The following is a 72089-nucleotide window of genomic DNA, read 5'->3' on the forward strand; positions in this document are numbered from 1 at the left end:
TTGAGGTAGTGTTTGCTTGGATGTCTGCTTTGGAGATCTCTGTTGCTTAGGTAGATTTTTATTTAGAGCCTCCGAGTATGTTTTTGTGAATTTATGTGTTTGGTTCGCTGATGTGGTGGGACTATGTGATACTGGAATTGTGTTGTGTGAGGTCACCTTCTCCTGACTGGTTACACCAGATTTGAGATGAGAGAGCTCAGCCTCCAGTTTGGCTAAATAGTTGCATCTCTCACATATATTTGAACCTGTTTGGAGGAGGAGAGGGTTGTCCGTGTACATGAGGCAGTTGTAACATTGCCTCAAAATTCCCAGATTCACCAGCTGGACTGGAGATGATAAATATATATATGGATATGGTTCCACTTTATAATCCTGAAATATGGAAATCTTGAATTTCAGTATCTCAATACCATAAAGTCAAACTCTTGAAATCCCGAAACCCCAAAATTGTGAAACACAAAATCAACAACATAAACACACCATACACCACACAACACATGCACCATCCTACCCACACTACAACAAATAAACAAACAAAACACACACAAACACAAAAACACAAATCAACAAACCTACACTACATATAAGCAGGAGGGCAAGCCCCCCTGCACCCCTCCTTGTTGGGGGCTGTGCCCCACACCCCCATTTATATATATATATATATATATATATATATATATATATATATATATATATATATATATATATATATATATATATATATATATATATATATATACTAACTCCAGGATTGCACCAAACAGAAAAAGACAGCAAACTCACCACTAGACACTCTACAGTACCCTCACACACACACACACATCACAACATCACAAATATACAAACACCACCACTTTCAACACTTAAACACATACTTTTACCTGCCTACCCTAACCCACACATAAAACTTCCAAGCACAATCACATACACTCAAACAAATACCTAAAACCCTAACAAAATACACACTTACCTTACATACCAGCCAAATCCACACACTAAACCATACATGCTGAACACACTCCATCCCATGACAAATATCGGAATACCATACCATAACCATGAATTTGACATTTCCGGATTCACAGTTATGAAGTTTCGCGATTTTAAAAATTCAACTTTATGGTCTTGTGATACTGAAATTTCAGATTTCAGTATTTCGAGATTATAAAGTGGAACCATGGAGATACATATATATGAAATCATATATACATAACATTTTTATATATATATATATATATATATATATATATATATATATATATATATATATATATATATATATATATATGGGTCTACCTGATAACGCCAAAACTGCAAAATGCCAATGATGAGAACACCGACACCAGAAGATCGACAACAGAGATGATCGACAGTTGAAAATGCCGACGCTGAGAACACTGACGCGTTAAGGTAAGTGTGGGGTTAGGGTTAGGGGCGGATTAAGTGAGTTAGGGTTAGGGCGCAGGTCAGGTGAGTGTGTGATAGTGACAGACTGCAGAGTTAGGGGTGGGTTAAGTGAATTAGGGTTAGGCGCGGGTTAGGTGAGTGTGCAATAGTGGTGGACCTTAGGGTTAGGGTTCGGGTTAAGGTTAGTGCATAGATAGTTGTGTATGTAAGGTTTCATGGAGGTTTGTAAGGTTTTTGCTGTGCTTGTGTTGTTTGTATGGTTTTTGGACAGGGGATTTGTTTTGTTTGTTGATTGTCGAGATTGTGGTTTGTCAGGCTTGTAAAGTTTTGTGCTTTTGAACTTTTGGTTTTGTGGTGTTAGTGATTTCGTTGTTGGTGTTTTAGCATGTTGGCGTTATCAGGTATACCTATATATATATATATATATATATATATATATATATATATATATGTTTATATAGATAGATATAGATATAGCTATATATAGATATACATCTATAAATGTGTGTATATGACATTTAGTGCAGTCATACTTCAGCATCATACCTCTCAACCTCTTATTGCAAGAAATCTGTACAAAGGCTGTCAAAATGGGTGGACAATGGGCCAAAAATAGGGACATATTCTAAATATCTTTCCTATAAGCTTAGAAAGTTGCAAGAGCAACAGGGTTTGTTACAGCATACATTTTCTGAAGGATATGAGGTCTGACACTGAAATGTACATCATTATTTACTGACATAAATCCTCAGATTATCACATTTATTTACCAGAAAAACACAAATAATTTATGGAAAAAAACAAAAATATGAGACAAAAACTTGGACATTCTGTGACAATTCGAGCATGTGAGAGGTATACTCAGAACCCCTTAGTGCAACAAATCTGGACCAAGCTTAACAAAGTGGGGGGACAAAGCCATGAAAATAGGGACTTATCTAAAATATTTGAGTAGATAAGCTGAGAAAGTTGGTGCAGTAACACCGTCTGTTCTAACATATATTGTCTGAAATATCACAGGTCGGAGACTCAATTGCTTCTCATTAGTTACTGACTCCAATCTGCACATCATCCCACTGATTTGACAGAAATACACAACAGTTATGCGGACCAGACCAAAGATATCAGCCAGACAACTGGACATCCTATGAATATCTGGACATAACATAAAATTAGGGAAACTACACTGAGCTGCCAAGAATGTCACCAAGCACCATCCAAACTACAGTCAGACTGACACAACACTACCCCATATCAGCTATGGGGAATTGCACATGCATTTGCAAATATATCAGGCACTACAGGGATGTAACAGGAGTGAAAAACAGACACCAGTGTGAAAGTGAATACCCACAACCAATTGCACCACAGTCACAGTGACATACCAGTAAGTCAACTGAACACTAGAGAATAACGACTGTGTGAACAAATATTTCCTGTTTGCCACTCACACACCACCCCTAAATATACTGCCCCAAGTCACATTGTAGTAGGAATCCTGAGGTGGTATGGGACATGCCTCAGTCTGCCACTACAAATATATGCAGCTGATAGACTGCCAGAAACTGGAGCAGCATGCACAGTCAGATAGAAAAGGACTCATGACACTCACATCTAACCCTCTCCCTACACAGCCCAACTAACATTACACACTACATTGTTACACAATCCTGACAATCTGTTAACAATGTACAGACATGCACAGACCTTTGAACTTTACAGATACCCAAAGAATGTCTATGATTTGGCCTCATATATATGACCTCTTCCTCATAACATGTCTGGGATTCTGCTACATCACTGGGACGATGTCATGAATGAAGGCACTAAATAATGATATACCATACCTATCAACCTCTTAGTGCATGACATCTGGACAAAGCATGACATAATTGGGGGACAGAGGCCCAAAAACAGGGGCATATTTGAAATATTGCTGTTATCAACAGATAAAGTTGTTGGTGTAACAGGGTTTGTTGTAACATATCTTATCTGCGGGATATGAATTCAGAAACACAAATTGATGTTAGCATTTACTGAATGCAATCCCCACAGTATCCTCCTGATTTGCCTAGGACAAAAACTGTCTGAGGAACAGACCAAACATAAGAGTCAAACCTCTGGCCATTCTTCGGATAGCCTTACAGTTGACAGTTATGTCATCCACATAACACTGTCAGACTTGAAATCACACAGAAAAGGCATGTGCACACAAACCCTGTTAATCTAGCATTATTCCAACTGTATAATAGCAATACTTACAGTCTGTCCCTAAGTCTGGAAACTTCTCCCCGATTTTGTTGGGTTGTCTCCACATGTCTTGTTTTAAGATGCATTTCTACCTGCCCTCTGTGATGCTGTAGTTCACACACCTCCATGATGTCCTTCTCACAGGCAAGGAAAAGGGACAATGTCCACATGAAGTACTCAATTATAGGAGTGTGTTGCCATGCCATTGGCTACTGGAATAACAACACAGCTGTTCTGCATGCAGTTAGCAAGTGGGGGACACCAACTGGTGCACAGGCCATCACCTGCTCATGAGCATTACCTACAAAAGACAAGCTGATGCCTATGCAAAACAGGTCTATCCCTCTACATCTGTAGACAGAGAGAGAGAGAGAGAAACAAAATACTGGAATACTTAGAAAAAAGGTATGTCAAACAAGTAAGCTTGTTATGGAATGCAGTAGGGTGTATGCAATAATTTGAAATATGAAGTTAAACAAATATGTCTCAACAAGACGTGCTGTACTGATATATTGCTGAATAGCACCTGTGGCCATAGCATCTGGCTCTGTCTGCACTGACATTCATCACAGCTCAGGCCCCTGAGTCACCCCAGGAAAGGACGGCTCACATATGACTACTACTGATGTGTCTGTTGAACTGTACTGACTGTGACACTGCTAGGCTAGCTACTGGGATGTCGTAAATATCTATGTTACTTGTGAATACAACTATGATACACATGTTTGTCTTACAAATCTAAGAGGCCTATTCTGGGTATGTGCATAGTAAGCTACTGTTGCAGAAGTTTGTGTTGAACTGCATGTGATATACTGAGCTCATACCATTCAACTGTCCAGTGTTCTGCATGATGACCACATGTGTGCCTCATATTTGTAGTCATTTCCTCATAGAGTTGTGTTATGTCTGGAAAATCATTGGCAAATCTGTGAAGACTGACATCAGAACATAATAGCATACACATGAATGTCAGACATTCTCCAGAGTATTTCTGTGAATGCAAAGCCTACTGTTCTATCAACTGACTTAAGTGTGTTACAGCAATATTAATAAGGTGTCACTAATTGTGGGCCATTGCCCCCATTTATGTGTGCCATCATCCACATGTCCTGCTCTAATAGGTTGGGAGGTATGACTGAGCATCAAGTGTGCAAATACACTGTGTCATACTGACATAGAACAGAAGTGTATATCAGGTATTACCTGAGCACATGTATGCATGAGGAGGTGTAGCTGAAAGCCTCAAAACAACAGACATGAGATGCAAAATGTAATGTAAATAAGCTGTACATGTTGTGCACATGTGTAATCATAGTTTCAGTGCATCCAACAGACTGTCTACAGCTACTGGCTGTTGCATTGCCCTGAAATAGAAATGGGTACTAGAATAAGCATGATTATCAGCTTGAAATTGGAGAAGTGTCCAACTTTGTTATGACCTTGTGTCCATGCCCAATACAATTGGTTATATGAGGACCTACATAGCTGTATGGGCACAGTAATACCTGACTTGTAAATCCCACCTCCACCAAGGGAGAGTAATCCCCTTCGGTGGACAGCAGGAATACACAAACCACAGGATAGGTCACTATATTGGCTGCATAGGGCCAAGTAAGAGCAGGCACCAACTTGGAAGCAAGTACACCTTAGTCTGAACAAGCATATAAGGTCACAGGTGAATCAGTGTAAGGCTAATTATGAGTACAAATTGGACACATCCACCAAGGCAAATCACAAAGCCATCGTCACATATGTCTTCAGTCTCAGAGGCAACAACCCAATCCACCCTGTACTGGTGGGCAATCACACCACATACACACATGCCATAGCTATAGCCAACCCGCTGCAGATAGGTTAAGTGAAAACATCACCCCTCTGTCCCCACATCAGTATAAGTGGATATGCACAGTACCCGAACCCCTCCCCTCATCTTCAGGGAGCAGGTCCATAATGCCTACTCAAAGGCAAGAAAATTAAGTCTCCATTGGACCTGATAATATCTCTGTCTGCATTCTACAAGAACTCAGGCATGTACTCCCAGCTCCATTACACACTGTAGTCAAACAAAGCCTGAGCACCATCGACAGCCCATCTGCATGGAAGACGGCCACTGTCATCCCTCCACATAAAGGTGAATGATGAATGGAGGATTATGCAATTTACTGGCCCTCATTGGGGTGAGCATGACATATCAGGACCAGGAGTGCGATGCAAGCTCATACTGTGGTGATAGATGACAGGGGTATGATGTGGTCATAAGTGGTGGCTAGTGCTAGTCAATATTGATGTGCAGGTTCTGTAAATAACATAGACCAATGTATGAGGTCCTGTGATGTGTTTCCCTGTTTATGTCTTCCAGGTGACATGAGCATGCCAGACAGCTGCCACACTCAGACACAGAAACATCAGCAATCATCGATACCATAGTCCAGCACCATGAGGCGATGTTTGGCCATAGCCAAATGCATCTGTGGGAGTGGACTGTCCTGTGGGATGACCTCATCCACAGGGTAAAAGATGTGGATCATGATCTGACAAACAGGTCAGACATGTGACTGTCCTCATCCATCATGCCCACCGAAGGGCTGCTGCCATGGCCAGGGACCTCACAGCCACAGGTGGGGGTCCTGCTATGCAGACCCCACTTACACCTATGGAAGAGCTCCTTGCCAACCTTGGGGAGCCCACCACACAACAACAGCAGAGTCAAGACACCCATATTGTGGAGGTGGGTGGCACTCATACAACAGGCAAGGACAGTGCAAGTAAGGTCCCAGTGGACATCAATCTACTACTGTAGCAGCCATACTATCATCTGTAGAGTATCTAGATGCATATGTCAGGTAAAACGCAGTTGTGGGTGGGTTTTTTTAATGCACAGAAGTGCACATCTATGGTGAAGGACAGCAAATTGTGCAGTATTGGTGCTTGCACTGTACATGTGCAGAAAAGCAGCATTCATCTTGTACTAATGCCACATGTGAGTCTGCTGAAAATACCTCTCTCCCACAACTACATAGGTCCCTCTGGTCTGGATGTGGGACAGCAGCCTGAAGCCGGTGTGTATGGAAGTGTCCTGTTGTGGCTCACCAATACCCCAGGCATGTTAAAGCCATGCATTTTACCATGCACACAACTGTCACTCTTAGCCATATTGCGATATGTGCATGCTCACTTGTGGTGGGGTTAACTGCATTGTATCACAGTGGTCATCACAGGGACCTATTTGCAGGAGATGTAACATATATATAGCATACCTCACAACCTGTCAGTGCAAGAAATCTGGACAAAGACTGACAAAATGGGGGGGGGGGACAAAGGCCCAAAACTAGGGACATATTTTAAATATTACTCTTATACAGTGGATAGAAAAGGTGTACCCACCCCTGTTAAAATCACAGCTTTTTTGTGATATACAAAAGTGAGACCACAATAAAGCATTTCAAACTCTTCCCACCTTTAATGTGACCTATAACCTGTACAATTCAATTGAAAAACAAACAAATCTGTTAGGGGAACAAATAGAAAAATAAGAAACGTACAATAAGCTGGAGGCATAAGTGTGCACAGCTTTAAACTAATACTTTGTTTAAGCACCTTTTGATCTAATTACAGCATTCAGTCTTCTTGGATGCATCCCTGCCATCAATTAAAGAAACTCAGATTAACACCAAATAATGGTCAGCTGTCCTAGTAGGATTTCCCTGACATTTACTCAATTGCCTGCTACAGCAAAAGCCATGGTTCACAGAGAACTTACAGAGCATCAAAGGGATCTCATTGTTGAATGACATCAGCCAGGGGAAGGATACAAAAGCAGTTCCACAGCTTTGCATATACCATGGAACACAGTGAAGACAGTCATCAAAAAGGAGAGGAAATATGGGACAACAGTGACATTGCAAAGAACTGGACATCCCTTCAAATCTAATGAAATGACAAGACAAAAACTGGTCAGGAAGGCTGCCAGGAGACCTACAGCAACACTGCAGTAGCTGCAGGAATTTCTGGAAAGTACTGGTTGTGTACTACATGTGACAAAAATCTCCGTATTCTCCATATGTCAGGCCTATGTGGTAGGGTTGGAAGATGGAAGCCTTTTCTCTCACAGAACAATATCCAGGCCTGGCTAAAATGTGAAAACAATATGTCAAGTCCCCCAAAAACTTGCGGGAAAATGTGTTATGGTCTAATGAGACCAAGGTTGAACTGTCTGGCCACAATCCCAAAAGGTAAGTTTGGTGCAAAAACATTTCACATCACCAAAATAATATCATTCCTCATGATGAAGCATGGTGGTGGCAGTGTCCTGCTTTGGGGTTGCTGTGTAAGGTGCTGTCTGCTTGCATTTTTAAGGGTACACATCAAAGTGTATGTACCTTATTAGCTATGATACATTATTGGTGTTAGTACTGCTGACTGAATGTAGTCTGACATGCTGTATTCTGTTTGTGTTCCAGGTGTCTGTGTGTCTGCAGGCTGTGGCCCTGCAGACATTACCAACATGGAGTATGGCAGAGTGAAAAAACATCAACTGTTTCATAGACAAGGTACAGCTGTATATGTACATGTTTACCAGATGTGTATGCATGCAACGGTGTGTGAGGGACACTGTTGGCAGACAGTGTGACCTTCCATACATACCCCTTGTCACAGACAGCTAGACTTCATACATGTCACCTCAGTGTTCTGTACTTATACATACAGAGGAGATTACCAGAGTACTGGCACTAGGTCCATCACAAGCCTAGCAATGACCGTAACCCCAATATATTCACCTGTGTTGTGGGCACAGAGTAGCCACAGGATCTTTTCTTGTCCACATATTGCACACATATAGGCAACACGCAATGTGTGTGTGTGACATTATCAATTGTAGAGTGTGGGACACAAGTTGTAGTAATGTGACAGTTGACAGCTCATAGCATGCCCACGGTAAGTGCAACACACCAGATGTCTTCTGGTATAGTAGTAGGAAACCTTCTTTATGTGACATTACTTTCACGTATAGTTTTTCTCATGACATTAAGATGCTTCTGATGTGCAATCACGTCTCTATGCAATCAGTATAGACCTGTATAACATGTTTCTTGCCCCACAGTTCTAGGACCTCTTTTAACTGTTTCAGTTGTCAGCACAGGTTACACCTTGCCAAACATGGACTGCACTTTACAGGGTGGTTCAGACATACCTATCAACCATACAGTTTACACAGACTGTCCTGACACATGCCACATATCAGTAGTGCATTTTCTCATACACCTTTGTCTGTCTGACACATTGTTGCCAAACCATTGCAGGATGCAGTCACAACATAATAGCAGATATTATGAATTACACACTTCATACCATTCAGACCATCTATGCTAATGCAAACCCTGTTTTGCTATCACTGTTATATGTTTGTAAGAGCAATACTTGACAGGGGTTCCTATTATGTGTCCTTTGTCACCCCATTATATATGGCTTTGTGAACAGTCATTGATCCAACAGCTTGGGAGGTATGGGTACACATGGTGGCTGTACCTCTGTCCTCTGCATATTTGTGCAGATTGTCCTGATCTCTGACACATGATTTCTTCACATTGGTTATGTACATGTGTTTTTCTCACCAACATCTGGTAAAACTATGACAGACTGACATTGTTGTTTAATGACAGCTATTGTCATGTAACAACACAAACCCTTGAAGGAGCATCCACTTGCATGACCTATTCCACTATCCATTTCCCATGTGTGTCACAGCAATATGTGACAGGTGTGCCCAATATTTGCTGCTTGCCTCAGCTTCACAAATGCCGTTCACCTGATGTCTGTCTGTAGACTGCTGCAAGGTGATGTGATACAGTGATAGGGTAACAGTCTATCAGCTATCAACATTATGTTTCAGACAGGTATGAGGTCTGCTGCTGTCACTAAAGTGACTGTGACAGTTTGGCAATGTGTCTCATAAATGCCCATTGTTACCACAGACAACATATTGGTTGCAAACATTAGGGTATTCCATATACATATGTACAGATGGCTGGTATGGGCTGTACAGTTTAACATGTTGCATGTACAGCAGATGCCATTAACTGACTCTGCAAAGTAATGCCATGGTGAGGAGTCAGCAGGCCTTAAAAAGGTATATCAACACACACAACAGTCACTGGGAATATGCTTCTTAGACACACACACACAGTTGCAATATTGAGTTTAGAACCCCTACTCATCTAGTTGTTGAAACCATAGTGTTATGCAGTTATTGCATGCACCATAGACCTTATAGGGTTGAAGAGTATCCCAAAGTACTTTTAAGGTGTCTAACATCACCAGACCTTGTAAAGTATGGCAATGGGTGGGAGGGAAAGGCTTTAAAATACTGTATCCTACAAATATACACACAAACATTTATACGCACACACACATTTGCCAGAACTGAGGCTAGACTCACTGCCTATCAAATTAATTGTACTATAGTATTACATAGTTATTGCATGTGGCACAGGGCTTATAGGGCTGAAAAGTGTATACAAGTACTTCTATGGTGGATGACATCAGCAGCCCTTGTAAAGAGGGTAGTGGGAAATGTAATGGATGGAACACACCTCAAAATGGTAAAACCCACACCCCCAGAAAATATGGCCTCAGCCAAACACACACACACAGATAATACTGTTCTCACACACACACACACACACACACACACACACACACACACACACACACACACATGCACGCACAGTTGCCAGCATTGAGTTTTGAACCCCTACATATCTAGTTGCTGGTACTACAGTATTATGCAGTTATCGCATGTGCCACAAAGCTTAAAGGGTTGAAGAGTGTCCCAAGGCACTTCTAAGATGCATACCCTCATCAGCTGTTGTAAAGTATGGCAATGGGGAAGTGTACTGGGAGAGAAAGGCCTCAAAATACTGTATTCTACAAATATACACACTTGCAAACACACTTACATTTGCCAGGACTGAGATTAGAACTCCTATCTATCTAGTTATCTGGGCTATACTACTAGATGATTACTGCATACACCATAGAGCTTATAGGGCTGAGGGTTGTCCAACAGTACTTTTAAGGTGAATAACATCAGCAGCCCTTGTAAAAGGGGGCACTGGGACATGCTGTGGATGGGAAGGTCCACAAAATACTTTATCCTATGAACCTACACACTTATACACACACTTTTGTCAGTACTGAGAGTAGAACCCCTGCCTGTCTAGTTATTTGTACTATAGTGTTACATAGTTATCACACATGCTACAGATCTTATATGAAGCCTAGCATTCTTCAATTGATGAACAGTAAAATTTTAGATGGGCATTGAAATGTATTAGAAACGAGTTTATGCAAAATTCAAACATGGAACCACTTGCCAACCTAGTGTTGGCATATTGGGGATGCATGTGCAAAAACAGTTTTATACATAAACACTATGTGTTGTAGATGCTTTTGGAAGGACAAGCAGCATTTGGTTGAATTCATAAGTTATCTGAATGGGACAACTAATTTTTAGAATTTCAGACAATTCTGAATGATACAATTTCTTGATGTTCAGTTAACTGGGACCCAATGGCATTGACATGTAGAAGACATGCTGAGGAAATGCCACCAGCATGCACCCGCACATCCATTCAAAAAGTTATGAATCAGACATTCATCCAGTTGACCACTGTAGCTAGTCTTGAAAATCAGTTTTTAATTTTATCAAGAGGGATAATAAGCAAGTTGTGCATGACTATAACCATGGCAGGTGAGTTGAGATCAGATGGCACCATTTTATCATAAAACCCGACATCAATAATAAAAAGTCAGTCCAAAAGACTTGTTATACCTTTTACAAATGGAACAGTCAGATAAAAGATCATAGAGAACAATTGGAAAATTCTAACCATGGATGAGAGAATTAAGACATTAGTTGCACCTAACATAGCATATAAAAACATGAGGTCCCCAGAGACTATTATGCTATGAAAGGACACATAGAACATCTTAAATCACAGAGGAAGGTACTTTCGACTTCAACCAATGCAGGTTTATAACACGAAAATGCATTCATCCATCCACAGTAGAATATATACTTTTAACGTTATGCTGACTGTAGATCTAAGAACTTAGTGTATCTAGCCCAATGCCAACTTTCAAATATTATGGTAAAGACTTTGTCATAAAGAAAGTCTTAATTAAGAAGATGACTAATGCCTTAACACATGTTATGGACAAATCTCACTTGAAAGTCTTAGAACTGGTCAGGATTGACAGTAAATGTCAAGAATGGGAGGTGAGAATAGGTGGATTCTTAGACTCCAGGCACACAAACCTGAATGATAAAATTACCTTGAAACCTTTCTTAGCAAAGCTTTTAAGCATTAAGTTTTAATATGTTATAAGTGTCTTGATGGTTTTGATGGCACTAGATTTTTCATATATTAGTTATGTTCTTATCTGATTTGTTGTTCTCTGTTTGTATGTAAGATGTTTTAGCACTGGCACTTTAAATGTCAATTAATTATTTGATTGATTTCTTCTATTAACCACAGTATTTAAATGCTTGAAATCCATCATGATATTGAAGTCTGAAGGCGTTATTTATAAAACCACTGTTTGGTGCAGTTCTGCTACAAAAAGGTTTTTCCTACATCAGTTTTGCCATTTTATGCCCTTGGTGTGCCTTTAGATTTGGTTTGCCAGTATCCCAAAGTACTTTTAAGGTGTCTAACATCACCAGACCTTGTAAAGTATGGCAATGGGTGGGAGGGAAAGGCTTTAAAATACTGTATCCTACAAATATACACAAACATTTATACGCACACACACATTTGCCAGAACTGAGGCTAGACTCACTGCCTATCAAATTAATTGTACTATAGTATTACATAGTTATTGCATGTGCACAGGGCTTATAGGGCTGAAAGTGTATACAAGGGACTTCTATGGTGGATGACATCAGCAGCCCTTGTAAAGAGGGTAGTGGGGAAAAGTAATGGATGGAACACACCTCAAAATGGTAAAACCCACACCCAGAAAATATGGCCTCAGCCAAACACACAAACAGAGAATACTGTTCTCCCCACACACACACACACACACACACACACACACACACACACACACACACACACACACACACACACATGAGAACACACACATACACTGGACACAGTATTACATTACATGCACACAAACAAGGGGAGACCCAAGCACTTAGACAACACACACAAAGACAAAATCAGGAACCTCAAAATACACACAAATATACACACACACACACACACATTTGCCAGACTTTAGATTTTTTAACCCCTACTATCTAGTTATTGTACTACAGTATTATGCATACACCACAAAGCTTATAGGGCTTTAAAAGGTTTTCCCAAAGGCACTTCTAAGATGAATAACATCAGCCTTGTAAAGGGCACTGGGAATGTGGGAAGCCACAAAATACTTTATCCTAGAACTCACACTTATACACACACTTTTTTTCAGACTGGGGTAGAACCCTGCCTTCTAGTTATTTGTACTATAGTGTTACATAGTTTCCCCATGCTACAGATCTTATAGACTGAGGTTTCCAAAAGGGACTTCTAAGTTTAATGCCCGTAGATCTTGTAAATAGGGCAATGGGAAGTGTCTGGGTGGAAAGGACAAAACTCTTATTTCCCACACACACACCCTTACACACACCCCCACTTGCAAAGCCAGGTCTGAATTAGAACCCTACCTATCCAGTTATTTGTACTATAGTGTTACACAATTATCGCACCAAGAGCTTATAGGCTGAGGCCAGTCCAAAGGTACTTCTAAGGTGAATTACATCATCAGATCTTGTAAAGTAGGGCTGGGAAGTGCACTGTGGGGAAAAGGGCCCCCTAATACAAATTAAAAACACACACACACATACACACACACACACACACACACACACACACACACACACACACACACACACACACACACACACACACACACACACACACACACACACACACACACACACACACACACACACACACACACACACACACACAGGTGATGTGATATTACAATCCTCAGTTGTCCCCAATGGATCTCACCTTCATGCTGGGAAAGTGAAACTGGTTACAACTGGTATGCCCGCCTGCAGCAGGACATCACTGTGTATGACTCACTCTGTGTGTGTCTCTCTCTGTGTCTCTCTCTCTCATTGGCTGTCTCTCTCTTCCCATGCCTTGTGTGTGTGTGTTTTTGAATATTTAATATGTTGCCCATAAATATGTGTGTGTTCACACAACAGATGCAGATATAGCCCTATGGGCCACCTACAGCTGGCTCTGGGTATCCTGTCTGATGGGTTGTGTGGAGACAGTTAATTTTAGCTGTGTATGCAAAATATCTGCACAATACAGATATATAGTCCATGTGGTTTCACATGGGCTTTACTTTCTAAATGTAGAGCGCCCAATATGACCTTCTTTTAAATGTGGGACTCCATTCCAGAGACTGTTGTCCAGTCAGGGGTTTTTGTGTGCCCCCCCACAAAAACAAAACCCCCTCCCCTTCAAACCTTTTTTTAGTTTTTTTTTTTTTTTTTTTTTTTTTTTTTTTGTCGTCACCCCCCCCCCCCCCCCCCAAGGAAAAAAATTTCCCCGGAAAGGGGGTTAAAGGGGCCCTTTCCAAAAAATTGGGAAAGGGGGGGGGGAACCAATTTTTGGCCCCCAAAACATTTTTGGGAGGAAAAAAACCCCCTTGGTAACTTTAAAATTTTTTTTTTTTTCCTTTAATTAAAATGTTAAAAAGAAAAAAATTTGGGGTTTTAAAAAAAAGGGGTTTTTTTCCTGGATTCTCAGACTTCAGGCACATAAGTATGGCCTGAATGATAAAATTACCTTGAAACCTTTCTTAGCAGCTAAAGCTTACAAGCATTAAGTTTTTAATATGTTATAAGTGTTTTTGATGCTAATTTTAGAAGGCTTTTTTTAACATTTAGATTTTTTACATATATTAATATAATCCATGTTCTTATTTGATGTTGTTGTTATCTGTTTTGTATGTAAGTATATGCTCTGAGCACTGACACTTTAAATATTGTCAATTAATTATTTGATTGATCAATTAAGCTTCTATTAACCATAGTATTTAAATGCTTGAAATCCATCATATGATATTGAAGTCTGAAGAAGCGTTATTTTAACGTGAAAGCGCTTACTGTTTGGTGCAGTTCTGCTACAATAAAGGTCTTTTCCTACATCAGAATTTTGGATTTTTCTGCCATTGGTGTGCCTTTGAGATTGTTCTGCCAGTATCCCAAAGTACTTTTAAGGTGTCTAACATCACCAGACCTTGTAAAGTATGGCAATGGGCAACTGGGAGGGAAAGGCTTTAAAATACTGTATCCTACAAATATACACGCAAATATTTATACGCACACACACATTTGCCAGAACTGAGGCTAGACTCACTGCCTATCAAATTAATTGTACTATAGTATTACACAGTCATTGCATGTGGCACAGGGCTTATAGGGCTGAGAAGTGTATACAGGTACTTCTATGGTGGATGACATCAGCAGCCCTTGTAAAGAGGGTAGTGGGAAGTGTAATGGGTGGAACACACCTCAAAATGGTAAAACCCACACCCCTAGAAGATATGGCCTCAGCCAAACACACAAACCCAGAGAATACTGTTCTCAAACACTCACACACACACACATACACACACACACACACACACACACACACACACACACACACACACACACACACACACACACACACACACACACACACACACACACACACACACACACACACACACACACACACACACACACACACACACACAGTTGCCAGTATTGAGTTTTGAACCCCTACATATCTAGTTGTTGGTACTACAGTATTATGCAGTTATCGCATGTGCCACAAAGCTTAAAGGGTTGAAGAGTGTCCCAAGGCACTTCTAAGATGCATACCCTCATCAGTTGTTGTAAAGTATGGCAATGCGGAAGTGTACTGGGAGAGAAAGGCCTCAAAATACTGTATCCTACAAATATACACACTTGCAAACACACTTACATTTGCCAGGACTGAGATTAGAACTCCTACCTATCTAGTTATCTGGGCTATACTATTACATGATTACTGCATACACCATAGAGCTTATAGGGCTGAGGGTTATCCAACAGTACTTTTAAGGTGAATAACATCAGCATCCCTTGTAAAATGGGGCACTGGGACATGTTGTGGATGGGAAGGTCCACAAAATACTTTATCCTATGAACCTACAAACTTATACACACACTTTTGTCAGTACTGAGAGTAGAACCCCTGCCTGTCTAGTTATTTGTACTATAGTGTTACATAGTTATCACACATGCTACAGATCTTATATGACTGAGGCCTTTCCAAAGGTACTTCTAAGTTGAATGACATCAGTAGATCTTGTAAAATAGGGCAATGTGAAGTGTGCTGGGTGGGAAAGGACTAAAACTCTTATTCCTACACAAAACACACACACACACACACACACACACACACACACACACACACACACACACACGCACACACACACACACGTACATTTGCCAGGACTGAGGTTAGAACCCCTACCTATCTAGTTATTTGTACTACAGTGTTACACAACTATCGCACACACCACAGTGCTGTATAGAGGTGATTCTAATCCAAATGTACTTCTAGGGTAAATGACATCAGCAGATCTTGTAAAGTAGGGCAATGGGAAGTGCACTGACGTGTACTGGGTGGGAAAGGAATAAAACTCTCATTCCTACACACACACACACACACACACACACACACACACACACACACCTTCCCACACACACCCACACTTGCATATGCCAGGTCTGAAGTTAGAACTCCTACCTATCCAGTTATTTGTACTATAGTGTTACACAATTATCGTGCATGCCACAGAGCTTATAGGACTGAGGCCAGTCCAAAGGTACTTCTAAGGTGAATTACATCATCAGATCTTGTAAAGTAGGGCAATGGGAAGTGCACTGGATGGGGAAAGGCCTCCTAATACATAAACCTACACACACACACACACACACACACACACACACACACACACACACACACACACACACACACACACACACACACACACACACACACACACACACACACGCACACACACACACACACACACACACACACACACACACACACACACACACACACACACACACACAAACACACACACAGGCAGGTGATGTGAAATTACAACTCCCTCCTCAGTACTGTCACACAATGGATCTCACCTTCATACTGGAATGTGAAACTGGTTACAACTGGTATGCAACTGCCTGCAGCAGGACATCACTGTGTATGACTCACTCTGTGTGTGTCTCTCTCTGTGTCTCTCTCTCTCTCATTGGCTGTCTCTCTCTTCCCCATGCCTATGTGTGTGTGTGTATAGTTGACATATTGTAGTATGTTGCACATAAATATGTGTGTGTATCACACACAACAGATGCATATATAGCACATATGGGCCACCTACAGCTGGCTCTGGGTGATCCTGTCTGATGGGCTTGTGTGGAGACAGTTAAGGTGTACTTAGCTGTGTGTATGCAAATATATCTGCACAATACAGATATATAGTCCGATGTGGTTTCTTACATGGGCTTTACTTCTCTAAATGTAGAAGCGTGCCCAATATGACCTTCTATAGTAAGTGTGGGACTCCATTCCAGAGACTGTTGTACTCCAGTCAGGGGTTTTGTGTGCTACAGACATACCTCTCAACCTGTTAGTGCAAGATATCTGGAGATAGCCTGCCAAAATGGAGAGACAATGGCCCAAACATAGGGAGATACTGTAACTATTTCTCTTATTAATGTATGAGTTGCTAGAGTTACAGAGTTTGTTTTAGCAGACATTTTCTGACATATGAGATGTTTGACACTATTATGTAGTGCATCATTACCTACTAACAGGAATCCTCACATCATCACAGTGATTTACCAGAGAAATACAAGATGGATGATGCACAGACCAATATTATGAGCTAAACACTAGACATTCTTGCACAATCCGGGCAGTTAAAAGGTGTGGCTACAGACGATTGACTGATGAAGCTGTGTAAACAGTCCAGCACCTTGGTGATATTCAGGCTGGGGATCTCCTGCTTGTGTGGTATTCTTCTTACCTGGAAGGTCATACCCTGGTGTGGGCATACCACTCAACAGTACAGGTTTGTCCAGATTGTCCAGATGTTTGTCCATTATTTATCCATACACCTGTGGCTTCCTGGCAAGTGGGTGGCATATACTTAAAGAGTGAGAATTTCAAAAAATAATGATGGAATATTTGTTTTTCAGACTTCATAACCTTCAGCCAATACATGCTAATGAAAAACCTGTTATTCTACAAACTTTCTAAGTTTGTAAGGCAAGTATTTAAAACACAAGCCTATCATTGGCCTTTGTCACACTTTTATTTATGACCTTGTCCAGATGTCTTGCTGTAGGAGGTTGAGAGGTATAGGTGTGGATACAGAGTGCATTCAAATGGCAAAGTTGTCCATTCTATGTGTGGTATGTTCCGCATAGCACTGTGATTTTCAGGTATGTCAATAGCAAAGCAGTACAGAGTAATGTGGTAAACCACTGACAGACATCTGTGTACAGGTTAATAGTTGATATGAGGTTAGTAGGCTATTGGCCCTGAAGCCCTTATAACCCTCGCAGATGAGAATGTAGCCCAGGTTAAGACATGTCAGCACCCAGAGCCACTGTCTGGCAGGTCCACATGTGGAATCACCGGACTGTATGTTCTATTTCCCATGCACTTATACAGGGAGCACTTCACTAGGGATATTGAGGCACTTGGCTTGGTTTGGATAGGAAGTGCATTCTACAGATGGGGGAGTGTGTGGGACATGTACTTGATATCACAAACCAGGTTGATGCTGTGCATACAGGTAGATCTAGTGGGCCTTGACTTCCAGATGTGCAACAGATCCATCAAGGCTGGGTCTGGACTGCTTTGTATGCCAGACAGGGGTCACCTCTGCGGAGTTAGTATGGAACTGTGTAGAGGAACAGTGCTGTTAAAGTCCATCTGTGTAGGGTAGGTGCTTGTAGTCCTGCATTCTCCCAGTGAGGAACCTCTGTGGTCTCTCTGGCTGCTGCATGTGCTTTGTGAGTTACATGCCGAAGGGGGCATTGAACAAAATAATTGGCCTTATAAGGTTAGCATATATGGATCTTATGACCTCATTGTCCCTGGATAGACAACCCTTACATCTGAGTTATTCCATCTATGAATCTTTCTATACAATGGAGGCAACATGGTGCTTTCACTTTAGGTTGCTATCCACCTGGGTGTCCAAACACCTCACTACTGATTGTGTATGTAGGACATTGCTGTTAATGTGATAATATGTGGGGATGTCAGTCTCCCCAAAGGGGATGCTGATGCATCTGCAGACATTCAGCTTGAGGCGATGTTTCTGGCATCAGTCATTTGTTTTGCTGAGATCCTGTTGTAGGACATCCACATCACTTTGGGTATTGATGTCTGCTCCCAGCTTGCAGTCATCTGCCTACTTGGTCATCCATTTGGCCTGCACCTCAGGGACGTATATCCAACATACCAGAGGCCCTCAGAACAATCCCTAGTGTATGCCACTCAGTACGGTTGTACTGTTTCAGTTGGCTACCCCCTATTATGATTATGTGGGTTCTATCAATGCACCAGTTTGCTTCCCATCTGGTAACATATGAATTGTTGCCTAGTTGACAGAGTTCATGTACTATGGCCAAGTGGGGAATAGTGTATAAGGCTTTGGCCAAGTCAAGGTGGCTGGAGTGCACCATCTTTCCCTCATCCATGCCTTTGTTGGCTGCTTCAGGGAAGTCATCCAGAGTTTATTTATTTATTTTACATTTTTTGACTGGGATAGTCTGACTGGATATATGTCCATCTTTCAGTGGAGGCCCAGGTAGAAAAGCTCCAAGATAATAATACACATTGATCATTTAGTAAATGCTAGTTTCAAGCAGATTACAGTCATAAGCAATACCAGCATTTAGCACATATAGTACTAACTTATTATAAAACACTTTACAAAACATAACATTATTTTCAAAGTTATATATATACATAACATTACATTCAAGTTTAAGACACATTAAGCAACAGTTATACAATTGACCCATCCTGAAATGGAGTGGTAGAAAAAAGTTAGAAGTAGTTGAAGGTAAGGCACCTAAGAAATAGAGAGGTCACCAGTCAAGGTTAGTGTAAGGACATAACCAATGAGTTTTGAAGTATTTCTTGAGTTTATTTTTGAATTGATTTAGTGAGGGTTCTAGGGTCAAGTCAGCTGGGAGTTTGTTCCATGTTTTTCCAACAGAGTTGGCAAAGAGAGAGTCCCCAGCTGAGTAGTTGGATTTGTATGTTTGAACTAGGAGTCTAGTGGATGATTGCAGTGGCTGGGTGCTGGTGTAGGGGCTGATAATATTTTTTAGTGCAGGTGTATTTTCTGGTTGGTGAAGGACTTTATGTGCCACTATTAGGTGGTTGAACTGCAGTAGGCTTGGCAGTTCAAGCCATCCTAGGTGATTTAGGTTGTGTCAGTGGTGTGTTGGGTAGGCTGTGCCAGTAGCAAATCTAACAATGTGGTTATAGCAGGATGACAGTTTATTAAGATCTGTTGTGTTTAAGTTGGAGAATAGAGGTGAGGCGTAGAGAAGAGTTGATAGTAGATGGGAATGGGCAATTGCAGTTCAAGTAAGTGAGGTACGGAAAGGTTTGATTCTGTAAAGAGAGACAAGTTTTTTATTAATGGTTTTGATAGTTTGATTGATATGAGAATCAAACTTCAGGTTGTTATCAACTATGACACCCAGTAGTTTAGTTTGGACTTCTGGGGAGATGATAGTGCCATTGTTAGTGGTCATGTTGAAGGATGGCAGGGGGGTCCTGCATGTTAGAGAGAAGAGGATCAGCTTAGTTTTGTTGGGGTTTAGGATTAGATGTTGATTTGAGAGCCATTTTTCCACTGTATTGAAGGTATTTTGTGGTAATGTGAATAAAGTAGCTGGTGAGGTGTCAGAGCAAATCAAGGTGGAGTCATACACATATTGAATGCAGGTAGCATCTGGGATGACTGAATGACGGTCGTTGATAAAGATGGAGAAAAGAAGAGGTCCTAATATTGAGCCCTGGGGGACTCCTAATGTGATGTGTAGGTGTGATGATAGCTTCTCCTTGCATAGGACTGCCTGGTGCCTGCCCTGCAGGTAGGATTGAAACCATTGGAGTGCATGGTTGTTTAAGGAGAAGGCCTCCAAGGGATTTATAAGCATTTTGTGGTCAACCATGTCAAGATCCTTGGATAAATCTAGAAAGAGTGCTGAGGATAGTTTGTTATTATTGTGGTTGTTGTTAATGACATTAGAGAAAGAGAGGAAGGCAGACGTAGTACTGTGGTGTGGCTTAAAGCCATGCTGAAAGTTGGACAACAGCTTGTTCTGTGTGAGGTAGTGCATGAGATGTATGTGTACACACATCTCCATAATTTTAGCTAGAGTTAACAGAATAGCTATGGGTCTAAAGTTTGACAGCTCATTGGAACTGCCTCATTTATGGAGAGGTATGACATGGAAGATTTTCCATATAGTGGGTACAGTAGCTTCAGATATAGCTCTGTTGATCAAGATTGAGATGGGGTATGCTATGTTGTCAGCAGCCTTTTGCAGATAGTCTGCTGGGAGGAGGTCATCAGCCAGGGTGGTGGGTCTTAGTTTCTTAAGTAGGGCATGAATAAGTTGAGTAGGAACAGGTTGGAAGGTAAAATATGTTTGGGTACTGGGTGTGGCTGCATTAGAATTAGAGCCATTGTGAGAGAGTTGGCTGGCTAGAGACTGGATAGTCTCTGTGAAGAAACTGTTGAAGTTATTAACAATATCTACTGGGGATTTTTGTTGGGAAACTGAGGGGTGTGGAGTGGTGGTTTGGCCTGGGTGGAGTAGTTTGCTATTCCTGCCCAGAACTTTTGAGGTTTGTTTTGGTGTTTTTGCAGCAGATGGTAGTAGTGGTTCTTTTTGTCTAAGGTTATGGATTTTTTGGTGTCATTCCTTAGCTGTCTGAATCTTAGTTGATCAAGTGTGGCTTTTGTTTTTCGGTAGGTGGCCCATGCTTTGTTTCTGAGTCAAATTTTGGTTTTGGCATCTTTAGAAAGCCATGGTGCAATATTAACTTTGGTTCGAATAGAGTGACTGAGAGCATGGGAGTTAAGAATAGCAAGGGATTTGGTGTTAAAGTATGCCACAGCTTGATCTAGGGGAGACTTTTTAGTACTGACCAGTTGCATGCCTTAAGTTCATTTTGAAACATTGTGAGAATAAAATTATTGTTGTTTCTTAATGTTCTATAGGTGGGTTGGTAGAAGCAGTCTACTTTGAGCTTGATTACATAAGTGAGACAGTGGTCACTTAGGTCATCAGGCAAAGTGCCTGATTAATAGGATTGAAGATAGTTATTGACACTTATCCAGTCTAGGGTAGTTTCCTTGTTATTGGGTTTTCCTGTCCTGGTGGGGGAGGTTATGATTTGAGTAAATCCATAGAGTTTTATGTGGATTGTGGGAGTTTTGCAAGAGCAAGTGTTCCAGTCAATGTTGAAATCCCCAAGAACAATTGTTTCTTGGGGGTAGTTATTGGATAACCAATATAAGAAGTCTTCTAAGGTTTCTGTCTTCCTCTCTGGGGGAATATAGACACAGACAATGTTTATATTTTTGTTTTTATTAATTTGTAGTTTTGGGATAAGAATTTCAGCATTATTGAACTGGGGTGGTTGTTGGGTGTCCATGCTAACCGATAGGATAGACTTGTAAAGTCTGGCTACCCCACCACCCTTTGTCGTGGTACGGTCTAGTCAAAACATACTGTACTCTGGTGGCAGAATCTCATGGTCCTTGATGGCAGGCTTTAGCCACGTTTCTGTTAAGCATAATATATCTGGGGAATGAAGAGGGCATGCAGCTGCTGAGCTTTGTTATTTATGCTCCTAATATTTAGATGGCAGGCCAGCAGTGAGTTAGGTCTATTTGTTGGAGCTATGGTGGTAGGGGATAATGTAGGGGGGTTAGGGGCAACAGGTGGGGATGGACCAGGGTTTGGGTGGATATTGCCATCCTTTGTGAGGTTGTAGTGTATCCTGAGTATGAGTTTCAAGATTTTGAATAAAGTTTTGTAACAGTGTCTAGTTTATGACTAATGTAACTAGGTCTAGTAAGATGGTAGTATTTAGGGGAGTGAGTAAGGGTGCATTATTATCTACTGCAGATGGGATGGATGTTTGGAATTTAGGGAAGTGGAAACCTGGGTGATCCTGATGTTTGCAGGCAGTTAGGAGATATGGGATTATTAAAAGGGGTAAAAGTAGAGTTAATAAGACTATTTTGGGTGATAGCATACCTACTGAAGGAGACTTGAAACTTAAGCAAAAGGAATAGTAGAGTTGGAGGACTGGTGGTATCAGGTTGAGGGTGGTGCTGTTGAGTGACAAGTTGTTACTGATTGCTTTAAAAAAGTGGAGTGTGGTCTAGTACCAATAGATTTAGCAGCACAGGGACAGGAGGGATTTGCCGGTAGGGTGGGGTGTGAAGCAAGCCTGACCGAAGCGAGGGCAAGCGTAGCAGGCAGGAACCAATGCCTGTACTAAGCTGTAACAGTTTAACCTATATGAGGAGGAAAGAGGGGGGTGGGGGGAAAAGAGAAGGCAGTAGGAGTGGTTAGAGGAATACCTTGATTGACTCAAGACACCACACCAGAGATAAGTTGAATGTAAGGGCCTAAAATCTGCACTCAGCACCATAATGTTACTTGCACTCAGCACTTTAATTTTACTTATGTTTAGCAGGAAAGACAGACCAACAGTATACAATTCTGAGGATTATTACAAGGGTTACTTGTTCAAATGTCAGACAAGTAAGTAAAGCTTTCAACAGGAATCTATGTCTGAGTGCTCGAAAGCCAGAAAGGTACAAGGTATACCTGTAAAAATTAGGGTCAGAGAGACAAATGTAAGAGTCAGTGTACTTTGGTTATAGGGGAAGGAGGCAAGCACTCAAGTAGAAAAGAGCCCAATGGCTGACCAAAATGGTGACTTGCTTAATTACACAGCACTGTAAGAGAAAGCTTAACAAGTGCTTTTTATATGTGTAACCTACTCTGATTAATTGCTGACACTGCCATACCTCCCCTGAGAATGGCAGACCATGTAGGGTAATGTATTTGGATTTTGCCAATGTCCCTGTTAATGAGATCCATGATAATCCATTGCATGGCCTTGCAGATCTGGCTAGTTAGGCTGATGGGCCTTTCATTTCATGGATCGGTGAACAGTCCACCTTGGTGTGAAGAGATGACAATGTCTGTTTGCCACTCAGCCATGACAAAGACAGTGATCAGAATTTGTGTGTGTAGGGTGCATAATGATGCTGCTAGTTCATGCCTGGGTTCCTGTAAGTTGCAGCCTGGGATGTCTTCAGGTCACCTGGAGGCTGTCTTCTTGACTTTGAGAGGGCAGTGATGCCCTGTTCCCTAGTGATGAGGGTTGGGTGTTCAGGTACTGGGGATGTCCTGCTTCCATGATGTGGGGGGGAGAGGTAAGACAATTCCACTGAATCAGCCAACCAGTGGATTGGCTATATCTATGGCATTTGTGTATGTGGTGTCCTTGGCCACCAGTTCTGCACAGATCTGGGAGCTTCCTTTGGGAATGCTGATATATGTGAGGAAGGCCTTACTATTGTCTGTCTTAGATGTGGGCAATTTGGACTCGGTTTTCCCTTTAGTGGATTTCACTGGTGCTCTTCTTTGTTTGTTCAAGCTAAGGGGTGATTACTTCCAATTGTGCAACTGCTCTGTCTTGGTCCTGTTTAGCAATGTTATCCTTATGTTATATAGTTTCTTTATTGCAGATGTTTGTGGACAGGTTTACTCTCCCTTGCAGATGGTGATGTTGTCTTGTCAGGTGTTCCTGATTTCATGCATCTCTATATATATGCTGGCATAGTCATTTTGTAAGTTGGTGCCTGTTCCTCTGGTGGGATAGGGGCTGTTCAGCTGTTTATACCATCCCACTGGTGGTTGTGATCAGCTTGTGGGACATCTCCCTTTTACCATAGCTAGAGGGGGGGTCAGGAGTGATGGTGATATGATGTGACCACTTTTCTGTCAGATCTTACTGGGAGGATGATACCATAGGGGTGCTGCAGCAGCTGATCATGTTGGTTATTGCCAAGTCTGACATAGGTATCACATCCTGTGGGTGCATCAAGTGGCTGTCCTAAGGATGTAGCATTGCTAAGATGGGGAATGTCGCTGCATTTCTGTTCTGGTATGGTTTAATTTCCAATCCATGTTCGGGTAATATAAGTCAGGCAGGATCAGGGTGATGTTTGGAATCCTGATAGAGTTGTAGAGGGCCAGATATGTGGGGTGGGTGTCCTGAGTCAGATATGTTGGCCTGTAGCTACCTATAATCTGCATAGGTGTCCTGTCAATGGTTGACTGCACTTGGAGTGTCTCGTTTGTGTCAGACTGCTTGACCAACCTAGAGGTGTGTGTCTGTCTAACATAAATTTATACTCCACCTCATTTGGCTTTGCTGCCCATATTTTGTGGTCTGGTTGTGTGATAGGATGTGTGATCAGGTAAAGATGTGTTTTTCTCCATGGCTGTGGGCCAGGTTCTGTGAGTACAGACATGTCACCATTTCCAGGGTTAAGACTGCCTGCAATGAGTGCATTTCTCTGTTTAGACTCCTGGCCATACCTCTCAACTGTACAGATTTTCACAGAATGTCCATATTCATGCCTCATATATTTGATCAGTTTCCACATAATGACAGAGACATCTGAGTTTCAGACTTCATACCCTTCAGAAAATTCATGCTAATACAAACACAGTTATTCTATCAACTTTCTAACATTATAAGTGCAATATTTAAAAAGTATCCCTATATTTGGGCCTTTATCCCCCCATTATTTATGGCTTTGTCCAGATTTCTTGATCTACAAGGTTGAGAGATATGCTCCTAGTATCTACCAGCATGGCCTTTCATTTGCGTTTTGTAGACAGTGTTATGTTGGTAGTATGGACCCCATGACATTCCCTACAAAGGCAGTATGGGTGAGGCATGGGCCTTTTCCAGAGGCCTGTAGGCCAGGTGAGACAGATGCAGGCCATCTGTGGCAAGGGAGCACATTCTGTCAATCATATGTTCCCAGGCTGCCAGGCAGTGGATCCCCCTGGAATGACACCAGTAAGTGAGCCAAGTGTTACTGACACCGCTTTCTCTTTGTATTGAGTCATCACTCTGGGTGACGGCAGGATGCTGCTTAAGGCTAGGGTCATACCTGCATGGGACACATATTCAGCAGGCTGAATCATGTCTGTCTTCCTATAGTCTGGGAGGTACATCTGACATCATTCACACTGCCATGGACCAAGCCAGAGTGATACCAGTACCTGTTGTGGGGTGACTTGAGTGCATGTGTGATATGGCAAATTATGGCACATGACAAACAAGTAACCATGACTTTCTCCATATCCTGCCTGGTGTGTGGCACATCTGTGTGTCTCACAGTGGAGTCTTCCATGAGTAATATGGTGGGTGTATGATAAGGCCTTAGTGTTTGCAAGACCCTGGTGTGTGGACTATGCGTGGTCTGTGGTGTGTAGGTTTGTGGAGTTTTCATGTGTGTTTGCCTCTGAGGTGTCCTTTACTTGGAGTTTTGAGTTGTTGCAGGCCTCCACTTATGTGGGTGTGTGTTGTGTATTTGCAGGTTATGTTTACTGACTCCATATAATTCAGGGCACCTATGTTACTGCAAAACTTGTTCTGGTGTGCACATTCACCATTTGTCTGGCCAGTGGTTCCCCTTCCCCTTATGTGTGTCTCTTTGTCCTTCTGTAGGCCAGTCACAGGCTTTGGCCACAGTGGCTGCTGTTCTGTATTTGTAATTCTGTTGTAAGTGGTGTAAATGCTGTAACATCACACACAGCGTTGTGGACTTCACATCTCTGAGTGCACCTATTTAGCAGGTTGCCCATCATTGCACCACTACATTTGCTGTGGTCCTTAGACAGTTCGTGCTGCTATATGGTATTAGGAGGCTACATGTGGGTATAGCTGTCATACAATCACAGACTGACATCTGGACCGGCCCATATATGACAGTCAGATAAAGACCCACACATTGGGACAGGGTGTTCATAATGTTCTACAAAACATAGACAGTTGGGAGAACAGTTTGGTAATTGCTGGCTTTCTCTTATGGGTATGACATCTGCTTCCCCACTGTCTGCCATTGCTGTTTTGACATAACCCTTTCTTGTTTTGCAAATAGTTAGTAGGTGAATGCAGTGCTAGGACAAGCAGGACAGATGTGCTCCTTCTGTGACACCCTCTGTCATTCCAAGGGTATGGCTGATGGCCAGTGACATGTTGTCAGTTGACACAGAAAGGGGCATCCTTTCATAACCTGGCAGTACATTGACCTTCAGGTACCTCCTGTCCTACTAGTCACAATACCTCCCGACTTTTTGGAGCCAGACATCTGGGCAAAGGCATAAGTAATTTGGGGACTAAAGCCTACATATAGGGACTATTGTTAACTATTGGCCTTACAAACCTAGTAAGGTGATACAATAACAGGTTTCGCACTAGCATGTATTTTCCTAAAGGGTATGAAGTCTGAAATCACAATCTCACAAACAAGCAGCCAGCACTATTAGAGGAATCCAATTTTATTTCTGGAGTAAAGAAGGTAGACTGTTTTCGGCCTAAGTAAGCCTTTTTCAATGCCAAAAAGTATTATCACACAACACAAAGTGCCCTTTATATTTATGTATCACCAACTTATAAACTAATAAAAAGAGAGAAACAATTAATGGACAAGCCCATATCAAAAATCCGAAGCAAAATTGCTGGTGTAAATCAAATATAAAACAAAACACCTAATAATAATACAAATAATTCCATTTGATATTCCTAAGAATAGAAACAAAAAAATATTTTATCAAACCCAATATAAATATTGAAAAAAAAAATAATGATAAAAACTATATTAAATATATTAAATATGTTCGTTTTAACCTGGTGGAAAAAGGCCACCCAATCTAAAGATCCATGATCTTTCTTTATCATTAAGAAGTTCATGGCATTTCTTCTTACAAAATTTTTGTCCCATCACCCTGTCAATAATGGTAAAATGAAAGTGGGCTATTTTATGGACTAAAGTGTGTTTATATAGTGCATTAGTGGCAACCCTATTTCTTATGTTGCTTAAATGCTCTGAAACATGCAGCTTGAAAGATCTGAAAGTTTGTCTGATACACAATGCAGAACATTGACACTCAGCCAAATAAATGACCCACCTGCTACTGCAGTTAGAAAATGTAAATATATCAAAGACCCATATTGTATTTTTGCTAGAAAATTCTTTGGTCTTTAATATGTATTTACAAAAACCACAATGTTCGCAGGGAAAACAACCAGATAATTTGGTGCCATCTAATGTTTTTTGAACTTTGTGTTCAGGGGATGGATGTTTTTTGTAAAAGTTTAAATGACCTCCTATAGTGACACCCCTCCGATAAGAAAAAGTACATCTATTGTCTAGTAATTCGGCTAATTGTAAATCAGATAGTAAAATGTCCCAGTGTCTTTGTACTAAATTGGTCAGTTGTTTGATATTCCTGCCGAATGTAGTAGTGAATCGGATTTTAGATCCATGAATGGATTTAGGCCCCTTGTATGTTAATAATTCATCCTGAGACATTTTACTAACCAAATCACTGGTTTGTGTTAGCTGTTTGGCTGGATAGCCCCGTTCTGCAAACCTGTTAGTGAAATCCTCATTAAAATGTGTAAGATCTGACTCTTTTGTACATATCCTTTTAATCCGCATGTATTGGGATTTAGGAATGTTTTTGATGATATGACCTGGATGACAGCTGGATGCATGTAGAAGAGAATTGGAATGAAAGGGCTTCCTATAAACTGTGCTAGTTAAAGTGCCATCTTCTTGTTTATTAACAATAACATCTAAGAATGAAATGCACTTCTTATCAAAATTCACAGTAAATCGGATGCCCCATTTATTATCATTTAAATATTGTACAAACTCCTCTAGATGTATTGTATCTGATTTCCAAATCATCCAGCAGTCATCCAGGTATCTCTGCCAGATATCAGTCTCCTCAATAAAAATGTTATGGCCACTATCATAAATCATAAGACGTTCTAGGTAACCCATAAAAAAGTCCGCATATATGGGGGCAAATGCTGCCCCCATTGCAGTGCCTTGTAATTGTAAATGATATTTACCATTGAAGAAAAAGACATTTTTAGTTAGGACATGTTCCACAAGACAGAGAAGAAAGTTATTGAATCCGGGGCTGTATATGCCCAATTCAGTAAGCCCGAATTCCAGTGCCATTAATCCTGCCCAATAGGGTATGCTAGTGTAAAGAGAGGTAACATCTAACATACACAAAAAAACAACCTTCCTCAATTTGTGAATCAACCCTGATGTTCACAAATTCTGTCATATCCTCGATCCTAGCCCTAATTGCCTGCAATAAGGTTTCAAATATTTTGTTAAATAGATGGAAATAAGCTGGGAACCCCTGCCTGACACAATTGGTCTACCTGGTGGGTTATAAAGGTTTTTGTGTACTTTAGGAAGCAGATATAAAAACTGGGGAGTAGGTTCACTAATCTTGAGATGAAAACATGTTTTTTCATCAATGATGCCTTCATCCACAACCAGATCCAAAAGTTGTCTATTTGATTTTTGAAATGTGGAATAGGATCGATAGACATAAACATATAGAATCGGGCATCATTGAGTTGTCTATTTGCTTTCATTTCATATTGAGACCAATCCATCACCACTACGGATCCCCCTTTATCTGCATGTATGATATGTCTTTCCTGTTCTTAAGTTTCTTTGGTGCCTCCCTCTCTAAAACATTTAAGTTGTTATTAAGCGTACTCACATGTGAGTCATCCCCAAAATGAAGCGATCTAAGAATACATTTCTGAAAGATCTCCACGTTTATTCGTTGGTGGTATGAAGGTGCAATAATAGAATTTAAAATGTGCCTCTTTACTTAATTGTGGTTTTCTGAATTACTGAAAAATAACTTTAAATTTAGTAGCCTACAAAAAGATAACAAGTCATGAACAAAATTGCTCTCTGACACTACAAAACTGGGTATAAAGTTGAATCGTTTATTTAACAGTTTGCATTCAGTTTCGTACAAAACAACAGAAGATATGTTCAAGACATTGTTTGAAACTGTTTCCAATAGTTGTAGCATAGTTTTTAGTGTTAAATTGGGACCGGCCCCTACATTTGTGTTTTTTCCCCCCTCTTTTTCGATAACCCCTAAAGGGATCCTGTCCATACCCAGAGCACCTACCCTAGGATAACTACATTTGTGCGCTGGTGACATCTGAGGGATCTCAGAATCTGTGTCTGTGTGAGAGGACAAATCCTCTCTAGAGCCATCACTGTTTGTTTTTTTGAGAATAGATTTCCTTTTTCTCTTATAACATGGGGTAGAATGATAGTTCTTAACAAATTTAACATTTTTAGTTTGTTTGAAAGGATGACCTTGGCTATAGTATATAGAATAGAATAAAGTTGGATTCCTCTAACTGTGCTGGCTGCTTGTTTGTGAATTTATGATCATTTATTGGCCTCTGCACTTGCCGTCCATGTGGAGCCTTGGTTGGTACGTGAAATCACAATCTGTCATTATTTTCTGACTTTAGTCTTTTGTGATTTGCCAATGATTTTCCAGGAAACCAAATTTCCTGATAAAGTAGCCATACATATGATGCAAACCTCTGGACCTTCTGCAAAATGCCTGTACAGTTAAGGGGTATGCTAGGCACTGTGTAGGTTGCTCTGAGCTGTGTACTGTCCATATGTGTGGCCCCCTGTCCCTGACCTGTCCAGCTTTTCTTCAGTAACAGATTTTACATCTGGACAGTATGCACAACTCCTACTGTAGCTGTATTTGATAAGCAGAATAATTGGCACTGTTTTTCTTTGAACATGGACCCTGTCAACCACAGTACTGTACCTAGGGCACTAATATACAACAGCCAGGAGTAAGTGCAGGCCACATACTGACAGTACTGACCGCACATATACATAGCTCATTGACCCCTGCATATTGTAATTGCAACAGGTTATCAAGTTGATTGGGACAGCCATGGGAATGTGTGCACTGTTGCTTATACCCTACAAACATTACTTTTACTGCAGTTCTATGGGAACATGGGTGTGTGTGGGGGGGTCACACCTATCAGCTATCCACATTTGCACAGACTGAGCTGACATTCCCTTTATAGTTGGGTTCCATTTAGCATAGTATTGTGCCTGTCTTGGAGACTACAGGCATATCACTAAAGACCACAGGTTAGATTGTAATGGCAGACATTTGGATTTCAGACTGCTAACCATCCAGACCCTTACTGCAACTGCAAGATTTGCTGTGATATCACTGTGTAGGTCTGTATGGGCATATTTCCGCATTGTCCCCATTTGTGTGCCTTTGCCAGACATTTCTTTATGGTTTTCTGTGGCTGACTTGCTGGGTGAGGCTGAGGGGTGAGTATGGGACCCACACATTGACATCCATGCATGTGACCTATGACCCCCCAGTTAGTTGGCCTCCTCACATATACTGCAGTGGGAATTGTCACCTTGGGCACTACTGCATAGTGTGGGGAAGCCAGTATTGGGAAAATATTTCCTGGTGTTCCACATATTTGTCAGTTGTCTGCTGCTATCCCAGTAGGCCACCCCATTCCCTTGCATGCATGCAGCGATACCATAGATATGCTACCAGAACATATTACTCCATTCATTTATTGTTAAGAAGTCTGACTTACCTTGTGCCTGCAGTAGTTGTGAGGACAGTGCTTGAGGGCTGCCTATGTCAGATGCATGCAGTACATTGCCTATACATGGAAAGTTACAGGTAGTGTGATGTGTGTGGCATCCATTTTACTGTGTATGCGAGTCGGAGAGAGAGGTGTCAGTCCCTGGGTCCCTACAGTGTCAGTGTGTGTCCTATGCGTTGCCTCTTTGCCAATGCCAGGGCATACTGGTCACATCTCCATCTGCCTATAGGTGCTGGCTCAGGGGGTTTCTCCTTCATGTCCCTCTGTGCGTGTGGGGACCTTGGCAATGGGGGGGGGCTGGGCTGTGTGGCCCTTCCCTATGCTGTTCCTGCTGCAGCTGTTTCTGCAGGATCATACTGTGCAGCATGGCACATACTATGAACATGTGTGCACATGTGGCTGGATAGTACTGCAAGGCTCCACCAAGTATGTCAAGGCAGTGAAACCACGACTTGAGCATCCCAAACATATGCTCTGTAATGATCCTGGTTTGTGTGTGTGCCTCATTATGGCATTCTTGAGTGTGTGTGTGTGTGTGTGTGTGTGTGTGTGTGTGTGTGTGTGTGTGTGCATTTCTGATGGGTGTCATCATCCACGGCTACAAGCCATAGAACATCCCCCACCAGATGGCCAAATGGGATGTCCCCCCTGGCAAATCCCTAATACAGCTGTGACAAATGGCAGATGTGAGAGTCATGATAGCTTTCTGGGCTGCCAGCACACACATTAATTATAATGTCGTGGGCACTCCACATGACCTGGCAGTTGAAGGAATGAAAGCCCTTGTGGTTTAGGTAGACCCTACCCTGCTCACCAGGTGGTGCTTTGATGTGGATATGCATGCAGTCTATGGCACTCTTTATCTCCAGGTAATCTGCTACATGGTGGAAGCGGTACATATTGCTGGTTATCTCTTCACGGGTGCTGGGGAAGTAAATGTTCTCACTGCCATGTGGTAGCATGGCATCCAGGAACTGGTGGAGTACCCTGGATGCAGATGTCTGTGAGACCCTTATGATGTCCTCAGTAGGTCTTTGAAAAGTACCTGTAGCTAGTACTCTTAAGGCTACACATACCTTGGTATCCACTGCGATGGAGTCCCTTCTGTTGGCTCTGGGTCTGAGGTGAGGCGGGCACAGCTTGATGAGTTGTTGAAGTATGTCCCTGTCCACCCTGTAGTGCTTTACTGTCTCCATATCATGTAGCCCCTGGTAGGTTACCCTGAGTCAGAGCACTCTTCTCCTCCTCCTAGGTCAGGGGCAGTTGTTAGCATTATCCTCCGCACTGCCCTAAGCCTCTAGCACATACTGATATATCAAAGCAGCAGCAGCCCCTAACATTTTGTTGGTAAAAATTCCTCCAAGTCTGTACACCAGTGGTGAAGAGTTTCTGGGAAAAAAAACAGACTGACAGGTGTTTGCATAGTTTATACTGTTGGGCTGCAGATGCTGCCTGTATGATTGGCTGACTATGATGCAGTCCACCTGCCAGCTATAGTATTTGCACTTGCTTTTATTCTGCTATTGTTTTTTTTGTTTTTTTTCCCTTCCCATTTCCACCGCTTTTAAGCCCTAAGGCATGCTGTGCAAACCCACTACCCAAATGTAAACAGTTCTGTTATTTCTGTGTTTTTTTTTTTTGGTTTTGTTTTGTTTTGTTTAAGAGCCGGTGCATGCAGTGCAGTGCATTCCCATTTAGTTAAAGTAAACACTTTTTAGCAGAAATGGCTCTCCTCTTGACACGAACACGCTCCCCATTTCATGGAATAAGTAAATGCAGCCTCAGACACACCCCCTTGCTTAGCTGTACTTAGCTAATCTCAAATGGAAGCCGTGGAGCTCCAATGTGCTTACACCAAGCATGACACACACCCTTTTCATGCCAGCTGCTTCTCCTGCTTACACCACTGCCTTATAGCTCCTATACAGTTAGGTGCAGCCAGACAATGGCCTTACATTTTGTGATTCAATAAATTTTGCTCATTTGCATACCCCACTGCCTTAGCCACTTGTTACACCACTACACCACAGCATGCTGCTGCACTATGCTTAAATGGCCAGCATCGTCCAAAATAATAAACTTTGAGTTTTATAATTTTGCAACTCTTTTCCATGCCAATGGCCATATTTTTGGCCATTGGCATGCCTAATGATTATAATACATGCTTTACTTTGAGCTGTCATGCCCCATTTTGATTTTTGCAGAAATGTACATGGTCAGTAACCGAATACATTTCCGTAAGGGACACTGTTCTGGCAGGGATGCCTGCCTGCTTACTGAATCGCTAATTCACCTCATCTGCATGTTTTTCACCAGCAAATGAGGTAATTATCATTATTCAGTGGTGTCCATGCCAGAATAGTGCTAGCAGGCTCATGCATGCTCCAAGCCTTATTTATTGAATCGCTCGGCGGCCATAGTCCATGCAGAAGCTGCTGCACTATTCTGGCACGGAGAAATCCCTTTATTGAATCTAGGGGGTTATGTTTACTGTTTACTGTCATTGTTGTGTTAAACCATGGAATAAATGATTCTGGTTAGCAGAGCTGTAAACTGAAAATGTGTTATAATGTGTCATTTTTCCATATTACAAGTATACTTGCTGTCAATCTTAAACCACCATTCCACCCTTACTCTTTGCGTCAAATGACTTCTGGTTCCTGGGAATGTACTATGCAAACTTCATTTCCCCCAAATATCACTTTTAGAAATGCAGGAAGTCATCTTAACATGACTGCTGGGTGCAGGACTCTGTTGTCTTCCTTACAGGACTACTATTGTCAAAGTTTATATTAAACAGGTCTGATTTTTACAGAATTTGTCTATCCACAATAGGCAATGTATTCTTTAATTAGTTAATTACTGAAGCAGCAGTTTCTACTGCTTAAAATGAGGCAACATGATTCTGAATATTCATACCTGCTAACATTTAATACTTGTATTCTGTGATCTGTATCTACTGATTATTTCATGGGCAGTAGTCTCGAAGGGCAGATCACTAACCTATAATCAAATAAATCACATTTTATTAAAAATGTTATTACTAAAGATCATATAATTGAAACAATAAAAACAAAGAATGTACAAAGATGTGTATTTTGGGGAGTATACACAAAACGAATAAAGCATACAAAAATAAACAATATATTTCCAAGGACAATTACTGCAATCAGCTGTCAAAAATGTATTAAAACCCCTAAAACAGGAATATTTTTAAGTTAGTTTTAACCATGTTGCAAATGATAAACTTTGGTCCTGTTTTGCTTTCTATGGTCTACTTTTAGGTGACTAAATAGGGTGTTTATTGCAGTGCCCTAACGCAAGTACTTACCTCTCTGACATCATCCTGCTCATATATCTACTGATACGTAGCAGTGATGATATTACTATCTTTGCTGCCTAGACAGCTTAGCCACTATATTGAAGATATACAATGGTCACACATTTTGGATAGCTTCAAATCATTTTCTTCCTACAGATACCGAGGTTTGTTAGGATGCAGAAAGTGAGATGACTTTGCATAGTAATTTCTACAGTTGATTAAAGCTCTGAGTTGATAATGAGTTGCTAATTAAGAGTACCATGTTTGCTTCTTTCTACCTCCAATTGCCTGCTGTCAGACTCTCAGTAAGTCATTCAACCAGACAGAGCTCACAGGTCACCCTGTTAAAGTTGATGTTGCCGTTAGTAACAAGGTGGCATAACGGCAAGTGAGAATCAATAAAGTACTGAAAAAAAAGCAGAAAGGAGGTAAAAAAAAGTTACTATCTTATCTTTTTAATGAAATAAAAGTGAAAATGAATCATGATTGGTGCCCCTATAAGCTGGCACCTAGGGCAGAATGTCCTTCTGCCCATCCATTCCTATTGTTTTACAGATGGAGGCATTTTTTTGCACCTAATGTTTATTATCTGAGTCACTGAAAGATGTCCTTACATTCACTGCTGCAGTACTCTTAACATACAGGATTCCCTGCAGTGGAAGCTTGACATCCAGCCAGTCGACCAAAGACTCCTGTTGCTATAAAGGTACGCCGTAGGGTAGAGCATAAAGATGACATGCAGGCCTACGATACAATGTATCTTTTCACCATCAGTCTGTTTACCTGCATCCATTTTCTGCCAGTTGAATGCATTTTCATTCTCCAGTGATTACATGTGCCTGTTTGCTGTCTTCTTTGTAGTTGCAGATACATGCCTCATCGGGATTTTTGTTTTTTTCTTGTCTTGTTTTGTCTTCCTTGGGGTTAATGTCATCCAGGAAGGGTAAATGCCAGTGTGGCAGACAGAGTCACCATAAAAGCCAACATGATCAGTGTCTATTTTGTCTAGGAGCTTCTCATGATCATACATCTTGTTCAGTCTGTCAGGCATTCATCCCAACAACCCTTCACCGTCGACTTTCTTTCTTTTCTTGTATCTTGAGAACCAGCATCTTAAGCTTCTCATAAAGATACAATGCAAGGAATCTCCTTCCCTGAAAGTCAGCCTTTAGGGAAAAAGAAGGTGAAAAAGGTACAACCAGAATCCTCTGCTGTCCACCCTCTGCCAGGTGTTTCTCCTGAGGTTGTTACAAGCCCAGAGGCTCACCCGGCTGTGTTATCAGATTTCTCTGCCATGACCATGTTGGAGGCCAGTAAGGATCCAGCTGGCAACACGTCCAAAATGACTTTGCTGGCATCTGTCTCATATGTTCAGGGGGAATCATGGTTGATTTTTTTCCCTAGGGACCTAGGGGTGTGTCTCAATTTTTAGATGGGGAAGAAGTTCCTACTACAGTTCTCAACTGTCATCCTGAGTCTAAGCCTTCTCAGTTTTTTGCAGGAGACATTCCCTTAAAAAAAGAAAAAAAAACTTAAACATGTTTCTTCTGCTACTAGGGATCCACAAAGTGATTGGCAAGCCTTTACTCAGGGGCTAATTACTGCTTTAATGTCATTAAAGCCTCCTCAAGGGGTCTTGGTTCCTGCTTCCACTGGCTCTCTACTCCCCTTAAAAGACCTAGAGAACAGTATTTTTCTGAGGATGAGTTGGATTCGGATGATGAATTCCTGAGTATTCTACTAAAATGCCTTCTCCTTTGGAATATGAGTCAGAAGGAGGAGGAATCTCTTAGTCCTGATGTTCCTTTTGAGGAAATTTCCTTTGGGTCACACTCTCTAGGATGATGGATTTTTTTAAGTGGGATTGTGCTCAGGTCTCTGATATTCATAAGAATTAGTATGAGTTGCTGCAGTTGGAATATCCTAAGCCTGTGGCTATTCCTCCTATTTTGGCTGATTTACTGGATGCTTTTTAAAATGCCTGGCATGCGCCTGATTCTCTCCCCCCTGCTCCCAAGAAATCTGATAGGTTTTATAGGGTGCTAACGATTGTTATTATTTATATAAATGTCCTGCTGCTGACCCCTCTGTAGTGTCTGTAGCCTCTGATAAGCCATCTAAGTTGCTTCCTTCATCCAAGTTATTGCCTTCTGACAAGGACATCAGAACTATGGAAAGGCTGAGTAAGAAGGTTTACACTTCTGCTAGCCTAGATTTTAGGGCTGTTAATTATCAGACCCATATTACTAGGTATGTGTTGGCTCTTCTTTTTCAGGCCTGTCGATTTATTTCTGATTCTCCAGACTCTGAAGGAAAAAATCTGTTCTTTCCTTGCTAGGGACTTCCTCTCAAGTCATTCATTATTCTATTAAATGTAGTTATGATGCAGCAGATCCCTCTTCTAGGGCTGCTGTTTTTGGTTCAGTGATGAGGAGGTATTCTTGGCTTAGACTTCAACCTTTACCCGATGATATTAAAGCTAAGTTGATGGATGCTCCTCGTGATTCTAAGTTTTTAATTGGAGAAGGTGCTGCTGGTTTGTTTAAGTCCCTTCAGGTTAACGGTAAGGCCTTATAGGAGCTGAAACATGTGTTTTGTTTCTCCTGTGCCTAAATATAAGAAAAAGCTACTCCACTAAGCCAACCTTTGTTCATAGGCAATCCAGCCCTTCTACTAAAGGTAAGAAGACTGGCAAATGGGCTCCTCCTGCTAAGGCTCCTCATATTTCAGAAACTCTGAAGCTTCCCTTTCTGGACAAACCAGGTGCTGTATGACTATCTGTCTCTTCCCAGCCACATTCCTCTTTCTCTTCGCCTTTCTCTTTCTCTTCCTGTTTGACTTCAGATCATTCAGGATTCTTGGGTTCTGTCAGTCTTTCATCAGGGGTACTTCACCGTGTAGAAATCCCATCCTTTTTTTATGGGCATTCCTCAGCCTCCTCGGGAACAACTTCCCTTTTCCCAGAGGTTCTTCAAAATGTCTTGACTTAGGGTACTATTCAAGAGGTGCCTGTGTCCCAAAGGGAGAAAGGGTTCTTCTCCAGACTATTTTTAGTGCCCAAGAAAGAGGGCACTTGGAGACCTACTCTAGTTTTCTCTCATCTAAACACTTTTCTAAAAGTGCTTTCCTTTTGGATGTTATCCCTTCAGATCCTGTTTCCTCTCTTGCTCCCTCAGGCCTATATGGTGTTTGTGGATCTCAAGGATGCTTATCTCCATATTCTGATCCATCCTCTTTTCAGGAAGTTTTTGCATTTCTCTGTTGCTTCCTGACATTTTCAGTTCTCTGATTTGTCCTTTGGTCTTTCTACTGCCACAAGACTGTTCACCAAATGCCTTGTTCCTGTGATTGCTTTTTGCAGGCTTCTGAAGTCAGTGTGGCTTCAACATGCACATTATCTAGACTGTGTAGCTTCCCTTCTTCCTTGTCTCAAACAGGAACTTTACTGATGGATTCAGCAGTTGTCTGTGAATCCAGGGATCCATTTTCATCCCTCTCTTTCTGCTCAGGAATTGTTCACAGATGCTTCAGAAATGGGATGGGGGGGTGACAGTTGACTCCCTAAAAGTTCTTGGGTTGTGGTTGCCTCATCAGCAGAAGAAGCACATCAATGTCAAAGAGATGAGGGCTCTTCTGCTGGCTCTTCAGGCCTTTCATCCTCTTTCCTCTCCAAGACCTCTCAAGGTGTTCACAGACGATACCGCAGTGATGTGGTATATCAACAAGCAGGGTGGAATGAGATCTTATCTTCTTTGCCAGTTGCCACTTCTGGTATGGGATCTTGCTGTCAAGTATCAAGTGACTCTTCAGGAAGTATATATCCTTTCCAGTCACAATACTGTGGCAGACACTCTGAGCAGGTCCTTAACTCAGTCCCATGAATGGATGCTTCTCAAGGATGTGTTTCTGGACATTTTCCACTAGTGGGGTACTCCTCAAGTGGATCATTTTGTTTCCCCTCTGAACAGACAACTTGTAATGTTTTGTGTCCTCTGGTGTGGAAGGTGGATGTTGTCTCATTTTCTTGGAAGGGGATGTTTCTTTATGCATTCCATCCCTTCCTCTCATTTCAAAATTCCTTTTCAAAATTTAACAGGATGCTTCCAAAATCAAGTTGGTGACTTCCTTTTGGCCATGACAGCACTCATTCCCTTTTCTTCTGCATTTAGACAGGGGCAATCATCACAAGTTACCTTACAGGGTAGATGTATTCTCACAAGACAAAGGATCTCTCAACCATCTCCACCTATCCATGCTTCAACTGACAGTTTGGGTGATAGTATTTTGATTTCTCATAGACACCTTCCTTCAGAGGACATGCTGCAAGTCCTGCAGGAGGCCATGAAACCTACGACTAAGAAATCCTACTTATACAAATGGAAGTTTTCTTTTTGGTGCATCTCTCATAACCTGGACCCACTTACTGTGGATGTTCCTTTGGTTCTCTCTTATTTGTGTGCGTTCTCAATGCTGGTTTGGCCTATTCTTCTATTAAGGCCCACTTATCAGCTATCTCTGCTTGTTTGCCTTTTTCTCCTCTTTTAGCTTCCAGATTTGTGGTGAAACAATTTCTTAAAGGTGTCCTTGATATTAGACTTCCCAGGAAACCTGTTCCTCATCCCTGGGATCTTACTTTTGTTTTGGAGAAGTTGCTTCAAGCTTCTTTTGAGCCTGCTGCTTCTGCTTCCTTGCAACATTTTTCCTGGAAGATTGTTCTTTTGTTTTGCTAGATGGATATCTGAGTTAAAGGCCCTTATGATTTCTCCTCCATTTTTGATCTTTCATGAGGACAGAGTATCCTTGCACACTAACCCTTCTTTTATACCTAAGGTGGTTAATGAGCTATCACTTAATCAGTGATATTAATCTGCCTACTTTTTTCCCCTCTCTGCAAATTGACAGTGAGAGGGTGCTGCATACTTTGTACGTGCACAGGCAACTTAAGGTTTATTTGGGTAAGACTAAGGCTATTAGAAAATCTGATCAGTTACTTGTTTCTTTCCATCCTAGATCTTTGGGACTTGCCATATCCAAGCAAACTATTTCTTCTTGGATTTCTAAAGCTATTTCTTTTTGTTACACTTTTCATGGCAAGAGCCTTCTCGCTTCAGTCAAGGTTCATTCTACTACAGCTGTGATTTTATCTGGTGCTTTTTTCAAAGGCTTAGATACTAATTCTATTCTATTCTTGAAGCAGCTACCTGGACTTCTGTGCATACCTTTATCAAGCACTACAAGTTGGATGGTATCTCTAGAGTTAGGTCTGGTTTTGCTAGTGCCATTCTTCATGGCTTTTTAGGGGACTCTTCTGCTCCTTCCCTCTCCCTAGTTTTCTCTTGAGATTTGGCACACTCCCATATGTTAAGAATACTGTGGCAGTGAATGTAAGGACATAGTACAGTTCTGTAAAATCTTACCATAACTGTAGATGTCCTTGGCGTCACTGCTGAAGTCTTTGCTCCCTCCTTCCTTCCCCCAAGTCTTTTGCCTTCCTGGACTTACATATTACCTCTTGGATTCCTTGGACTGGTGCTCCTACTGGGGCAATCAGTTCTGACTATGGTAAGCCTGAAGGAATAGGAATATAGGAGCATAGTAACAATACTATGTAAGTGATCACAAGGACCTATCCTTCAGTAGGTTAACTCGAATGTATAACCAGTTTCCATAACTTGATCAAAATACTAGTTAATGTTTTATGAATGACACAATAGAGGCTATAAAAAATTAGCGCTTTCTTTCACTTTATTAAAAACGTGAACTTCTTCAGAAAAAAGACAATGTGCCCTCCCAAACACATGTCTTATAAATCTTTTGAACAGGATATGATGTCATGAAATTCTCAATTCTTTTTTTATACAAAATGAAAATAAAATGAGAATAAAGTGAAAGAAAGCGCTAATTTTTTATAGCCTCTATTGTGTCATTCACGCACTGAGCTGTGGTATATATTTTTTTTTAAGTTTCGAGTTTGCGGCTAGTCCATTGGTTTTGTTTTTTCCTTAGTTAATGTTTTATGTTATTAAAAAAGTGCGGATTCCTTGTGTATGGTGATGAAAATTGTGGAGGGTCATGAAGATGTCCATGGGGAACTGTATTGTACAGTGATAACCTTAGAAGGAAAATGCATTCTTCGGTCATCTCTTTGCAGGTACCCCAGTGGACAGATCAACCAGTCAGACTAGAGCAGAAAAATTTAGATCCCTAGTTAGAGTACATGGCTGTAGTGGAAAATTATGCATAGAAGTAAATTAAGATGAAAGTGTAATAACTAACTGACCTTATATCAGAAAAAAATGTCTTTATCTACTATAAGAAAAGTAGTATTACTATAGATTTTACTAAAGTTAGACTGGTTAGGGCCAAGAATATGAGTTGATACAAATGTTTTAAATTGCTTTTGTACTGCTGTCTTACAAATTTTATTAATTAATGTGAATATAAAAACTGTTCAGAGGACTTCTGGACTGTCAGGATCAAGAGACATTTTCTAACTGAATATAATTAGTGCTATGATTTAAGGCAGGAGGAAACATACACATTGCCACCGAGAATCTCAGGATATGGAAAATTAAAGGACTAGAAACATCCAGAGATGATAAAACAAACTATGTGGAATTACAACCAGACCACAAGTAATAGCATGCACACCTAAAATCAGATTCATTACCTCACACTAGTCTATCTGATAAAACTCAAAGCCAATCAAGCCCTAAAATGTTCATTGAGGACCATTATATATCCCAGTGGAGAATCCTTGGAGTGTATGTTTGGTCAAATGTATTCCCAAAAATACAAGCAGCAGCCTTGCATATACAGAGTTTGAGAGCTTTTTGTGTGAATGACATAGGTTGTGATCAACAGCTGTTTATATCCAGAAAAGAACTTCCTGTTAGTTAGGGTTTTAGGTAGCAGAAGACTCAATGTATTGTGCTCCTCCCTTTCTTATTCAAATATTTCATTTAGACAAAAGCATAGTATTTGTCCAGTCTTAGCTTCACCTCACACACTACAGATCTTTCCCACTGGTGCGCCAAACTTCTTCTTGCTCTGTCCAAAGTAGGAAGCTTACAACTAAACCAGAGGTAACAAAGGCCAGTGGAGGTAGGTGTACGAGAAAACAGTACTGTACTCCTTGATGAGTATTAACTGGATGAGGTTTTAACTCAAATATATAAATTTGTTAGTATTGACATCCAGAACTGCTATTTTTCATTGATAATTCCTGCCCGCATGTGTGTACTGAGAAGGATTAATTGTATGATCTCTTCTGTTTTCTCCACATTTGTGCAATCATGGAGATTGTGTATTTGTATAAAGAGGTACAGAGTGGCAAACCTCTACACACAGATTTTATGTGGGAATGTGCCCAGATTCAAAATCACATTTGTTTTACTGAGGATACAAAGGAGTAATGGCTTTACATTTTTCTCTATTTGAACCCTGCTCGATCTGATTTTCAAGAAACAGAAGAGAAGCTCATAAAAATGGTGTAGTTTGATTAACAGCATTAGTGATGTCATTATTGCACATCACTGTCAGTCACAAGGGGCTGTCAATCACAAGGAGTTGTTCTCACTGTAGAGAGAACTGAAATGGTTTTGCACAAGTGAAAAGTCATTACTAGAAACTCCGCCTATATTTCTATATCAGAAAACTCAAGATCATTAAAACCAACCAAGGTGAGGTAGAGCTAAATTAAATAAGGTGACGGTTTGATCAAGAAACTCATTATACCAGCAAACCACAATGACAATATCAGTTTAGAACATCAAGCTGAGTGACCTTTATTATGGCACACAAAAGCAATAATCTGATCAGATCACAAACCTGCCTTCCTAGAAATGAATTCTGTAGTAAACGCTAAGCAAGCATCATGGAACAGGATATTAAATTAACTGCAAATGAACTCATTTTGGTGATACAACATAGAACTAGTGATGAAACAGATAAGCTCTTAAAGGAAATGTTTAACCTTATCAGGCAGACAATGAAGCAGAAGGATCCAACAGTTTGTTTCTAGTTCCAAAACATACTCCATCCCAGAATATATTTCAAAGACTCTCTAGACTTACAAACTATCTGATGCACTTCCGGCATCGACCTTCCCCTACTTGCCATGATTTTCGTACTGAATACTGGGACATCCCAGAGGATAACCATGCTTATCATACTGAATAATGGAAAATCCAGGAGGAATAGTATGCTTAGCATACTCAATAATGGAAAATCCTAGAGGATTACCATGCTTATTGTACTGAATAATGAAAAATCCAGAGGATTACCATGCTTATCATACTGAATAATGGAAAATCCAGGAGGAATAGTATGCTTAGCATACTCAGTAATGGAAAATCCTAGAGGATTACCATGCTTATTCTACTGAATAATGGAAAATCCTGGAGGATTACCATGCTTAACGTACTGAATACTGTAAAATCTCTGAGGAATAAATGCAGCTAAATAAGGAACAAAGATGACATGCAACATGGTCTAAATTCTGAAAGCAATGCTGGTACTACATAGGTCAAAAACAATATCTTGCTTATTATGGCCTGCCCTTACATTTTTCTGCAGTGCCCTAAACAGGTTTAGATTTCTCATATCAACTGCGATACACAGAAGGATTTCTGGGCACTGCACACGTTGGGTAATTCCTTCTGCATGTGCACTTTCACCCAACCGATGGGTGAAGTAATCGTAATGTGAACTGAACCCATCTAGTATAAATGTACCATCAAAGGATTGATATAACCAATTTGTCTACCTCATGCTTCCTGTACCCTGGAATTCTTATAATAATGATGCTTACGTTATTCAGTCAAATGATGGTTTAAGGACTGAAGACATAGAAGTCCGCTTCATGTACCAAATGTTTGGTCAGTCGTAAGTACCGACATGAACAAATCATTTGAAAGAAAACAAATGCATATGCAGAAAAACATTTATTAAAAAAGTCTGAAGAATTTAGAGTAAAGCAAGCATGGAGATGCTGTTGTTAAATTTACTACAGCTGTTAACACAAACTAATTAATTTTAATAAGTAAATTACTAATCAGCAAACACAAATTAAATAACAAACATGAGAATCATATAGTCCACAATAGTCATATAAATTGCAAAAACTGTTAGACTAATAATTAGAAACAAGTGACTCATTAAAACCTATAAACTAAAGAAGATTGTACAACTCTGATAAAATGTCTGTGTCATGCAATGTGCACTTTGCCAAAGAAGGCTGTCATAAGACTATGTAAAATCATGCATCAATTCCAAGTAAGAAGAAATACTCTGTACAAATGTATATGTACCTTTACCCTAACCTTTGCAACATCAGTATGAAATGCTGTTACGATAGATAAATGTTGCTAATAATGGAAATAACGTTTCTCAGTCACATCAGGGTGACCTAACTCCAGGAAATTCGATTATATTAATAAGCATTATAACTCAGGTTAGTCGAGGATCTCCCGCAGCATAAAAAAAAAAAAAACCCTTATGGCCACTGAGTAAAATATATCCACTCTGTATGCAATAAAAATCTTGTGGTGCAAATGATGACATGACTTCCGAAGATCTACAAAGATCTAGTTAAATTTTAAACATAAACCACCATTGTAATAGAGGAAATTAAGAGAATCTAAAGAAGAACGGAAAAGAATACCAAATCTTAAAGTTGAAGAAAAAAAACATGATACAGAGATGACAGAGCTGTAGACCAAATCAGGTAAATGGCAGGATAAAACTGACAGGTTGACATGATAAACAAATGGTCCCATTCTTAAAACAATCAGTCACCTCTCAATAAGCCATAGAGATTCACAAGAAAAAAATGTCTTGAAACTAGACAAGCATCCAAGTAATACAAAATAATGAATGATCCAGCCAAATGACACAAAGGCAAAGAACCAGAGGACCTTGCCAGCATCAGTCACTGACCAGAATAATTTCCCACAAAATCAAGCACAATAGCAGGGAAATATATGCTTTGCTATGCATTTAAATGTATTAAGGTATGAAAGATCAATGAATGTCAAAATGTAGCACAGAAACTACAACAATAAAGACAACAAGAGGCAACTCTGTTCTAGCTGTTATCTACCACTACTTTTATTTCATCACACAACAGAAAAGTATGCTTACCCTGACTTGTTTCAATACCAAACGTGCTTCTGAAGTGGTTTTCTTTTAAACCAAAAATAGCACAACAGCTTGTGCTCACTGTATTCATTTGGTACTTCAAATGATCAGGAAGGGAGTTTATTTTAAAACTATGGAACATATAAACCAGTCTGTGTGCCATATACTATAGTAGTAGACAAGGTGGACAAGATCATTATGCAAACTCTCAGATCACAGCAGCATTGTACATCCTTATGAATAACTTACAATGTTTCTTACGGCAGGACTGTGGTGTTAGATACATTGAGACTGCACAGCGCAAGACCATGGTGAACCCTTATGAATAAAGCACATGAGATTACACATTTATTGTAAAGATGCATAGCACAGAGACATTGTGCAACTTGTAGCAGGTTTTTTTATCAACTTGATCCCATGGCCTTGTGTTTGGTAGGAACACTGCACCATGTAGCTTAGAGCTCATAACCATATGCAGTATGGGTCACCACTGCTTTTCTGCAATACAAGAATAGTATATAATATGTGTGACTTTAATGTAAGAAAGCATCAGGAATGTTTTGGTAGAGGTTTAAATTACAAAGGTTTAGATCTTCTTTCTTGCTATATTAAACCAAGAAGAAATGGAAATAACAGAGATAAAACTGAAGATACATCTTAATCAATAAATTAATACTTATAAAATTGAAAAACGACACCCAAGAAAGCAATCCACTGATAAACCAAGACAATAAAATCACCAAAAAACACCAGCAGTGGTCCACAGCAAAGGTAAAATCCAAGAGTAATTAAAAAATACTGCTTTATTGAAAAACAGACCAAGACAAGCGCTTTCGCATATAGCTTTATCAAGTCTTCACTAAATTAAAATCTCAGCCCTGTTAATATAGTAAATCAATTAACCATATAACAAGCTACATCACTAATTACTGACTAATTAATTTAGTATTGAGACATGAATATAAAATTAAAGTTACATTAACATAAAAATGTAAAAAGAATCCGTATTGAAAATACTGCTTAAACATAATTGATTTACTCTATTACCAGGGCTGAGATTTTAGTTTAGTGAAGACTTGATAAAGCTATATGCAAAAGCGCTTGTCTTGGTCTGTTTTTCAATAAAGCAGTATTTTTTAATTACTCTTGGATTTTACCTTTGCTGTGGACCACTGTTGGCGTTTTTTGGTGAAATTAATACTTATACTTATTAATGTCCTTTATTGTATAGGCTGACTTTTTAAGTGCAGGTTTTTTAGTGGTGAAAATTGTGCAATTGTTACATTTTCAAGGTTATACATTATAAAAGTGGTGCATGCATGATTCAAAACACTGGAATACAGGATGATGCAGTTAAATAGACCAATATCTAGGAGCAAAGAGGGAGGGGGCTGCCACAGGTGCAAGCTGCTAGGGGGAGGAACTGCAGTACTGGCTTTCATTTATGAAGCTATAAGCATATTGGGGTTCCTAAATGAATGCCAGTACTGCATATTCACTTACACTGAAGCTCGGTGTAGACTTGCAACTGTAGCAATGTGCTTGTTAGAGTTGTAGCAAGCACCTTTTTTTGTCCTCAATTTAGATTTAGGGAAGACAGTATGGGGAACTGTTTGAACCCACTCTCCAAACCATTAAACCAAATATATTTCTACTGACAATTCTAGGAACAGCTGGAAAAGGATACAACTATGCAATTATCTTTCATTGTTTAGCATTGTTAAATTGTATTAATGTTGCATGGCATAAAGCAGTAAGCTTTGATGATCAGAAAAACTGCAGCTGCTGTTTCTGACATCAGTCTACTAAACGTTTATAGTAAGACCATATAGGTCAAACAACACTAAAGTGATGAATCTGCAGAAATAGAGATGGTGATGCCTTCTTTCCTTCACATCAGCATCTTGCGTTCTGAATACTCATTGCTTGAATAGAACTGTTGGGAGTGTGATCTAATCTCTTAAACAATGGATTACAGGCAAAAGAAGTAGACATTTTTCACTCCTTGATGTGCTAGGATATTCCACAGAGTTCTAGACAGTTGTCTGGATCCCTTTATATAGATTTTTAAATTAAGTATTCAGATGTAAAGCGTGCATTAGTTGAATATATAATTCAGATGCGAGAAACGAATGACTGTTTAACACATTTCTTTTCTGTGATAACATTTTTGTTGCAGCAGACTTTGGACACCTGTATATTCATCTGGGATTCACAATCATTCCATAACAACAGCACATGCATTGTACATGGAATGGGCATAACCAAAGAAGGAGAACAACTGTCCCACTACACTTTACTTACATGGATATATCTGGTTTTATATGAGACAGCTACATTGCATGCAACAAACTGCAAAAAAAGACTTTTTTTCAGTTATTAAAGGTAGATTTCTGGTGCCTCCCACTGCACTGGTAAGGTGCAATGGTGAGGGGATGCACTGGAGACAGAAACAATGTGAGAAATAAATTTCCTCCAGACTAAACTTTAACATTTTTAGCATTTACCCACCAAAAGGCATGCATTTCATGTATTGTTTTATAGGAACAGTGGGCAAATTCTACAATACAATAGTCTGTTTTCAGTAGATTTTCCCATGTTTACTCCTGGTTTAAATACATAATGACATATTTGCCTTACTGAATTTGGGGTTAGAGGTATACTGCTGAAGCTATGATATGACAACTGATTTTACTTGTGACTTTCTGCTTCTTTTGAAATGAGAACACATTATTAGAATTCATTTTCTTTGATTCACATATTTATTTTGCTTATTGGGGAATTCTGACTGAGCACAGTATGGGGAGAAACGCACCAATAATTAAACAATTTTGATAGAGTGACCAACATTTGAAAGGTAATAGTATGCAATAATATGCAATACAACAGCGTTCACAGCATTTTTCACAGGAGGGAAATCTGCATTTCAAATTTGCTAATGTATACAGATAGACAGAGACATTTTGCTAGCATACAGACAGCAATTTAGTTGCAATTCAAAACACGAATACATGGAATAAGAAGTTTAAGATGGCTTGAGTTTTAGTCTTTGAAATGAGAAGATATACTGCCCACAGAGTGCCATTTGAAAGTGGATATTCACAAGGCACTCAAGAATCCTTAAAAGGAATTCTAGCTCCAAGAATCCTTTTGCCATGTGTTCAACTCCATGAGATAATATTGATTCGGGAACAAACAAAGAGAGCTAGAGATAGAGGCCTTGTCACTTTTGCCAACTCACTTTCAGTACTTTCATGGCTTGTGTATTAATGGCCTGCAAGCAGCTTCTGTGACATAATAAGCCAGACAGATGAAATGAATATCTACATAAATAATAGTTTTGAGTCTGAACGATCTAAGTATTAAACATGAGAGAGGTAGATTGCATGACCCTGAGGGGAAGGATATTAATGTACATAAGGGGAAGTACAAAAAGCTTAACTCAGCATTATATTGATCGGAGCAGGGAAAATACCTTTGTCCTGGAAAGTAATTACAGTTAGTAAGGAAACGGGCTGTAAGCTGAGACATAGTTTAACTCTGCCAGACAGATAAAGTGTTTCTCCCGTAACAGTCTAATGTCTGTTGACAATCACTCTGAAAATAACTCGCCTACAAAGCTTAGATACCCACTTCAGAAAAAAATGACTGCTAATCCGCCGTGATGCTCACAATTTCTCTTGGTAGGTGGGATTTATTTTACCAGATTTAGAGCACAGGTATGATAATGTTTAGATGGAATGGTGACCCTTCATGTCAGATATGATTACTTTTGACATGTAGTATTGTCTTAGTTTGCAGTTATCAGTATTTCTAAACTGCTGCACTTGGTCCATATAGGTTCAAAGGTACTTACTAAGCTTACAAACCAGAAGACCATCAGAAATCTCAACAACAACAGCCAGTACTGATTTTGCATTTCTGCTGCAGAGCTTTAAGGTCAGACGTTCGAGTCCTCTCTTATGCTAACTCTCTCTGTAGAGTTTGCATGCTCATCTTCTTCATAACACGTTGTCAGAAGTTTCTGATTGATACTTAAGGAGAAATCTACATCAATACCAATTAAGATTATTGCATTGTCTATTTAAGAGACAGACGTAAAAAATAATAATTTTATTGGGACCCTTTTTCTTTTACTGTGCAAAGAAACTTTTGGCTAAAGTTTCCTTAAATCTGCAGGATGACCCCAAATGTAAGTATCTGAGCTCACCAAAGTTCCTATAGTCATGCATGCATATTAATATGTTTAGCTAATGGTTGCCTGTTTTGAAACTGTGTATATGTGGTTTTGAAGGATAGAGCCTGATTGTGCCCAAGATGGCTTGGGTTTGATTAGAACTCAGGGTGGTCAAGGAGGTGACATGGGGAGGCTGCGATTGAGCAGCTGATGCCAGTTCAGCCCATCCTGGTGACAGGGGGTGGTCTAGTCACTTCAATACTTACATATAGTATCAAGCAAGAATGCAGCATGGCGCACTATTAAGAGATACATGCTTTACTCTGCTAAGCTGTTGATGATAGCCTGTGCTGTGCACATGCTCAGAAGTAAGCATGTGCATCTGCACATACACATCCTTCCAATGATGATGCAGGTGCACATGTCAACAGCCAGTGGAAGGAATAGGGTTAATGTAAAAAGTGTCCCTTAGCTGTGTATCATGAATGGTGTAATTGATATGAATCAAGACAGTCAGTTAGTTTCCTTACTCGCTGTCACACTCGGAGATCCACTGATATCCCTCATAACTTTGTATTTTCCTTTCTAATGGAATTTATTTGTCTGGTAGCACCTTTGCTTGTAAATTTTGTATATAAATTAGTTAGCTTTTAGGTATAGGTAGTTTATTTTTTCTTTTATGTTTTTATGTTCACTCTTGCATGTACTGCTTTGTTACTCAATCACAGTTTTTTTTGTAATGCTTTGTTATTTGTGAAATTAAATAAAAAGTCATTTGAAAAAAAAGGCAGTCAGGTAGTGTTGTGGCCGGATGAGCTAGATGCAGTTTCCACTTCCATTCTAGAAGATGCAGACAGCCTTAGTCCTGTGGTTAATCCAAACCCTCAGCCACAAGGACAAGGACTTAGGAAATGGTAGAAAGATTGTGATATTCAAGATACCTTCATGTATGCAATGATGACACCTTCCTCTGGTTGCCACTTGCTTCACTAAAGAATAAATGGATTCAGATCCATGGTGGGGTGCTGATGATAAGGACAAATGCAAATGAAATGCATATAAAAATGTAACCTAAGCGGTGTTCTTTCTGATATGTAGATAGAAAATACACTTCAGGGGCCTCTCATGGCTGAATTTTGATGGCTAATGCAGTATTTTCTACAATGAAGATATGGAAAAGACCAATCTAACCTTGTTTTTCAGCTATTCATTTTTTTCTGCAGGTGGGGAGCAGATGGAGAATTAGCTAAGTGATAGCATAATATCCTGGGGTTTTAAGGAAAGCTGAAAAAAATGTTTGCAAAACATACTTCCATCAAGCTGGGGAAATAACTGCTTATGTATATAGTGATACATCCCTAAACCAATGATGATGCTTTAACATGTGCATAACTTTCTGTAGATATTGGTTATACTTTTTTAATGGTTCTATAATTCTGCAGTCCTATAGAAGCTATGCATTTTGCAGCTTTAGTGATTGACTTTTAGATGATAACTTTATATAGTGCAAACTGGTAGTTTTCTGGCATTTGTTTTTGTATGTCCCATTGTGGCTCAAGTGTTTTCCATTGCTGTTTTCTGTTTCACCACTGTAATTGAAATTTGTGAATTTTGAAGAGAAAAAGTGGGATGATAGAAGTGTTTAAATATCACGGTAGAAAACATGGATGCAAAGTCACAGGAAGTGTGCGTATGATTTGTGCATGAGTGTTTGTATGAGTGCATACATGCATACGTGCATCAGTCTGTGAGTCTGCGTGTGTGGGTGTGTCGCTGGTGACCAAAGTCACACTTGTATGTCTAGCAGAAGCTAAGATCTCCTAGGTCTTGTGAGACCATATTCAGAATGTCAAAAGTGCAGACGTCTGTGGTTTACATGAAGATTTACATAAATCAGAGTGAAGACATGCAACTTGTTTTGAAATTCTTAGAGCATGAGGTAGGAAAGACAGGCTTTGTCATCCAATAAAACTCTTCATCATACAAAGCCCAGTTGAGCAGTCTATGACGTTATCTAAATGATGTACTAATATCACATTTTTCTAAAGTAAATAAAGTTTGGCAACAGAGATGACTATCACAAAAGTGCTTATAAGAAGGGCTTTCATAGAAATGTACATGTTTTATGGCAAAGAACAATTACTTGGCTCCCACAGTCTGCCCAATGTTTATTAGGCAAAACAGCCCATTGTTTGTTATACAAACAGCCTTTCTTACATATGGACTGCCTCAGTCATCTCATTGCATCATTGAAAGGATATTTTAATAACCTGCCATCATCTCCGTAAAATAATACTTCCTCCTATATTCTCTGAGCTGTTCAACTTGTAGCATCAAACTCTGCACTCTTGATCTTATATCTCATTGTTGGAAATAATACTAACTTTGATTCCATCTCTTCTACTTTAGTATTTATGTACTTCTGTCTTTTGTTGTCCATAAACCTCCTCACTTCAAAATCATAGCTGCTAACCTTGAACAGTCTGTTTAAATGGATTTTGGTGCAGATCAGAACTTGCGCCATTTTTTTTTTTTTTTTTTTTTTTTTTTTGCTGTTTTCTGAAGAGCCTGTATCTTCTTTGGGTTTTTAGGAAGATGACTTTTCCAGAAATGTTTGCTGGAGTCCAGATGCCTGACAATGAGACTAGTTTGGTTCTGGATAATTTACAGAAACCAGTTCAATAAATTGTACATATCTAAGACTGTGCTTGTCAAGTTACAAATTTGTCACTGAATAATATGACAGTTCTCCTGAATGGATTAAAAATATATATCTGTAGTGTAATGCAGTCCACTGTAAAACAGTGTTTTATGTAAAAATGAGAGGAATCTTCCTAGCTTTTGTGTGTGTGCTTATGTGTATGCTTGTGTGTATATGTGTATGTGGGTGTGTGTCTTGTGTTGCTTATATTTTTAGCAGTTCTCATTGCCTGAATCTGTCACAAACATGTGCTTATACTATATCAACCAACATCACTATGGACTATCATGACGTGACAACATATCTCCACGATAACCAATTAACCATTTTGTGATAACTATTACAATATAATAATACGCACTTAGAGTAATTTTGATGAAGTAAATGTAGTAGAAAAGAACAATACACTTTAAAAAATGGAATTTAAAGTTTTTTTCTTTAATAGCATTGCACGTTATTTAAGTTGCTGTTGACCACTTCTATTAAACTTGTAATGCTGATACAAATGTATGACTCTTTTAACAGAAAGCTATTGTTTCATTCCTTTTATGTCATAAGAGCATTTTTAATATACAATTTTTTTCAGTGCAATATAACTTTGCTTCATGTTGTAATTGTGTAACTAGGAGGCAAGTAAAAAGCATCATTTTTGAGTTTCAGTGTAGAGTTTCATTTAAACATTACCAGAACAATAATAAAGTAATAGGGAAGCTGATTGTTTTGTGTCTTGTGAATAAAATTAGTCATTTAGTTACCACAGCAACTTGAACAGAAAGCAGTTTTATATAATGGAGTTTTGCTCCAGATCATTTTTTGATTTTTGCTGTTTGACTTTTGCTTTTTGTGTTGTAAATTTAAAAACAAGCAATGAAAATCAGATTTTTATAGTTTCATGGTGGAATGAGATTTCCCGAAAGCTACACACATTGATAGAGAACAGTAGTTAAAAAACAGCTTATCTAGTCGTATTTGATATGCAATGTTGTGACAAGCTAACAAGCAAATATTTTCTTCTTAGATTAATTACCTACCAGCCTTAATTTTGATAGAAAACAAATTAATTTTTATATAAAATATTTGTGATGGAAAGTATTTTCTAATGCTACAGTTTGATGTTGCTTTCTGTGTTGTAAAAGAAAGATTATGTTTTGGGCAGCATCATTTATATTGTTATACATTTACATAAGATGATATAATTTAAAAAAAAATACTTTGTCTTTCTAACCTCTGTAACTTGATGACTGTGACAATGAATATGTATAATTTATGGTAATCTGGTGTCCCTGATTTGAACTCAACATCCCTAATTTTCAGGTGCATTCTTTTTGACTCTCTATGTGGTATCCCTGATTTGAGTCCAACATCCCTGATTTTCAGGTGCATTGTCCTTGATTCTCTATTTGGTGTCCCTGATTTGAGTCCAACATCCCTGATTTTCAGATGCATTGTCCTTGATTCTCTATTTGGTGTCCCTGATTTGAGTCCAACATCCCTGATTTTCAGGTGCATTGTCCTTGATTCTCTATTTGGTGTCCCTGATTTGAGTCCAACATCCCTGATTTTCAGGTGCATTGTCCTTGATTCTCTATTTGGTGTCCCTGATTTGAGCACAACATCCCTGATTTTCAGGTGCATTGTCCTTGATTCTCTATTTGGTGTCCCTGATTTGAGTCCAACATCCCTGATTTTCAGGTGCATTGTCCTTGATTCTCTATTTGGTGTCCCTGATTTGAGCACAACATCCCTGATTTTCAGGTGCATTGTCCTTGATTCTCTATTTGGTGTCCCTGATTTGAGCACAACATCCCTGATTTTCAGGTCCTTTGTCCTTGATTCTCTATTTGGTGTCCCTGATTCCAGCCCAAGATCCCTGATTTTCAGGTGCATTGTCCTTGATGCCCTCCTTTAGATATATAGAGGCATGTAGGATGTGTTCTTCTGGAAAGCAGTTGTCACACAGGTGGCACCATAAATACAAGTTACACTTTATCTTTTTTTATTAAAATGTGAAAAGGATGGCTTGCAAGTGGAATGACTGGAATTTCTTAATGACATTAATTAAACAGGGAACTCAAACCTGTAAATATGCAAATGACAAGTTGCAGTTTGTGAGTTAATTAGTTTTTATTGTAGCAACTTGTGATCAAAAACTAGTAATTTGTTTTAATTTAAATGTAAATATTACACACAGACACAGACATACATATAGATATATTGACCTATATCTACATACATCTAAATTTATAGATATATATCTACATATATGGCTATAGATATAGCTATAACTTGTAACATCCCAGCCAGTACTTTTTCTCCCTTAGTAATAATCAAAGTAAAATTTCTGTAGGATGTATAATCAATGACAACATCTTTGTGGCAGCTTCCAGTTCAGAAAGAATGACAAACAAGTTATATGCAGAACAGACAGGTAACATTTTGCCCTCTGCTACATTACCTTTAAATAGTTACTTCATGTCCTACAAATATAGTTGAAAAAAACAGAAGCATGAACAGCTAATTTAATTTTGATAGAAAGTCAGCTGTCTTATACAGATTTTAATATGTTTCCTTTTAAACAGCATCTAATAATAGGTTCACGATATACCACAGCAGGCTTCCAGAGTTTGAAAAATTTACTGTTTTCACTTCAATAAGTACCTTGTCGTGATGGAAAGAATACAGTTATATGGCATAACAACCAGCAGCCTGTCTGTTACTAATGTCAGAGATAATCTTTTAAATGCAGTACAAGTTATTTTAAATCTGTCCCAGTATCTCTTGGCTGCTGGGTATTCTGCCATCAATCTGTTTGATTTGTTTTGCCCTGAAACAAAATAATCTTTTTTGGATGTCGATATTTATCATAACTCTTTTATCTTTTAAGTTGTTTTCAGCCTCTTAATTAAAAAATAGTAGATGGTTATACTGCAATAGTTGCCATTCCAGATACATTAAAGGGTACAAAATGTATAGACAAAACAGTTCAACAGATCATACTATATGTTATAACCTTGTATTTCAGTTGACAAATAGATTTTGAAGATGAAAATTCTTAATAATATTCTAAATCAAGCTTTATTAAAGATGAACAATATAAATGCAATAACACTGACACTCTACAATCCTTTTTTTAGTAATTCTTGGGAGAACCTTTTATAAAAGAAAAACAAAAATCCACAAGTGTCTGTACCAAAAAGTATGCTAGTTTCTTGAATTTGATTAAAACAGATACCTGCTAAACATTGATGTATTTTAATAAATGAAACTAGCATGAAATTACATAGAAATTTTACATAGATTAAAAAAAAATCTATTTATAACATTTCAAATATGACTATTGCTTTGGCTTATACCAAATAAATACATATATTGGTGTCATAAATGTAAATTTTACATGTGCATTTTTACTGAAATTAAATCATTTCTGTTTTAAAAAAATCTATCAGGAAAATGTAATGGTTTTGGGGGTAAGGTCCTTTAAAAATCATTAAAGAAATCAACAGGGGTTTTAAGGAAAACCATTATGAGGTAAAATACGATGATAAGGTAAATGTTTTACTTAGACATTTAAATACGTCCACAAACCAACATGTTTTTATGATTTCTGTTATATATATAGAAAGGCATAGCATTTACACCCAGTCCTGACGATTACTGTTACAGTACAGGATACAATGGCAAAATATTATTAAATGCAAAGTTTTGTGTTGTGTCATTACTCAAAAGAGAGAGAGAGAGAATACTTGTTCATAAATTGATAAATAAATTCTATTTCTTATTGTGATTTTTATTCTAGTTTTCAGAAGTGTGATTGAAGTAACTTTAAACTGCATTTTGAGAAAGCATCTATCTGCTGTCATCTAAACTGTATGTTGATGCTTTGAAATAAAGGCTCTGATTTAGAAAAAATGTAGCACTGCTATACTGCATAATGGGATACCCTGTAATCCGATAAAGGTGTGATACTGCATTGATATAATGGGGATCAGACTGTATAAGTATGAAATCCACTGTTAAAAGAACAAGAATCTTATAAAGATTGGACTGCACTCAGGAAAGTCAGTAACCCACGTAGGTGACAGTCCATTACAGGCCCAGCTGGGAGTCCAGAGAGGGGCTACACATTAAAGTGCCTACTATGTTAATACCATAAATAGGACTAAAATGATAGAAAGAACAACAGGAAAAGCAGAGGATCAAGCAGATTAATACACAGAATGGTAAGGGAGGAAGAGAGTGGTATGGGAAGTGGGAGGCTAGACATGGTGTGAGTGTTTTTTTTTTTTTGGTCAGGTGCCCAGTTTTTAAGAAGTTTGCACCGGAAGATAGCATGGAGACAGGGTGGTAAGAAGGAGGGTATTGAGATGAAGGTGGGATAAACAAACAGGCACAGAATATCAAAACAGACAGGCAGGAAAGGCTTGGACACAAATGGGGGCACAAAGGAGAGAAACAGAGTGAGGACATGCAGTGATGGTTAGCTTTTCACAACAAACTGCAGATGAGACTGGTACACAGCTAAAGAGAACAACATGATGAAGGATAAGAGGGGTAGGACTGTATACCAAGCTACACAGTGCATGATGAAGGATAAGAGGGGTAGGACTGAATACCAAGTTACACAGTGCTGTGAGAAGGCAAACCAGACCTTCTGACACTGAAACTAGTCAAGAAAGCTTAGGGTTTGGGCTCAGGAACACGTCAATGCAGCTTTAAAGATGAAACAGTAAGCATGGCATTCCCATTATTTAGAATGGTTAAGAATGGCACTGCAAAGCTACTTTTTGACATGACTACAGTATACCTTTATTCTGAAACACAGTTGGAAAGCAATCATAAAGTCCAAGAATATTGGGTGGCAAGCTTTCCTCTTAGGCACTGTCTTTGCTCTGTTTTACTGACCCACCTCAATCCTTTTATGAACTTTATGAAAATGTTCAATTTTGTGGTACTTTTTACAAACTGTTCAGCAATTTCCTGATGATTGATAATGCTGTTGACAGTGTGCATAGTATATGAAGCAGTTTTCTGTAATGTAGGGATAATGTTTGTGTGAGGATCAAAGAAATGCTGTGTACTAGATAGGGCGACTGCACAAAGAAATTCAGGAACAGAATGACATATTCTTCTCAGCCAATGGCTCACTTGCAGAAATGGCAGATTCCTGCACATTAAGTACATTGCTGGTGTCAACTGCAGCATAAAAGTGAGCTACAGCACTTGAATGTGTCTTAATACAGTTCACAGACAGCTGCCTGTAGGATCGGTGTTAAATTTAAGGTACAAATAACACTAGCAGAAGTAACTGCCTCTGCTGCATTGTAAGTACAGCCTTTGATTTCCAACCCATTCCTTCAACAATTGCACCAATGGGAAATATATATATATATAGTGCTTATTACTACAGTAACAAAACAGAACTCTAATGAATCCAGCAAGCACCAGATACTTGTATTTGTATCTTCAACAGAAGAAAACAAAGCAGCCCTGTGACATGTCAGAATTCTGCTCTTTTATGACATCATTTAGCGTTTAAACCTATGTGAGATTCAAATGAAAAACAGCATGCATAATTGGGTAATTAGCATAAAGCAGTATATTATATTCTGAATGATATTACTGGCTGTAGACTACTAATGGTTGCAATAAATGATGTATGTCATTACCAGGCAATGTGCAGTCTCCTCTAATATGGCTGTGCATACACAAGTACTATAACAGTCAAGGATTCACAATGCTGGCCTGTTTTACTCACTCCCTGTATACTCACAGCATGTATGCAATGTCTCCAAGACTGTGAACAGTGATTTATTAATTTATTTATTTTTATTTTATTTTTATTTTACATTTGTTGACCGGGATAGTCCGACTGGATACATGTCCATTTTCAGCGGAGGCCAGGGGAGAAAGCTCCAAGTTACAAACAGAAAGACATTACATAAAACATATTAATAACATTCAATAGTGGTAAGAAAGTTGTACAATTTAATAAAAAAAAGTTTTGATAAGGCAAAAATCTTAGAAATTGAAATTCAGTACAGTAGCCATGAAAATGTTACCTTACAATAATAGTTCATAGGTTCATAGGTTTATAGGTGCGAGTGATCTCTTGCTATGCCTCCCTCTGCCTAAATCTCTCCTATGTGCATACTAGTGACTCTTATCACCTGTCACCTCCTGCATTAAAATGGGGGTGCAAAGCCTGTGGTGATGTGCACCCCTGAAAATAGTGCCATCCAAATGGCATTGGTACAATATGCAGCCTGATGCTATACTCTATCTAAATAATGTAACCTCCTACATAGCAGCTTTACTATACGACACATACACACTTAGATTGTGACACCATACACTGTTTAAATAGTGCAGCTACCTATGTGTCTCCTACATTATATAATACACAGACACATTGCCTGCCACACTGTGCTCCCTTTAAAGAATGTAACTCCCCCAAGTGCCTCCTGTACAATATAACACACATACGTGCAGTCTATGATGCTGTTAAATACAGTAACCCTCCACATCTCCAGTATGATATAATGCATGGATATCCAGCCTTTGATACTGTGCAATTTTAAAATATTTTGACCCCCTCAGTGTGTGATATACTATACAGCACGTAGACACACAGCCTTTGACTGTGTGTACCCTTTAGATAATGTAACCTAAGTGCCTTTAAAGATTGTGACATGAGTACCTTTTAAATAGTTGAAACCTCTGACTCCTGTAATATGTCACAGCCTGTGACCATTTGCACCATTTAAATTATGGATCTCCCTGAGTGCCTCCTGTACTGTGTAACACATGGGTATTCAGCAAATGAGACTATGCATCCTTCATTTTGTGCAACTCCCAAATGTCTCTGAATGTCTCGTGCACTATGACTGTGTCCCTATGATTTATAATCTCACACCCTTCAAATTAAGTTACCCCATGAGTGCTTTCTGTACTATGGGAAACATATGTACAAAGCCTGTGACTGTCTACACTTTTAACTATGTAATCCCCTACATCTGTCCTGTAATATATATCATGTGTTGACAACCTGTGACTATTTGCACTATTTAAATATCGTAACCACTGACTGCTGTACTGTGTAACATATAGGTTCACAGTTTATGACACTGTGCATCCTTTAAATTATGTTACCCCTTGAGTGCCTTCAATGCTATGTCACAAGTAGATATACAAACTGTGACTATTTAGTCCCACTAAATTATGGATCCCCCTGAGTATCTCCTGTACTGTCTAAAACATAGGTGTTCAGTACATGAGACTCTGCACCTTTTATTTTGTGCAACTCCCTGAGTGTTACTTAGTTTATTTTGCATTGTGTAAATCATCTGTACACAGATTGTCAATCTCACACCCTTTAAATTATGTTACTCCCAGTGTGTCTCCTGTACGATGTGAAACATAGGTACACAGCCTGTGACTGTGTTTACACTTTAAACTATGTAACCCCCTGCATCCGTCCTGTGATATGTGAAACATAGGTACACAGCCTGTGACTGTGTTTACACTTTAAACTATGTAACCCCCTGCATCCGTCCTGTAATATGTGAAACATAGGCCCACAGCCTGTGACAATTTGCACCCTTTGCACCCTTTAAATTATGTATCCTTGTGAGCACCTCCTGTAGTGCCTAACATACAGGTGCACAGCACAGCTCATGACACTATGCAGCCTTTAGTTTGTGCAGCCTGCTGAGATTCTGTTGCACTATGTAAACCATAGGTAAAAGGATCTACTCTGCATGCTCGAAAGCCCAAGTATTTTAACTTCATATTTGTGAGATGAAAATAAAGAAAAGTAAAATCCTGAACCACTCATTTTTCTCTGGGCAAGTAAACACTTGCCCAAAATTTACAAAAACACATTGTAGTATCTAAAACCACCAAGGTGGGGGGGCTACACCCCCCAAACTATGTATACCAAGCCCAGGATGACATTACAGTGGAGGAAAGGGCATACTTCCCTACATTGGGCAAGTGTTTACTTGCCCTGGAAAAAATGTGTGGTTCACAATTTCAGTTTCCATTATTTTCATCTCGCGAAAATAACATTTGAACATATGGGCTGTTGTCCTAGCAATGTAGACTCAGATAAACAGCTTGTCAGTCTCTGTATCCTGTATCTGTCTTAAAACAGTTCAATACTGTGAATGTGTCTTAATACTGTTCATAAACAGCTGCTTGTTGGATCGGTGTTAAATTTAAGGTAAAAACAACACTAGCAGAAGTAACACACAATCACACACACACACACACACACACACACACACACACACACACACACACACACACACACACGCACACACCTGATTTTCAGGTCCTTTGTCCTTGATTCTCTATTTGATATCCCTGATTCCATCCCAAGATCCCTGATTTTCAGGTGTATTGGCTTTGATTCTCTATTTGGTGTCCCTGATTTGAGTCCAACATCCCTGATTTTCAGGTGCATTGTCCTTGATTCTCTATTTGGTGTCCCTGATTCCATCCCAAGATCCCTGATTTTCAGGTGCATTGGCTTTGACTCTCTATTTGGTGTCCCTGATTTGAGCACAACATCCCTGATTTTCAGGTGCATTCTTCTTGACTCTCTATGTGGTATCCTTGATTTGAGTCCAACATCCCTGATTTTCAGGTGCATTCTTCTTGACTCTCTATGTGGTATCCCTGATTTGAGCACAACATCCCTGATTTTCAGGTCCTTTGTCCTTGATTCTCTATTTGGTGTCCCTGATTCCATCCCAAGATCCCTGATTTTCAGGTGCATTGGCTTTGATTCCCTCCTTTGGATATATAGAGGCATGTAGGATGTGTTCTTCTGGAAAGCACTTCTCACACAGGTGGCACCATAAACACAAGTTACGCATTATCTTTTTTTATTAAAATGTGAAAAGGATGACTTGTAAGTGGAATGATTGAAATTTCTTAATGACATTAATTAAATAGGGAACTCAAACTTGTAAATATGCAAATGACAAGTTGCAATTTGTGAGTTAATTAGTTTTTATTGAAGCAATTTGTGGTCAAAAACTACTAATTTGTTTTAATTTAAATGTAAATATTGCAGACAGACACAGACACACATATACATATAGATATATTAACCTATGTCTACATACATCTAAATTTATAGATATATATCTACATATATGGATATAGATATAGATATAACTTGTAACATCCCTTCCAGTACTTTTTCTCCCTTAGTAATGATCAAAGTAAAATTTCTATAGGATGTATAATCAATGACAACATCTTTGTGGCAGCTTCCAGTTCAGAAAGAATGATAAACAAGTTATATGCACAACAGACAGGTAACATTTTGCCTTCTGCTACATTACCTTTAAATAGTTACTTAATGTCCTACAAATATAGTTGTAAAAAACAGAGGCATGAACAGTTAATTTAATTTTGATAGAAAGTCAGCTGTCTTATACAGATTTTAATGTTTCCTTTTAAACAGCATCTAATAATAGGTTCACGATGTACCACAGCAAGCTTCCAGAGTTTGAAAAATTTACTGTATTCACTTCAGTAAGTACCTTGTCATGGTGGAAAGAATAGTTATATGGCATAACATCCAGAAGTCTGTCTGTAACTAATGTCAGAGATCATCTTTTAAATGCAGTACAAGTTATTTTAAATCTGTCCCAATATCTCTTGGCTTCTGGGTATTCTGTCATCAATCTGTTTGATTTGTTTTCCCCTGAAAAAAAAAATAATCTTTTTTGGATGTCAATATTTATCATAACTCTTTTATCTTTTAAGTTGTTTACAGCCTCTTAAATAAAAAAAATAGTAGATGGTTATACTGCAGTAGCTGCCATTCCAGATACATTAAAGGGTACAAAATGTATAGACAAAACAGTTCAACAGATCATATTAGATGTTATAACCTTGTATTTACTTTGACAAATAGCTTTTGAAGATGAACATTCTTAATAATATTCTAAATCAAGCTTTACAAAAGATGAAGAAGATAAATGCAATAACACAGACACTCTACAGTCCTTTTTTCAATAATTCCGGGGAGAACCTTTTATAAAAGAAAAACAAAAATCCACAAGTGTCTGCACCACAAAATATGCTAGTTTCTTGAATTTGATTAAAACAGATTCCTGCTAAACATTGATGTATTTTAATAAATGAAACTAGCATCAAATGGCAGAGAAATTTTACAGAGATTAAAAAAAAACTATTGATAACATTTTAAATATGAATATTGCTTTGGCTTGTACCAAATAAAGACATATATTGATGTCATAAATGTAAATTTTACATGTGCATTATTACTGAAATTAAACCATTTCTTTTAAAAAAAAAAATCTATCAGGAAAATGTAATGGTTTTGGGGGTAAGGTCCTGTAAAAATCATTAAAGAAATCAACAGAGGTTTTAAGGAAAACCAGCATGAAGTAAAATACGATGATAAGATAAAAGTTTTACTTAGATATTTAAATACGTCCACAAACCAACATGCTTTTATGTTTTCTGTTTTATATAGAAAGGCATAGCATTTATACCCAGTCCTGACGATTACTGTTACAGTACAGGATACAATGGCAAAATATCCTGAATACTCATGTTGATTCACTATTAAATGTAAAGTTTTGTGTTGTGTCATTACTCAAAAAGAGAGAGAGAGAATACTTGTTCATAAATTGATAAATATATTCTATTTCTTATTGTGGTTTTTATTCTAGTTTTCAGAAGTGTGATTGAAGTAATTTTAAACTGCATTTTGAGAAAACATCTATCTGCTGTCATCTAAACTGCATGTTGATGCTTTGAAATAAAGGCTCTGATTTAGAAAAAATGTAGGACTGCTATACTGCATAATGGGATACCCTGTAATCTGATAAAGGTGTGATACTGCATTGATATAATGGGGATCAGACTGTATAAGTATGAAATCCACTGTCAAAGGAACAAGAATCTTATAAAGATTGGACTGCACTCAGGAAAGTCAGTAACCCACATAGATGACAGTCCACTACAGGCCCAGATGGGAGTCTAGAGAGGGGCTACACATTAAAGTGCCTACTATGTTAATACCATAAATAGGACTAAAATGATAGACAGAACAGCAGGAAAAGGGGAGGATCAAGCAGAGGAATATGCAGAATGATAAGGGAGGAAGAGAGTGGTATGGGAAGTGGGAGGCTAGGCACGGTGTGAGTGTTTTTTTTTTTTTTGGTCAGGTGCCCAGTTTTTAAGAAAGGTTGCAATGGAACATAGCATGGAGACAGGGTGGTAAGAAGGAGGGTATTAGATGAAGGTGGGATAAATAAACAGGCTCAGAATATCAAAAAAGACAGGCGGGTAAGGCTTTGACACAAAAGGGGGGCACAAAGGAGAGAAACAGAGTGAAGACATGCAGTGATGGTAAGCTTTTCACAACAAACTGCAGATGAGACTGGTACACAGCTAAAGAGAACAACATGATGAAGGATAAGTAGGGTAGGACTGTATACCAAGCTACACAGTGCATGATAAAGGATAAGAGGGGTAGGACTGAATACCAAGTTACACAGTGCTGTGAGAAGGCAAACCAGACCTTCTGACACTGAAACTAGTCAAGAAAGCTTAGGGTTTGGGCTCAGGAACACGTCAATGCAGCATTAAAAATCAAACAGTAAGCATGGCATCCCCACTATTTAGAATGGGTTAAAAATGGCACTGCAAAACTGCTTTTTGACGTGACTACAGTATACCGTTACTCCGACACAAGGTTGGAAAGCAATCATAAAGTCCAAGAATATTGGGTGGCAAGCTTTCCTCTTTGGCACTGTCTTTGCTCTGTTTTACTGATCCACCTCAGTACTTTTATGAACTTTATGAAAATGTTCAACTTTGTGGTACTTTTTACAAACTGTTCAGCAATTTCCTGATGATTGATAATGCTGTTGACAGTGTGCATAGTATATGAAGCAGTTTTCTGTAATGTAGGCATAAAGTTTGAGTGGGGAACACAGAAATTCTGTGTACTGCTTAGGGCCACTGCACAAAGACATCCAGGAACAGAATGACATAATCTTCTCAAGCAATGGCTCAATTGCAGAAATGGCAGATTCCTGCACATTACACACATGGCTGGTGTCAACAGCAGCATAAAACTGAGCTACACCTCATGAATGTGTCTTAATACAGTTCATAAACAGCTGCTTGTAGGATTGGTGTTAAATTTAAGGTAAAAACAACACTAGCAGAAGTAACACACACACACACACACACACACACACACACACACACACACACACACACACACACACACACACACACACACCTGATTTTCAGGTGCATTGTCCTTGATTCTCTATTTGGTGTCCCTGATTCCAGCCCAAGATCCCTGATTTTCAGGTGCATTGTCCTTGATTCTCTATTTGGTGTCCCTGATTCCAGCCCAAGATCCCTGATTTTCAGGTGCTTTGGCTTTGATTCTCTATTTGGTGTCCCTGATTCCAGCCCAAGATCCCTGATTTTCAGGTGCATTGGCTTTGATTCCCTCCTTTGGATATATAGAGGCATGTAGGATGTGTTCTTCTGGAAAGCAGTTGTCACACAGGTGGCACCATAAACACAAGTTACACATTATCTTTTTTATTAAAAAGTGAAAAGGATGGCTTGAAAGTGGAACGATTGGAATTTTTTAATGACAGGGAACTCAAACCTGTAAATATGCAAATGACAAGTTGCAATTTGTGAGTTAATTAGTTTTTATTGAAGCAATCTGTGGTCAAAAACTACTAATTTGTTTTAATTTAAATGTAAATATTGCAGACAGACACAGACACACATATACATATAGATATATTGACCTATGTCTACATACATCTAAATTTATAGATATATATCTACATATATGGATATAGATATAGATATAGATATAACTCGTAACATCCCTTCCAGTACTTTTTCTCCCTTAGTAATGATCAAAGTAAAATTTCTATAGGATGTATAATCAATGACAACATCTTTGTGGCAGCTTCCAGTTCAGAAAGAATGATAAACAAGTTATATGCACAACAGACAGGTAACATTTTGCCTTCTGCTACATTACCTTTAAATAGTCACTTAATGTCCTACAAATATAGTTGTAAAAAACAGAGGCATGAACAGTTAATTTAATTTTGATAAAAAGTCAGCTGTCTTGTACAGATTTTAATATGTTTCCTTTTAAACAGAATCTAATAATCGGTTCACGATGTACCACAGCAGGCTTCCAGAGTTTGAAAAATTTATTATATTCACTTCGGTAAGTACCTTGTCATGGTGGAACGAATATAGTTATATGGCATAACAACCAGAAGCCTGTCTGTTACTAATGTCAGAGATCATCTTTTAAATGCAGTACAAGTTATTTTAAATCTGTCCCGGTATCTCTTGGCTGCTGGGTATTCTGCCATCAATCTGTTTGATTTGTTTTGCCTTGCAAAAAAAATCATCTTTTTTGGATTTCAATATTTATCATAACACTTTTATCTTTTAAGTTGTTTTAAGCCTCTTAATTAAAAAAATAGTAGATGGTTATACTGCAATAGCTGCCATTCCAGATACATTAAAGTGTACCAAATGTATATACAAAACAGTTCAACAGATCATATTAGATGTTATAACCTTTTATTTCAGATGACAAATAGCTTATGAAGATGAAATTTCTTAATAATATTCTAAATCAAGCTTTACGAAAGATGAAGAAGATAAATGCAATAACACTGACACTCTTCAGTCCTTTTTTCAGTAATTCTGGGAACAACCTTTTATAAAAGAAAAACAAAAATCAACAAGTGTCTGTACCAAAAATATGCTAGTTTCTTGAATTTGATTAAAACAGAGATGTGCTAAACATTGATTTTTTTTATAAATAAAACTAGCATCAAACTACATAGAAATTTTACACAAATTAAAAAAAAACTATTGATAAAATTTCAAATATGGCTATTGCTTTGGCTTGTAACAAATAAAGACTTATGAAACCAGCACCAGCAAAAAAAAAACATAAATGCACGAAAACATACTCGGAGGTTCTAAATAAAAATCTGCAAAAGCAACAGAGACCTCCAAAGCAGACATACAAGCAACCTCCACCCCCCCCAACACAAACCATGAAACACATACTTCACAAAATCAGTGTGCTACGCAATCACAGCCCTTAAGGCAAAATGACATACCCAACACACTAGTAATAGGTGACTAGAGTCAGGCACACTGACGTCCTACTCACTAAGCTGAACAAGGAGAAGGTTACTGTTAGCTGCCTGTCGGGTGCCAGGATCTGCCACATGACACAAGCACTCTGGTCACTCCAGAATAAGTACAAATATGAAAATACACCCCTGTGGTCACTTCATTGGCTCTGCTTGACAGAGGATCAGTTAATTAATCAATTGGGCAGTGAAAGCCGGCACACTCTGGCTAGGCTTATAAATGCCCCCGGGCAGATAGCCTAGTACCTACCCATGAACCTATGACCTATGACTCTGTCATTGTCCATGTTGGTGTGAATGACCTGAGCCGTACCTCCCTGGACTACATGAAAAGATACATGGAGGAGCTCTCTGATCACGTAGCCCAGGCCTGTATGACCCTGACCCTGAGTAGCATCCTGCCCTCACCAAGAATGATACCATGGTATAGAGAAAAAATTATCAATTTCAACAATTGGCTAAGCTTCTGGTGTCATTCAAAGGGGATTCAGTGTCTGTCAGCCTGAGAGGACATGCTCGACAAGCCACGTTGCTTGGATAGAGATGGCTTGCACCTGTCACCCTTAGGCTTTCGAATACTGGCCAAGGCTCTTGCCACCTCCATAGTGCCTTTTTTAGGCAAGGCTCAAAAGACAAACCCACCACTGTAAATAGCACAAGTAACAAAAAACTGAGGGAAATGTTACTCAATGCCAGAAGTCTAAACCTCAAAATGCACGTACTCAAGGCACTCCTCAGTATGGAGAAAATCGATATCTGTGCAGTAACAGAAACCTGGTTTAAGGCACCAGAGAGCACCCCTGCACTACCAGGCTACAACTCATACCATACATTTCAGCCACAAAACCCGGACCGAAATCCAAAAGATGGGGGACAGCACGATGCTTCAGAGATCATCCACGTGCAACTAACAATGGGCAAAACTGCTATTCAAATTATAGCTTGCTACAGATCACCCGCCATGTCCCAGGATCCCCACTCCGCATTCCTGGAAACACTGGGAAACATAAAGGTCCTACCAAACACCCTGATATTGGATGATTTCAATTACCCAAACATTAACTGGAAGAACTACTGAAGTACAAACTCCCTTGCCCAACATTTCCTAGAATTTATAAACTCAAATACCCTGGATCAACTGGTCAACACCCCCACCAGAGATGACAACATATTGGACCTGGTCATCACCAACATGGGCAACCCCTCGTTGGTTAGATCTGACCATAAACTAATCACTCTGGATATCCACATTCCGCCACCACCCCCGGTCAAAAAAAACACTATGAAAAACTTTTCAAAAGCAAACTTCATGTTACTTAAGACCGAGGTGGGAAGTTTCAAAGCCCCCATGCTAAAGGATAACGCTGTCCAAGCTGCAAAATCCTTTACTAATGCACTCTATGGACACCTACAATAATGCATGGATCATGCTATCCCAAACAAAACCAAGACTCACTCCTCCAAGAAAAGGAAACCAGTCTGGTGGACCCCTGTGATAAACAAGCAATACAATAGAAGGAGGAAACTAGTACAGAAAAGAGTAAAATCCCAAGAAGGGGAGACATCCCTGATCAGTATCAGCAAGAAACTACATTCCCTCATAAAATCATCCAAGGCTAGCTTCGAAAGAAAAATTGCCATGGACTCCAAAGATAACCACAAGGCATTCTTTAGCTATGTCAAGAATCTAAGTGGCAATTCTTAGATCTGCTCGGAGTTAGTGCAGAATGGCACAAAATACACTGAACCAACCGATGTAGCCAACATCCTAGCAGACAGGTTCAGTGCAAACTTCACCCCCAAAAGGGCCCATAACTATACCAGAAGAATGTAGTGCCCCTGAAATCACAGACACTCAGGTTAAAACAACCCTCTCCAAAGCCAAAAACACAGCATCAATGGGACCGGATGGTGTCCCAGGCTGCGTCCTACACAAGCTCAAAGTTGAACTAACCCCTCACCTAAATACACTGTTTGAACTCAACCTCTTCATAGACAATGTGCCCACAGAGTGGCACACAGCAACGGTTATTCTGCTCCACAAAGTTGGAGCCACAACGGACCCCGGGAACTATCTAAGCTTGACTAGATTGGTCTGCAAAGCTATGTAGCACATCATCATGGATCTCATTAACAGAGACATTGGGAACCTTCAAACACTGGACCCTACCCAGTCTGGCTTTGTTAAGGGCAGATCATGCCTCCTAAACCTGATGGACTTCTTTGAGACAGTTACCACTGCTATAGATGAGGGAAAGGTTGTCCGCACAGCCTACCTAGACCTCGCAAAGGCCTTCGACACCATTCCCCACTCAGGTATTATAGACAAGCTCACCAGCCTGAACATAAACCCCTACGTCACAAGATGGGTTGTCAACTGGCTCATGGACAGAACCCACATGGTAGAGTTGCGGGAGCTAGGTCTGACTCTAAACCAGTTACAAGTGGTATTCCCCAGGGCTCAGTCCTAAGACCCCTCCTGTTCGGCATATACTACTCAGAGGTACAGGCAAGCACAGGAGGAGTATGGCTGACCAAGTTCACAGACAACTGCAAACTAGGGGCTATAATTGATTCTCTGGCTGACACAGATATCCTCCAAAAGGGTCTCACTGAGGCAGATACCTGGTGTCAAAACCATGGCCTCAAGCTAAATGCCAAAAAGTGCATAGTCATCCCCTTTGGAAAAAACAAAGTACTCACAAACTATCACTTAGGTGGTAGCCCCCTAAATACAGAAGATGTAATAAGAGATCTGGGAACCCAAGTAGATAGTAACCTCTCCTTTGATAATCACATTGTCAAAGTGGTTAGAAAATCCTTCTATGTGGCCCACCTAATCACAAAAGGTTTGCATCCAGATCGAAAGAGGTCATTGGGCCCCTCTATGCATCACTCATCAGACCCATCATAGAGTACAATGCTCCATTTGGGATATACCTTACAAGACACCTGCAACAACTGGAAAGACCACAGAAGTACCTCACTAAGAGGATTGCTAGCCTCAAGCAGATGCCCTATGCAGCTTGACTGAAGAAACTCCAGCTGTACTCGGTTGCATACAACCTACTCAGAGGTGATCTCTGTCTGACATACAGGGCCATGTCCAACCCAGAATTAATGGATATGCTCCACCTAAAGAAAACCATATCCCCTAGAGCCACACCCTCCAGGGATCTAAACCTCACTACAACAACAAATAGGACATGCTGGAGAGATAGATTCCTGTCCCAGAGACTTCCCATGCTCTGGAACAAGATTCCAATCTACATTAGGTAGAGCTACTCGCTGACCCTCTTCAAGAGAAACCTTGACAAGTGGATGGGAAACAGAAAGTTTACCCCAGGGATCATTTCAAAGGCTCTGCTGGACAGAGGCACAAGGAACTAATCTAAGGGGTGGGCAAAAGACAACACCTTCCGTCTAGGCTTATAAATGCCTTCGGGCAGATAGCCTAGTACCTACCTATGAACCTATGAACCTATGAACATATGTTGGTGTCATAAATGAAAATTTTACATATGCATTATTACTGAAATTAAATAATTTCTTAAAAAAAAATCTATCAGGAAAATGTAATAGTTTTGGTGGTAAGGTCCTGTAAAAATCATTAAAGAAATCAACAAGGGTTTTAAGGAAAACCATTATAAGGTAAAATACGATGATAAGATAAAATTTTTACTTAGACATTTAAATATGTCCACAAACCAACATGCTTTTATGTTTTCTGTTATATATAGAAAGGCATAGCATTTATACCCAGTCCTGACGATTACTGTTCCAGTACAGGATACAATGGCAAAATATCCCGAATGCTCATGCTGATTCAGTATTAAATGTAAAGTTTTGTGTTGTGTCATTACTCAAAAAGAGGGAGAGAGAATACCTGTTCATAAATTGATAAATATATTCTATTTCTTATTGTGATTTTTATTCTAGTTTTCAGAAGTGTAATTGAAGTAACTTTAAACTGCGTTTTGAGAAAACATCTATCTGCTGTCATCTAAACTGTATGTTGATGCTTTGAAATAAAGGCTCTGATTTAGAAAAAATGTAACACTGCTATTCTGCATAATGGGATACCCTGTAATCCGATAAAGGTGTGATACTGCATTGATATAATGGAGATCAGACTGTATAAGTATGAAATTCACTGTCAAAGGAACAAGAATCTTATAAAGATTGGACTGCACTCAGGAAAGTCAATAACCCAAATAGGTGACAGTCCACTACAGGCCCAGCTGGGTGTCCAGAGAGGGGCTACACATTAAAGTTCCTACTATGTTAATACCATAAATAGGACTAAAGTGATGGATAGAACAGCAGGAAAAGGGGAAGATCAAGCAGAGGAATACGCAGAATGGTAAGGAAGTGGGAGGCTAGGCACGGTGTGAGTGTTTTTTTTTTTTGGTCAGGTGCCCAGTTTTTAAGAAGTTTTCACTGGAAGATAGCATGGAGACAGGGTGGCAAGAAGGAGGGTATTGAGATGAAGGTGGGATAAACAAACAGGCACAGAATATCAAAACAGACAGGCAGGAAAGGCTTTGACACAAATGGGGGGGCACAAAGGAGAGAAACAGAGTGAGGACATGCAGTGATGGTTAGCTTTTCACAATAAACTGCAAATGAGCCTGCTACACAGCTAAAAGGAACTACATGATGAAAGATAAGTGGGGTAGGACTGTATACCAAGGTACACAGTGCTGTGAGAAGACAAACTAGACCTTCCGACACTGAAATTATTCAAGAAAGCTTAGGGTTTGGGCTCAGGAACACGTCAATGCAGCTTTAAAGATGAAACAGGAAGCATGGCATTCCCATTATTTAGAATGGGTTAAGAATGGCACTGCAAAACTGCTTTTTGTCATGACTACAGTATACCTTTACTCCGACACAAGGTTGGAAAGCAATCATAAAGTCCAAGAATATTGGGTGGCAAGCTTTCCTCTTTGGCACTGTCTTTGCTCTGTTTTACTGACCCACCTCAATACTTTTATGAACTTTATGAAAATGTTCAACTTTGTGGTACCTTTGACAAACTGTTCAGCAATTTCCTGATGATTGATAATGCTGTTGATAGTGTGCATAGTATATGAAGAAGTTTTCTGTAATGTAGGGCTAAAATTTGTGTGGTGATCAGAGTAATGCTGTGTACTGCTTAGAGCCACTGCACAAAGAAATCCAGGAACAGAATTACATAATCTTCTCAGGCAATGGCTCACTTGCAGAATTAAGTACGTGGCTGGTGTCAGTTGCAGCATAAAAGTGAGCTACACCACATGAATGTGGCTTAACACAGTTCACAGACAGCTGCCTGTAGGATCGGTGTTAAATTTAAGGTAAAAACAGCACTAGCAGAAGTAACTGTCTCTGTTGCATTGTAAGTACAGCCTGTGATTCCCAACCCATTCCTTCAACAATTGTACCAATGGGAAAGATATATAGTGCTTACTACTACAGTAACAAAACAGAACTCTAATGAATCCAGCAAGCACCAGATACTTGTATTTGTATCTTCAACAGAAAAAAACAAAACAGCCCTGTGACATGTCAGAATTCTGCTCTTTTATGACATCATTTAGCGTTTAAACCTATGTGAGATTCAAATGAAAAACAGCATGCATAATTGGGTAATTAGCATAAAGCAGTATATTATATTCTGAATGATATTACTGGCTGTAGACTACTAATGGTTGCAATAAATGATGTATGTCATTACCAGGCAATGTGCAGTCTCCTCTAATATGGCTGTGCATACACAAGTACTATAACAGTCAAGGATTCAAAATAATGTCCTGTTTTACTCACTCCCTGTATACTCACAGCATGTATGCAATGTCTCCAAGACTGTGAACAGTGATTTATTAATCTATTTATTTTTATTTTACATTTTTTGACTGGGATAGTCCGACTGGATACATGTCCA

This window comes from Protopterus annectens, chromosome 12.part0 (assembly GCF_019279795.1).
Source record: "Protopterus annectens isolate FY-2018-M chromosome 12.part0, PAN1.0, whole genome shotgun sequence".
NCBI classification, from domain to species: Eukaryota; Metazoa; Chordata; order Ceratodontiformes; family Protopteridae; genus Protopterus; species Protopterus annectens.